Raw genomic sequence first — 62,799 nt, forward strand, 5'->3', positions numbered from 1 at the left:
AGACTTTTACTGGGTGACGAGAGCTCTGAGAAGAGGCAGGACGCAAGACAAACGCTGAATTAGCCTTTCTCAGGGGGAACCAAAATGTGAAAATCTTCCAAAAATCAATAACACAGCTACAAAACCAAATTGTTTTTGGTAATCCAGAAATTATTAAACAAGTTAAGAGCAGGGACCACCAACCCTGTGCCTCTTGGCCCAGTGTCTTGCAGGTTTTTAAAGTGTGTCTGATGGTTCAAATGAAAAGTTCTCCATTTGCATGTTAAGCTCTGCACAAGCTTCTACATGACCCATTAATTTGATTCAGATATGTTGCAGCAGGGAAACATCTAAAACCTGAAAGACAGTAATTTAGCATGTCTTTTCTCTGAGCTCTCATCAGCCAGAAAAAGGTCTGTGTTACTTTCTTTTTCCCCTCCTATGTTCTCTCGGGTTTCTTTGCTGAATCAACCATGACAAGCATCTAAAACAACTAATGTTGATATCCACTTACTGGTGCTTGGCGTGATGCTGTAAAGCAAATCAAAGCTGTTTTATCATGGTTTGTACAGGAGAAAAAAGAAAAATTAAAGTAACTAATGTGTGTCCAGCATGCTTTAAATCCTTTAACAGACTGATATATATCACATAGTAAGTATTACCGCAAATAACCATTTTAATAATCAAGTTTCCACTACTTTAATTAATCCAACATGTTTACCAACCCAAATACTTTCATTAAACAAAAAAAAAACAAAAAACAGGCAAGAACAGTTCAGAGTTGACAAAAATACTGTATTTAGTGTCAAGCACTCTTACAGAAGGTAGCTTTGACATGTCCTTCACAAAAAGTACACTTAGTATTTACCAACAGCTACGACTACATCGTTTCACAGTTCACCGATATTCAGTTCATCCTTTCATTCTCAATCCCTGCAGTAAAAAGGTCCAATTACATATAACTCTACAGCATGTTTTTAAATTAGGCCTTTTTTGGTGAGAATACAGACAACACTTATTGATATGAATGAATAAAGGCAAACCCTTGAATTTATTAGCTCCTTTACCAGATTTTCACCATTTTGGTATATCAAAAAACAATGTTTCATGCCAAATAAACACATTATTTAAATGTAGTTATTTAACATTTAGCCATAATTACAATAAAATAGCAAATCTCAACTATATTTAAGTTAAACTATGATTACTACAGCTGTGACTGTTGTATGTTTAAGATCTACTGAATGACATGGCTGCTTAATACTGCTAATGTCTGTAAACATATTTAAAATAAAGCTCAATCCTAATATATCAGTTTAAAAAAAACTAGCGTGAATGTGATGTAGTGACATCTAGTGGCACAAACTGCAAATTGCAACCAAATTAAATGTTAAACATGGAAACTAAAAAGTGTTCTTCCAGTTTAACAGTAGATAGAAAACCTTTACTGTTCACATGTTAAGGAGAAATTCGTACCAAGTTGAAAAGAAATCATGAGAACATCACTGTTTTTTTTTTCTTATTGTAACTGTCCATGCTCACTATGTGCTGATTTGGGTCTCCTTCCTTAACCTTTTTCAGATTGATTTATCTCAGTCATGCATAAATTAAGCACAATTAAAGGTTACAAAACCCAGTTTACTTGATCCAAAGCAGTTAATAGAAACCCACCTAATGCTAATTTTCTCCTAAAGCAACATTTCCTATAACTTTGCCTGAATATTGCAGAAAGGCATAGCTACCAATAAGCAACTTAGAGTCTATTATTGTCATTATTATCAATATATCATGTAGTTTAGTCTATTAGATGGTTTGACAGACCAAAACAGTAACCTTCCAAACATGATCAAAAAGTTCAATCAATGTCTAAACTTTTCATTTTCTTTGTCTTTTCTTTTACAATTTAAATTCTGTGCAGTGTGATAGTTCATCCTTCAGAAAGATCCAGGTCAGATGTAGATCAATGCTGAATCTATATCACTTCCCCACGTCTTATTTGGGATATCAAATAAAGCTGCAATCATTTTTGTAAAAATAACATCCATGCCGTCATGTTATCACAGCTTCTAAACGTTTCCTTACTTACGTTTCTATCAGAAGCAGATTTTTGGTTTTCTGTTTCCATGTTGGCAAAAAATTTATCATGATTTTCATAAAACTTGCTTACAAATTCCTTCAAGCCTGCTTGTTCAGCACCAAACAGAAAAGTAAGCTAAAAGCAGAGAAATAAGCAGAAAAACAGCCAAACTTAAGTAAAAGCAGGATTTTAAACATTTGCTACAACATAATACGTTCGTGCTGTTAAAACAATGTCTGCTGGTCTCACACACCAAACTAAAATACATGTTTATCTTGTAAGTTTTCATTAGTTTGGTTACTACGAGGGATGTAGGAATCATCATTACTGCTACATTATTTTCTAACGACAGACAACTTCTAATATTCTGCTAGGCGACACACAGGACGTAGGGATGCACAGGTTGCTCAGATGATGAGCAGAACTCACTGAGCTTCAGCTTGAGAAACTACAACCAATAACCTGCAGATCAAGCTCTGAGAAATCTGTTTTCTCTTCATCACGAATCAGAAAACAAGGTTTTGCATCTGTGCGTCTGCATGGGGACAATAAGCCCACCTGAATGTTAAGGCCAATTACGCCCAACACTGGTTAACTAAAGCAAGCTAAAGCAGACAGCTAGATGGAGAGGAAAAACTGCTGTCACAAGGAAAATCTTGGAATTCCAGTTGCTTGGATGACCAGGCATTTCCCCAAGTCAAAGACTGAGGTTGTGAGAAACTGTATGTGCAAGCAAAGCCCATAATAAACAACAAGAGAGAGAAACTTCTGCTAAAGTCAGATTTCATTTAGTCTGAAAGAAACAAAACGGGAGTCGGCCAGGAAAACTGCGATCTGTGCATCTCTAATAGAAGCGAAGAAACTTGAGAAACTACTCCAAGCCTTAATGCAGACCAAACGTACAGGACTCCCTCAGCCGACACAAACATACCTTACAAGCGGCTAAGTGTGATGTGTAAACAGGATCCAGCCGATGCAGAGGGTCTAACATGTGTATATGTCTCTTCACTCCTACTGCAGGGCTGTTGCTTAATTCAGTCCAGTTCAAACATCCTGCATGTCTGCCAAACGAACAAACTGGGACAAAAGTTGCCCGAATATGGACATGGTCAGATAAAAATACGACTTGCTTAAACGTCCCCATCTTGACCCCGAGCAGAGCAGAGCCGACAAAGCTAAATATAAACCCTTGTGGTTTCTTGTGTCTCGCCTCTGCAGCGGCTCACGGGTCTCTTACCATCTCAGTGTAGCGTTGTTGCTCTTCTCTAATCCCTCAAACCTCAGGAGACAGGAAGCAGCACATGGGAGTGAAGCTGAACAAACACAGCAGTGTATCATTACACACAACTTCATTGTGCCAACGGTGTGAAGATGACGTGAGATTTGTGCAACAACAACACTGTCTTCTCCTCCCGAAAGTTGCACCAGAACATTCCTACTTCGACAGAAATGGAGATAAAAGTCACCGCTTTTCACGCTTTTCTAAGTCTGTACCAACATGTGACTGAAATAAGATCGACCACAGTTCCTCACAACACAACGCCTTCCCTTTTTACCCTCGGTGTGGAGTCTCAGGTCTCCTTCCCTCCGTCTGGTACCACGGCAGTATCCTCAGAGGGATTCCTTTAGAGTAGAATAAGGAGGCCACCTCATCAGAGGCCCGATACTCCGCGTCTTTCAGCTGTCCGTGGGAACATAAAGAGGGAGCTGTCCTCTTCCGTCTTGTCAGTATTTATTGATCCCAAAAATCCTCACGCCGTGCAGCTGCGGCAGTTTGGGGATGAGTACAGTGAGCAAGGAAACCGTGTTGACCACAAAATGGACTCTATCGTATTTGGTGTAGAAGCTGGTTAATATATACCTGAATCGGAGACAAATGAGAGGAGAAAGTGAGGATTACAGGTGTGGAGAGGAGGAGAAAAGAGACTGCACAGATAGTAAGACGATGTTTATGTAACTCTGCTGACGGCGGACGGTTTTAACAAGGTTAAAGGAAGCTGTGTGTCATCATCATGCAGGAAGACTTCTCTTAGATAACCAATATTTATGTGTCAATCTAATTAAAAAGAGCTTTTCATAACAAAAATCCTTTTTTAAAAAAAGCATTTAGAAGTGTATTAACCGAGCTCCCAGTCCCTCATATGGTGGTTCTTCAACCAAACTCCAGTAAAGAGGTGTGTGTGTTTCTCCATAAACACCGCGGGATTCTTCTGAGCCGAGAGCCAGCGATGGCACAGCTTCTCAGCTGGACACGTAGCGGCATGTTTTAAACGGGGAAAAAAATAGGAAAGAAACGGAAAAGGTTCCCAGAATACTTCTGCAGCTGCGTCGCTTCTCCATCTGGAGTCTGTAAATCTGCTTCCTGCTACTTCCTGCTTGCAAAAACAAAAAGATGAAGAAAAGGTGAGAACGAAGTGAACACCTGCGAAACTGCTCTCAGCACAGTATCCGTGCTGAGCGCGCAGATGGACCCCAGGGAAGCAGAAAGCTCCTGTACAGGGAACTCTGGTTGATAAGAGCTGAGAGCGGTCAGAGTTGCTCCTGCAAACACTGAAATCCTCAGCGACTTGATGAGGCCGCGATGAGACGCTTTAAACTGGGACAGTTTTTAGCCAGAGCAAACGTCAACTGGAATTCTTATTGTTCTTGTAAATAAATCTCCTTTTGGGGGCTGAACGTACCTGACAACTCAGAGTTTTGCATTTCTGGGTGTTAGGAAGGTGTTAGAGCCAAGTTATGTTTATTTTGTTTGTTTTTGTACATAACATTTTAATGGAACCATTTTTTACTGTTATAAGTAATGTACTATTTATCCTGCTAGGTTTTGTATAGTTTTAATAATATTTTAGTCTTTATATGATGTAGTTAACCTGACTATTTTAAGCTCCTTTTAACTCTTTTTGTATAGTCTGAATATAGTTTTATAGTCGTTTTTTTGTATAGTTTTAATAATATTTTAGTCTTTATATGTTATAATTAAACTGACTATTTTAAGCTCCTTTTAACGTCCTGCGTTTGGACCGTGAAGAGAGAGTGCGCTGCAGTGCGCATGGAGAGCGGGACGAGGAGAGACAGTTTTTCTGACAGAAGAAAATAATTTTGTTGATATTTTGTTTGTTTAAGTCGTCGCTGTAGTTTTGTGGACGCAACACGTAAGGTTTTCTTTTTCTTTTTTAATTGCTTGTTTCATAAACTGAGATAATTTATCCGTTTGCTTCGTTTTTGTCACGAGTCAGAAACCTCACGTCCTGCAAGAGAGGCCGGAACAGGTTCTGTTATGTTTAGGTTATGTTGCAGCTACAGGAGGGTTCGGCCAAAGTTATGGAACAGCGCCACCTTTCGCGGCCTTGGTGCACGTCATCAATCTTTATAAAATTGAGTAAACGTGTCCTACATGCCAGGGCGAAGTCAGACACGCCGCTCTGATCGAACTCCTCCTTGAGATTTCATCCCATTGGCCAGGATGCTCAGTGGGATGTGTGATTAAAGCTGATCTAAAAGGAGTTGGATTGTGGTAGGGGGCGGGGCCTCAAAGTTTGAAACGCCGCCATGAAAAATCTACATCAACAAATATCTGCTCCAAGTTCCACAGGTATGATACCAGCCCCCTCCTGAACACATAAACATGGAAATAATGGGATTAGGATTTAGCCACGCCCCCTGGAACCAGGAAGCAGGAAGTGATTCATTTTAAAGCCTAAATGACCTGATCTAATGCATAGCTGCAGGGAAGGCGCCGTGGCGGGGAGGTCACTACAGGAAGCCGAGGCGAAATGATGATGCAAAGCCTTCATCACACTTGGGGCTTTAGTTTTGTTTTGCGTGGAGGGGGGCGGAAGCCCACATGGACTGTTTATGGTGCAGATTAAAAGGGAATTTCATAAAAACAAAATCATTAATGGCAACTTTGGATCAATTGATAACATTGATTAATCAACCAGCTCTAATTAAAATTCCAAATGATAAAGTTTCTAATAAGTCAAATCTGTTTTTCCACTTTTAGATGCTTAAAAATACTGGAACAAAAACTATTTGCAATCAGCATTAAAAACGTAGATATTTGCTAGATTCTCAACAGTAAAAAGCCGATGAAACATGTAAACTCTGACGAATAATAAGCTGCTGTTTATGTCAACGTGACCCTTTATTTTGCCCATGACTTGGAAACTAGAGCGCCGCTCGCGGTCTAAAGCACTGAGGAAATATTCTGGGTGCGAGTCTGGACTGTCATATTGAACGTGTTGAATTACTCTTCCTGTATATAACTGGAAGCTACTTCCTCCTACTGGACTCACAGGACGATGGGTGTGATGGTCAGGAATTTGCGGGAAGCAGTAAACTGCACACCGTAGTCCATCTGCTCCCAGTGTGTAAGGAGGCGAGCCTTGCCCTGATCCGGGGTCTCAAAGGGCGTCCCTTTGACTGTGTGAAGTAGCAGATACATGCACTGCAAAAGAAAATAAATATAACGCTAAAACTTTGTCTTTTTCACATTACTGTCTTTTTACTTCAGTTTAAAAAAGACAAACAGGATTATCATCTCTTTTCAGCATCCAAAGCATGAAAGTTGGGAACTTAAATTCTTTCATTTCATTCTATGATGCCAGACTGAGAACTAAACATCTCCCTGCTGGTCTGAGTTCATTAACACAGAGCAGCTACTGATCTGACTCACTCTGCCAGCTGTGATGGTACTGGTTCCTCTGGGTTTTCCGCCCCACTTACCAGGTTGTGGATGAGGTTGGTGAGGGTCCAGACTACAGGTACGCTGACAAAAGGGATGCTGAGCAGGATGACATGCAGCAGACCGATGCCCAGGATGTAAGAGAGCCACATCCCTCTGCTGTTCATGACTCGGGTGTTGGGGTTCACCTCGCTGTGCGCTGTGCCCACGTTCATGGCAGAACTTCCTCTGACAGACAAACACGGAGCGAACGTTTGGAAGAACCGTCAGAGAGCTGAAACATAAACAGAAGAAGGGTTTTATTCATAACTGAACCTCCACAAGAGGTCTCTCAAACTGTGATTTAAAGGTGTGTGTTGTTACGCTTTAACTGGCTGTTTCAGTTCAAGTGTCAGGAGTGTAAATCTAACATTTAAGCTTTAATGTCTAACCCGAGAAAAGATTGATCTACTATGCTAACCGTGCAACATTCCTGAGTCATCCATTGTTTATTTATATATTGTCAGGGAAAAAAATCAATTTATGAAACATTTTTCCAAAATAAAACCGTTAAACAGAACCGAAAGGCTTAATAAGGTCCATATTTATGTACATCTTCCATTTCCAACACAGTCTGAACTCTTTCTTCGTCATTTCTTCACTTCAGGAACAGTTCTCCAGACCTCTAGAAGGACTTCTCAAAGCTTCAACATACTTGAGCGGTGTTGAGGTCTGCTGATGGAGGCCCGATCCCTCCATCAGACCTGTTCCTGCTTATTTCCAGTCCTATCCGTCTTCTTCCCCCCGTTTTCTTTAAATTCTTACAGGTTATTACTTGACAACCATCCTTCCATGGAGACCATTTCTGATGTTTCAGTAAAAACTAAACGTATCAGATGCATCTGTCAGAACCTGTCTCAGGTCTTCGCTGGGTTTTTCCGTTTTCTAAAAGGACATTAACTTTCACATCCTGTTTATCAGCGATACATCACTTCCTCCTCTGTCCTCCACTTGTTTTTTTTCTTTCCATCAGATTTCAAACACACTGCTCGCCATGTTGAAAGGTGTCAAGCCAAGTTTTTAGCTAATAGCGCTTTGTGCTATGCTATTTTACGGCTACAAAACTGTTGTCTTCAGTACTTTGTGACACTTAAATAGCATGTTTCATGTTTTAAAACTTTCCAACAAAGCACTTTGTTCTCAGACTGCAGACATACTTGTGGTTCCTCGTGTTTCTAAAAGCAGAATGAGAGGCAGAACTACCAGTTACCGGCTGCCTCTCTTGTGGATCCAGAAGGCAGACGGCGTCTTTACTTAAGATTAGGCTTAAAACCATCTTTCATTAAGCTAAAAGCCAGGACTGGCCTGGGTCATGTCCTTAGTTAATTTGCTGTATGCTTGAGCTGCTGGGAAACATTCCATGATGCAATGATGACCTCTCTGCACTCAGCTCTCTTTAGTCGTGTAAAATATGACATTATGATTTTTATTAACTTGTGTTTCTCTTTTAATTCCTCGGAGACTTATAGTTCTAGCTGACCCCGCTTTCCTGTCCACCCTCAGTAGAAGCAGATGGCTACCCTTTCATGATCCTGGTTCTCCGGCACGTCTCTTCTCATTAAGAGGGAACCTGCTTCTCCACTGCTGCCTGCTGATCCAGACATTCGGATGGAAATAAAATCATTTGACCTGTCAGCCAAAGGCGTCATATGAAGGGGGGGGGATGGGGTTAGGAAGTTTCTAAGGGCCCCACGACTTGATAGGGGGCCAAAAAGATTTACAAACTATAAAAGAAAATCATTAAACCTTGGTTGTAATAAAATATAGCAGTAATATAAACTGATAAACCATTTATATAAAAATAACTTAGTTAGATGTATGCACTGCGATTTAACCCTTCATAGGGCAGGTATAGAAATACCTTCAAATTAGAAATTCTAACTTAAAATTGTCCTTCTGGTATGAACCAAGACCTCCATTTTGTTGTTACATTAACAAAAAAACAAACAAAAATACTTTCATGCTGAATATGAAAGGAAACAAAGCGATTAAAAATAGTCACCTGCCTCATAAAGGGTTAAACACAGCCCTGGGTCTTTATTATTCCCATGAAAAGCTTTTTTTTTTTTTTTTTTTTAAATAATCAGCTTGAAGCAACTGAAGCAAAAACAAAAAATCTAAAATTTGCGATCAAGTGGTGGGGTCTATGCCACAGTCTTTCATAAGGCCCAAAATTCCTGACAGCGCCTTTGCTGTCAGCGTCCTTAACTCTGCAACTTTTTTATTCAATCGCCTTTGTATACACACAGTTAAAGAACTACTGACTTAACAGGTTTATAATTATACTGAATTATGAGGGCTGCATCTACATAGGTGCCTAGAGAAGAACAACATATACCAACTTTAGAAGACAACAATGACCATGGAGTCTAAATAGAAAGAAATCAAGAGGTAGTTCAAGACTCAATGTGACAGAAAGAAGTCATTAGTACTACAAATATTCATCTGATATGTGGATGGAGTCCTACGTGAACTTGATCATAGTTAAAATAGCAAAGTCAGTAGTATTTAATCAGCCAGGATGTTACACAACAGAGATAAGACTTTAACAGACACCTGCCAGCCAATCAGAACACAGCAATTTCTGAGGCGATGACATGAACGGAGCAAATATCCAGCTATGGTTTCATGCAATATGAATAAAATGATGTGGGAAGTGCTCTCAGACGTGATCTCCTGGGCTTCCCAGCCCATCTAGCAGGCGTCTGGTCAGTCCAACGTGTTTCTTTGCAACTAGTGTTCACTGGAGACAAGATTAAACCCCCAAAGACCTTCAAGCTAGCACAGCTGGATGCAAACACAAGCTAAGAAATGCTCATTCAAGCACAATAAGTATATCATTGGACTTTCCACAGAGCAAAACAATGGATTCAACTCCGACCTGTATGGGAACTAGTCCGTTATCACAGTTTTAGTGAAAGCGATGCGCTCAGTTATGTAACTGATAGTATCACCGGGACATTGGCGAGACTCCGGCGCTTCCATCAGTCACCCGGTGCCCCCTTCCAGCGGTTCTGAGTGTTACCCCCCCGGTCCGTCGCCGCACAACACCCCGACACGCAACCACTTTCTCTCCTTCGTCTTCTAACCAACAGCTGGTGTGACAACACAGCACAGTCCACGAACAAACGTCACTGATACTCGGTTTCACAGCTTCATTTTTGGACGAGGTTTTGCTCCTCGAAGTTTTCGGTAATTGGCTGATTTAAGACACGTGACTAAGCCTGACCTATCACCGTTTAGACTGATGAGCCAGCGTAGGCTACGCCCCCTCACGTCACGCAGAGGCGGGATTAACAAGGATGATTGACATTAGGAGTCTACTTAAAATTGTTTTTTAATAAGAAATACAATAAATACACTTAAAACGTTTTCCTGATAACTTTAAAAAAAATACTGCGTATAATCACTTACAAGTGTCTACATGCACATAGATTTATCAGGTTTGAATAGATAATGAAACCTAATTTGTTCCCCCTTTCAAATGTCTTTAAATATTTACTTCTGTTCATGTGTTATGTTTATCATAATGTAAAATGCCAACGTAATAAAAACAAAGAAAATGCCAATAAAAAAAGTAAATAACTGTTGCAATATTGCTTTTTGGTGTGACACAAAAAAAAGTAGTCATGCCCATTACTTATAGATATCTCTTACGTTTAACTGTTACCACTTGAGATGGAGATAACGATAAATATGTTTCATCCAAATGACTGTCATTTAAGTTGAAGCAATTAGAGCATTTTAAACATTGATTTGTGAAGCCAAGGTGAAAACAAAATATTATTAACTGATAAAAATGACAAAAGTAGTTGAAAATAATCTTTTATCAGTGAATCATTTTGAGCTACATTAAAATGAACTCTTGGGCTTTAATTAAAAAAAATGAGAAAACATTTAAATTTGTAATGGTAGCTTAGGCTGTCGGATAGATGACCTTAAGCTATACTGCTTCCTTGTAAAGTACAGTGGAATAAATACATAAACAGCATTAATGGGCAAAACTTGCATAGCGCACCTAAAATTGAACTTTGGAGTACTACTTTAGTAAATGCATTTTAATCACATTCTACTATTTTACTGTGCACCAAGGTTTTGCAGATTCATGTATACAAGCTCCATTATTCACCATTGTATAAATTCTTAAGGCAATGCACACAGGTTGATTTTCCACAAACACAAAGATCGCCAGTTTACAAGTCTGTTAGTGAGCTCACATTAAACAATGTGCAACAATCAGCTGACACAGTTGGGAATGTTATTTCTTATAGGCTTTTTTGATATAATGGACAAATAAGTATTCAACATGCAAATATTTTGATTAAAATCTAAAGTACAAAGTAAAACTTTTTTCTTTTCTTTTTTTTTTTTTTTTTTGTAAATTATTGGTTTTTCCCATCCAGTAACTGCTGAAACACATTGGCCTGGAACAACCAACCCACCAGACAGACTGACAGATGACCAACGAGCCACAAACATAGCTATAAATAAAGAAGTGCAACAAACCGCAAAGCAGGAATGAAAGGCATGTTAGATAGAGTTGTGTGTGAAACACTTATCTCACTATGTATGACGACCTACTCAGTTATCTTTAATGACAACAAATACCTCACCGTCTCACAGCTGTTAGTGATATTGTCCATTACTTCTTTTTATATATTTATATAAGCATCACTGTTTTACACTGGAGTCAATCATAGCTAACACTGGTCCAGAGACAGGATGTATAATAATATATAATATAAAAAATAACATGTCAAAGTAATGCTGTTTCAGTTTCCTGGGCAACTCAGTCCACCGATGGCTGTTAAATGAAATAAAACATGGTACAAGCACAAAAATGTTTCATATTTTCATGTGTTACCAACCACAATGTACAGATTTATCCATCTACATTTAAACACAATCAACTCTGTAACTACTTAATGATTTGTCTTGACATCGAACTGCTGTTTAGCACGTCATACCTGCACACAAAAGGAGGCCCTTTGCTCTTCGTGTAGCGAATGAGACAGAAAGCCTTGCTAGAGGCACTAATAAAGACTAGCAGAGCTGGTCCCAAAGTCAGATATCAACAGTGTCATGTTCAAGATCCAAAGATAAGCCCAAATACTAATTTAGGTCTGTGGAAGCCCAAAGCCTGAAGGGTCAACAGTGGTCTACTTGCATGCAATGTTATGCGACACCTACTGTTTCAAAGGATACTCCTGTGATGAGTGGCATCAAACAGGTTTGGCCGGCTGACAGCAGCCTGTCTCATATGCTCGTGGCCTCAGGTGTAAAAGCTGTGTTAGCTATGTAAACTTAGAGCTTTGGTGAATGCAAACTTTGGATGACAGAGGAGTGAGATCATTTCTGCCGGTGGAATAAGGACCAAATAGATGACACGAGAAAATACACATGAATATGAGGAAAAATAATGACACACACACGTAGCAAAGTAAAGTCGTCGTCTTGCTGCACCCGACATCGAGAGACTTCTGATTTAAACGCTATGTTTTTATTAAAAACAAGTTAAAAGCAGTAAACATGGATAAGAAAGTAATTTGGGCATCCTTACCAGACCACATGACCAGAGAAACTCTACACTGAACCTAGCCAAGCTATCGGCAGCCATGCAGACTGAAAGCATAGATGACACATCATGAATCAATCTCCATCCAGAAGAACACCAAAGCAGACAAAGAGGAACCAAAAGAGCAGAGATGTGTTAACCTTAACATCCCATGCAAGGAAAGCATGAGTGCCCACAAAGTAGCATCATTACTGCCCGCGAGTCTGCAACTGGTTTGTATACATGGACAAGAAAACTATAAATTCAGCTTAAGTGTGCAGTTAAGGTGAAAATGGAGGCCAGATTTAGTCATTATGGTGGTCTAACCCAAGGTTATTGAGTAAATTAGGGTGGGTGCAGGGTGCCAGAATGACTCATGGCCCCTTCTCATTTTAATATACTCAGCTTGCGACTCCCTATGTGAAGAATTACAACCCCAGTTCCTAGAAACGCAACAAAAATATGAAATTCCTAATCGCATTCACCCATACTTTCGACACAATATAAAATAGAAGACATTAAATACTTAATGTGGAATATTTTACTATTTAATGTATAAAAAAATTGAGCTTACGTTAAATTTGATGGCAGCAGCACATCAGGGAAAGTTGTGCCATTTTTCTCAGATAAGACTGAAGTAATTCTCGTTGGATCTGAAAAACTCAGAGCTAAATTTTCCGGTTTTGTAATGAACCTGGATGGCATTACTTTAGCTTCCAGTGCTACAGTGAGAAACCTTGGAGTACTATTTGACCCTGACCTGTCCTTTGGCCCACATATTAAGCAGGTTACTAAAACAGCCTTCTTTCATTTACGTAATATAGCCAAAATTAGGGACATTCTGTCTCAGAGTGATGCAGGCTTACTTGTGGTTCCTAGAGTCTCAAAGAGCCGAGCAGGAGGCAGAGCCTTTGGTTATCAGGCCCCTCTCTTATGGAATAAGCTCCCAGTTAGTGTTAGGGAAGCAGACACCCTCCCCACCTTTAAGACTAGGCTGAAGACTTATCTTTTTGATAAGTCCTATAGCTAGGGATGGTTAGCATCCCTTAGTTATGCTGCTATAGGTTTAGACTGCTGAGGGACATTTCCTGATATACTGAGCTTCTTTCTTTTTCTCTTTATCTCTTTCTTTTACCCCCCCCATAACAGTGTTGCATCATTAACATGTATGTCTCCTGTCTCAGCAGGTCTCCCTGGCCGGGAGTAGCAGTTCCTGTTGTCTGTTGTCTTTCTGTCCTCTTCCCCCCACACAGCAGAGGCAGATGGCTGCCTGTCCTGAGCCGGGTTCTGCCGGAGGTTTCCTTCCTGTTAAAAGGGAGTTTTTTCCTTCCCACTGTCGCCAGTGTGCTTGCTCAGGATGGGAGATTGAGTTGGACTCAACTCAATCTGTTGGTTTCCTTATATAGGCTATTATGAATTGGCCTTCATTATGTTTTCCCCTCTGTCTGTAAAGCGTCTTGAGATGGCATTGCCGTGATTTGACGCTATATAAATAAAGTTGAATTGAACTGAATTCTCTTGGACTCCAGATGCTTCAAAGTCCTGGGTCCTCCTCGATGAAACCATGGCATCCTAAAAGATAGAGGATAAATAGCACCGTCTTTCTGAAATATGCAAGGTCCTCATCTGGATGGGAACAGATATTACAAAATAAACAAAAACCTGTACGTATCTTCAAGCATTAATTTTGGCTTTCCAGATTGTCAAACCTGACAGTTCTGCCTGTACTTAAAGGAACATTAGACATCTGCAGCTCATCCAGATGCTGTTGCTAGAGCTTTGACCAGGACTGAGACATGTGAACACATCACATCTTTTCATTATTTTCCAGTCGGTCACAGGACAGAAAATAAAATCCCAGGAGATAACCATAACGTGGTCCGTGGAGCTGGTGGCGATACCCATAACGTGGTCCGTGGAGCTGGTGGCGATACCCATAACGTGGTCCGTGGAGCTGGTGGCGATACCCATAACGTGGTCCGTGGAGCTGGTGGCGATACCCATAACGTGGTCCGTGGAGCTGGTGGCGATACCCATAACGTGGTCCGTGGAGCTGGTGGCGATACCCCTAACGTGGTCCGTGGAGCTGGTGGCGATACCCCTAACGTGGTCCGTGGAGCTGGTGGCGATACCCCTAACGTGGTCCGTGGAGCTGGTGGCGATACCCATAACGTGGTCCGTGGAGCTGGTGGCGATACCCATAATGTGGTCCGTGGAGCTGGTGGCGATACCCCTAACGTGGTCCGTGGAGCTGGTGGCGATACCCCTAACGTGGTCCGTGGAGCTGGTGGCGATACCCCTAACGTGGTCCGTGGAGCTGGTGGCGATACCCATGACACGGTCGGTGGAGCCGGCGGCTTGATGGCCAGTCTGGTTCCCAAGAATGGTGACTTGACCTTCCTCTCCACTGGCCCTGGTTCTGGATCCAGCCCAAGCGCATTTCCACCTATTCACTGGATGTAATGCTCACTTGGGGTTGTTGCTGACGGCGCACCAGGGGAGACAACTGGAAGGCACTGGGTCATGCTCTTCACAGGTCGGGAAGGTCATGGCCACCTCCCATAGACAGTACAGGCTGATTCATTCTGTCACGGTACATGGAGGTGTGGGAACCCAAATGCAGGAGCAGAATGGCAGGAGGCAGACCAGATGCAAGACCAAGACGTTTTAACTCCAAACTTGACTAATAAGAAGACAGGATGGAGACACAAAGCTAACAGATGAAGCAAACACAACACAAACTCCACATCATGACACTGTGATATGTTCAGAGGATATAAAGCAAGCAGAACTCTTAGACCTAAAGACTCAGGTCAGCTAGTCCAGACCAGAGTCCAGACTAAACATGGAGGAGCACCATTTAGCTGTGATGCTGCAAACAAGTGGACCAAACTGCCAGTGGAGACTAAACTCTCACCACGTGTAGACACTTTTACATGCAGGTTAAAAACATCTTGCCTCATGAGCCTTTATGGTTGAACTACACCAGCTTTATTCAGTCATACAGTCAAAAGAAGTAAAGTAAGTACATTTTTATTCATATTGCACCGTTTAAGACAAAAATCTGCTTTACAATAAAACAAAAAAAAAATTAATCAATTTGCTTTCTTCAGAGAAAATGACATCATTGTGCACAATACTTTAAATTTTTATATTTCAAATGGTTAAACTTAAAATCTTAAAGTCATTAAAACAGATGTAAACATAAAACGAAAGCAAACAAATAAAGAGAACAGTTGTATGTTTCATTCGTAAGTCTTCACAAGGCGAGTTCATTGTGGAGGTAGGGGACCAGCAGATGTCGCCATCAACACTCTGAACTGGTTCCTGCCGTCCTGGCGTTTGTGTTGAGATGCTCCTACATCTATGTCGCTGTAAAGCCCAGACTAACAAGCATCATTTAAATCAAAATAAAGTTCTTCACATTTCTTCCACAAATCCCCCTTTTAGCGTCAGTCGAGCGCAGAAAGTTTCCATCTCATACAGAACTTGTTCAAGCATTTCAAAATGAAGAATATTTAATCAATTCAAGCAGTAATTTTTCATTCTAATAGACAGAAAAACAGCAAAGCAAGAAGACTATAAGCTGTATCACACAACATATAAAGAGACATCTGTGTTTATTAATATTTCCAAATAATTAATTTCAACAGGATGTGAGCTTCTGCTTCACCATGAGGCAACGCGATGAAGACTGAATCTCACTGACTGCGAAACAGCCAGAGAGAGAAAAAGATGAGGAAAAAAATTCAATAAATCTGCAATTCTTGGAAGGAAGGTTTAGCGAATCTGTGTCATGTTTCTAATTAAAGATGCAACTGTGCAAAGTTCAGGAGAAAAACATGGAAATATGTTTCTAAATGCAAACTGGTTCATGAAGCCAGCTGCACTGGGCCTTTTTACAGCCTTGTGGGTGAGCTGGTTGTGACAGGAATGACACTGCTGGGGCATTTTTCTCCTACAAGAGGGGTGGACTTGTGACCCAGGCGGGCTTGGATGATAGCCTCGCTGGAAAAGGCTGACGCAGGGAGTCCATTATTGCTCCTGGAGGAAGCTGAGGATTAGAACACCAAAGAATTTCAATAAAAGAAGTGTCTGTTTGGGGGTCGGGGAGGGGCATGAGGATGGTGAAGGATGGTGAAGGTGGAGGGGTGTGTGTGTGTGTGTGTGATGGGGGGGTCCCCCTTATTGTCCCAACAGTGATTGAGAGCAAGAGGAGGGGAGTGGGACGGCATTGTGTTTGCAGCTTCTCTGAAGAAGCTGGTTATTAGGGGGGATGGATAAGGAGGGGTGAGGGATGGGGAGGCTGTTGACTCTTCATCTTGTGTGAACAAAGTCTCTGGCACATAGCCCTCTTATGTCCCCCTGTCCTGGACTCTCTTGTTTACGAGTGCCATGAATTCTGTCCCTCTCGGCGGGGACCCCCAACAACTCCAACCTGCGCCGCCACACATTGTAGAGCTTAAGTGCCCTTTAATTAGGCGGCCTCAGTGTCCGGCTAAAGACCGCTGTGGGTTCAGGTTTTACGCTGAGCTGCTCACACAGCAATGGAGCGTCCCCTCCACACAACAGCGGGATGAAGTGTTTGCTGCTCTAATGAAAAAAGATTTATTTGGTGGGACTGAGCTCTTGTCATCTTTGTCCCCTGGTCTCAAAAAGTCTGGACAAAGGCGTTGGAATTATCTTTAACACTGTTCCATTTCCAGGATACATTAGCGAGGGCTGTGAAATGAGGCAGCAGTCTCTCAGCCACCAAGTGGCATTTCGCTGCCAGAAGTTTCCAGACGGATCCTGACAGTAAACACAATTTACTTCCTGTACAGACGGAACACATTGCACAACGCATCTTTATTGCCATTATCATCATCAGGCTTTGATTAATCAGCCAATTGCTCCACAGATGGAGGCGAATGATCATCTGTTTCATGCTCATAAAAATGAAAAGGTTTCCATCATGTGGCTGAAGTTAAGGATGGTGAATCCATGCTTAAATATGTACAGGAACGCAGTCACATAAATTCTTTCTTCCACATACACAGCCAAACACATGCACAGCTTTGTCACAGTGATGGAGCGCTTTCGTTTCATTATTACACCAGCTAAAAGCTCAGGATCCAGAGGGCAAGAAAAGAAGGTGGACAAGTGGGATTGGGAATTTGCTGAGCTACTCCAACAAAATGAGTAATTTCTGGACGCAGCATTGTGCGAGGAGCTTACGGGCTGAGAGCTCTGGACGGAAGAGGCGTCGGAAGGATGAAAACATGGGAACAAGTGAAATAAAGTGGAAGATGGAAGGAACGAGACGGAGAAGAATGATGAAAAGAAGTTTGTGAAGGGAGCAGGGCGGGATTGGGCGTGTTCAGAAACTTTCTCGCTACAGCCCAGTGTGTGTAGATACCCTCCTAATCCTGGTTTTATTGGCTGCCTGTGTCCAGCCATGCTGGTCGGATTGAGAAGGAATGGCACAGAGGTGGGGGGGCTTAACACATGTCCTCCTTTGTGGTAATACGCTGATTAGGCCTGAGAAAGAGCCGGACCTGGTTACAGCCTTTCTCAGGTCACCGTAGAAACCGGCCCAGTAGGGGACCTCTGTGTGCACCTCCCCCTCTGGTGCACCTACTGATGCAGAGATCGAAATCTTCCTTTGCAGATATTTCTACAAAACGCCACCACTCAAAGTACTGCCGGGTCATATTTAGCCATCAACACTCTGATTCTTTTGACCTTAAAGCTTCTGCCTTTCTAGACAGCTCGCCCGGCGCTTGTGGCCTCAACCTGGGAAAACGTGGTTTCGATGTTGTTCAGATTCAGACCGCAGACTGATTCCTTTGCCTGAACTCATAAATTAGTTCGCTGTCACATTCCCATAATCTATCCCTGGCCCTGCACACCGTCTATCGCTCCTACAGAGCAGCTGTCATCCAACTCCCAACGCTGAGCTCGGCACATTTCTGACACATGACAATGTTCATAATGGAACACAGGCATGCCTCATTGTCAGCACCGCAGTGACATAACACATCTTGACTTGAGGCGCAGACAAAAAAAAAATGGTGAAGATTCCGCTCCACTCCGACTTGAGCGCAGGCTGAGATATCTGTTGGTTTGTGTCATATTTCCCCTCTTCAGATCCCTACTCCGTCCATCAAACAGGGCGGTAGGTCGAGTGCTGCTCAATCACTTCCCGTTTCCCTAACTTCTTTGTTCCGGAGGAATAAAACACAGGGGAGGCGGGTGACGAGGGGGGAGGCACTCCACTACTGACCTCCAGAGTTTGGTCACTGGGCTTTTTCCCTGCGGTGGGCACTCAACCTCTCCTCTGCAGAGAGCAAGCTCTCAGCCCCTGCTGAGCAACCGGGCGGCCCCTTCCAGCCACTGCGCTCACTCACAGCCCAGAGGTCGTCAGCAGCGAGACAATCACCCCCATGGACCACATCAGAGGGTCGCAGATGCTTCTCTTAGCTATTAATCCAACTGCAATAAGTAAAATTAGCTTTAAAAAATCATTACAGCAGTGATTAAAATGTTAATAGACATGTTCCTGGAATAAAATCCTGATTTTACATTGCAGATAAACAGTTTGAAGATGGAATAAATGAGTTAGCGCTGAGCAAGTTAGCATGTTGTTACCGTAGTTTTGTCTCTGGATGCACAAACAGACGGACCGTGTGTCACAGGAGGGAACGATACTGGTATGGGACGTTCATCATCGCGTTTCGGCCATTTCCAGGTGGGTCCAACATACTTACACTCTCCAGTTCCTCCACATGGGAACAGAAGCTTTGCTAGCTGAAAACTTTTTCTCAACGTACCGCGTTTGTATCATTGAATTAAAGCCTTAAATTCTTTTCTTTTAACAGTGTTTTTCTATGTTTTAAAGACAAACTCCAGAACTTGTGCAGATTTTCTAAGTGTTGCCCCCCGGCAGCTAATTCAGCATCCACCTAGCGTCCTAGCTGTACTGTGACCTGTCTCCCGCCGCTAAACGGAAGTCTAATCCTGATTCTTGTCTTATTTCTTACCCTGTCCCTTTCTTTTCCTCTCTTTCTGCAGGAACATCTTCTGGAGTGTGTTCAAAGCAGTCTGTGTTTTATCTACTTTCTAGCGTGTGCCACTAAAGCGAATCTCAGCTGCAAGTTCACACGGCGTCCTGGGGGGAAAAAAGTCGTACGGTGCCGTTGCTCAGCCTCGGGACGCTGCTGCACAGCAACGAATCCAGGAATACATCAAATAAATGTCGCTGTACCATCAAGCGAATCAGGAACGTTGAGTTTTAAGGTCGGAACGTTAAGAAATGGATCTTTAAGGTTTTAATTTTTCAAAAGTTGTGAAAAAACTGACTTTCCTTCAGACTGTAATCCTGCTTTTAGTTTGTTCCAGGAGGGAAACGCACTCACACCGGGACTTTCACTATCAGATATTATTACTAATAATAATAATAAAGGATTAGACTGATGTAGTCCCTCTCATGGCACCCAGCGAGCCCATTGTTCATTCATCCTCATTCCTCGTGGTGACGTTAAGCTACATGCGTAGCCACCGTGCCCTGACAGAAACACGGCGTCCAATACGCGTTGGCAGCTTCGATATTCATTCTGCTGAACTTTCAGCACAGAAAGCCAGAAATTCTCATCCGTCTTTGTCCAATTTATTTAACTTGAGCGTAGAAGAAATATGTTGCTACAGATGGTATGAGGGGAATACTGTTTTTTTATTCATTCATTTTCCATACCACTCTGTCCAGTTAAGGGCAGCAGGGAAGCAACCAGACCCAGCAACCATATCTTAGCTTGTTCATATAGCAGGATCTTTCATTAGTAAACTTTGTGCTTTACGCTGTGATTAATATTGATTTATTGTAAAAGAAAAAAAATCGTTAGATTAATCCTAACTTAAAATTTTAATAGTTATCCAGAAGTAAAAATAAATAAATAAATAAATGCTTCATTTTAAGCCTTTGGAAAGAAGTAAACATGTTTAGAAATGTATCAGTTAATTCGTCTGGATTAAAGACGGTTGATGTAATCTGATTACATCTGATGATACGGAGATGATCCAACGGCAAACCGAGCTACAAAGCTACAGAATCCATAAATAAGTTGAACTTTCAGAGCCCCGTAATGAGCAACTTCATCATCATCATCTCCTGTGACAGCTGTATCCCTCTTGCCCCCCCCCGATTAATAAACCTTTGAGACGAAACTCGTAACTAGATTACGATCGATACAAACACTTTCCTTTGATCTTCGAGGGGGAATCTTGTTTGTATAGATCCTCATCTGTTTCCTCGTATGTTTATCACACGCATGCTTACTTCAAGCTAAGTCCATCACAAGAGTCCCCCCCCCTCCTTCTCTCCCCCTCCCTCGGCAGCTTGCCCCACAGCCCATCACAATGACAATAGTCTTGATGTAAAATGTGTCGCCTTTGGGCCGCTGAGGCATATAACCCCTGCATGCCTGGCCCAGCCACCGCCGCGGTTTATGGCTTTATTGTGGTCCCTTTTATGTCACCCCCCCCCCCCCCCCCCCCCCTCCTGTTGGGGTGGGCGGACAACAATTTAGAAAATTCACTGTATATGTGCCAACGAGCGGTGCAGAGGTTATGCGTGTGTTGACATGTACTTGTATCCGGATCAATTAGTCAGGGCGCAACCTCTTAAAGACAAAAAAAAAAAAAAAAAATCAATGCGTCGACATGTATGTGCCGCTGTTGCCCCCCCCCCCCTCCAGCACCTGCCTCCAGCCTCTGGGAATTTTTGTTTTCTCCAGTGATCACATATTAAACAAAGTTGAGTAACAACTCCGCTCTACCTTTCTTTTTTTTTTTTTTCTTCTTCTTCATGTGTCCCTGCCTCTCTCGTTTACCTCCCTCCCTCCTCTCTCTTCCCTTTCTATCCCATATTACCAGGGGGTGGCGCGTGATTGACAGATGGGAACGAATAATAATTTTTTTTCGTAACCTAAGGCCATCTCCTGTGATTGGCTTGCCAGCTGACATCTCCAAACCTCATCGCCCCCCTCTCCTCACCTCCCCCCGCTTTAATACTTGGCCTGTGGATGAGGCATCCTGAGGGAGAAAAAAGTCGAGAGAGAGAGAAAAAGATATCTACCTTAGGGAAGAACCTCAAGAGAGAGGGAGGGAAGGAGAGGACGGGTAGGAGCGTGTGCATGTGTGTGAGAGACACTTATTCTCTTAACTACTAGGAGACAGACACACTTTTTCTGGCCTGACTCAAAGAAGGGGGGAAACAGGAGGAAGATCTTTTTTTTTTCCCCTTTAAATATCATTTTAATTCCCCCCCCCCCGCCCCCCCCCCCCCCCACTCATTCAACAGTCAAGCTGCCCCCAAAGCTTCTCTTTCCTGGAAACTCTTGCTTGCTTTACTGACTACTGGAGGTTCTATGTATTGATCCATTCCCCCGCTCACACACTGCAAGGCTTACCTCATGGATTTGTATCTGATTGGATATTTGATGTGTGTGTGGTTGTCCAGCTCACGGGTGCTTGGAGGCTATCCCATCTGGTGGTGAGTACAAATCCTCAGTTTCAGCATCAGAGTAAGAGTAGTTTGTTCTTTTTGTTTTTTTCCTTTGGTCAAATGATCATTTTCTGAGGGCAGAGTGTGCACTTTCAGTTGACTGCGTGGAAAAATGTTCTCCGGCCCAGTCCAAAGAATCTTAACCTCAAACACGAGTGTAACGGAAAAGGCTTGCCGTTCTTTTTCCCTCTTCTCTCAGGTCCATTTATCATTTTGCAGAACGCCGTGATGCAAACAGGGAGAATTTATAGTTTGGGAGCTGAACTAGTTTTGAAGAAGACAAAACAAAAACATTAGCAAAGTGCCAGTGTGCTGCTGTGCATCGTCACCAGATGAAGCCAGGAAGATTCTTCTCTGCGATAAAAAAGCCTTTCTTTTACCCAAATATGTTATTATAGGAAAGTCAGACAGAAAAATGGAAGGATAATCTTTGTTTTTTTTCCTTAAAAAAACAATAATACAATTTTCTATAATCTCATAATGGCATTATTTTGTTTTGTTTTGCTATTGTGTGTCACAGTCCCACATTCAGACGCTCTGTGAAGTCAGCCTGAATTGTTGACCTCTAATTTCTTTTAAGCAATGACATTTTGACAAAATCTTCACACACGTAACAAAATGTTGGGCCGCAGCTAAAGCTAAAACCTTCCATTTTTATCAAACCCCGTCAGCATATTTAGCTCTTCATTTGCTGTACGACTCACCCCCTCCACCACGGTTTGTCAGGAGACAATATGTTTAGGTGCCGCAGGGTCTTTTTTTTTTTTTTTTTTTTTTTTTTTTTTTTTTTTTTTTTTTTTTTTTTTTTTTTTTTAACTCTTTGTTAAATTATCCAAGATCGCTTTTGGCAGCACCAAGTGAAATTTAGAGGTTCATCTCATTACAGATTTGGCTACATGCAGCTGACCTCATGGTTCCTTTTGTAACATAAAGCTTCTATTTTGGACATATTTGCGTCGGCGTATGACAAAGCTCTTTTGGCACACAAGACAATACTTGTCAGAGCTACTGCACTTTAGTAGCCCAACTAGCATGTGGTCCCACCACAGTGCTGTCCAAACCGCCAACATCTTCTGGTTTCATTTACAGAGCAGACAGCTGCCAAGCACACAGGCCACAGGGCTGAAGTGTTAATGGCAAAGAGGACTTAACACCCACTCCTGGCTTCAGCAGCAGCCTTACGACAACAGTGACAAAGAGCTTGGGACTCTCTCCATGTGAATTACCTGCAGCTGTTTGAGGAGCTTACATGACACTGGTATAATGTTCGAACCTTAACAATGCAGACTACCTTTGATTTGGGGAACAAATTTTGAAGTGTAGGGGCTACCGGTGTTGGGGGGGGGGGGGGGGGGTGAAGATGAAACGTGGGGCTTCAGGTGACTGGGCAGCGGAGCTGTCAGTGGCATCCCCCCCCCGCGGTGTCGAGGACTAGTAAAAGGAGACAAAATGAGGTGGTGTGTCAAACCAGAGGGTGCCGAGTTTCAGCGAGGGCCTCGGAAAAGGTTCGACTCAGCTTCTGTCTCAGGGGCGACAACTTGGCCATAAATTCTTCGAGCCGAGGCGGGACGGGGCTGGAGGGGAAGAGGAGTTCTGACTGCTCCGTGCCTGGCAGCCTCGCTTTTACAAGACAGGGTGTTGAAAACAAAAACCGAGCATAAATAACTCCGCTGATATGCTGGGAGGGAGACGAGGTGTGAGAGAAATAACAAAAAAAAAAAAAAAAAAAAAAAAAAAAAAAGACGGCAGCAAGACAATCAGGTGGCTTTGGAGAGGAAAAGCAGGAACTACTTTCTGAACATGGAAGCTTGTTGGGAAAAAGGTTTTTATACATTACTGGTTAAAACTGTAGACAGAGAACTAAACCTATGAAGTTAAGATATTCCACAGCCACCGCCATCCTCTGAGGTCTGAAACAAAGAAAACATCTGCTTTAAGGTCTGAACTTGAGGACTACGACACAACGCACTGCTTCTCTCTTCCAAATGGCTCCTGATACTGCATTCAGTATGTGTGGTTCACCGTTTCGTCATCTATTTTCAGAGCAGCTTAAGCCTCTCTGTCAGCAGGTTTGCGCTTCTTGCACAAACACTGATGGTTAGATGTGAATGATGAAAGTTACTTTCAGCGAAGAATTAGCTGCCGAAATTTCCTCCAATATCATCCATCACGCATCGGCAACAATTACCGGTTTAACCGTGTCACATCACAGCATGTTTAATCCAATAAATCTTATTTTCTTAATCCTCTTTTTTTTGTTTTTGCGGCTGCTAAGTAGTCACAAGACAGCAGAGAGAGAGTATGTAGATTTTAAGATGAGTTGGGGCTGATTTAGTTAGAAAATGGCCTTTAATTCAGACTGTTTAATGTCGTAAAAACAAATAAAAAGAGTCAGCAGGTGGGATATAGAAGGAAGATGTAGAAAAGACGTGCAGATGGAGATGATTTATTTATTAAGATTCGAATAATAATTAAAATTTGGACCTTGTTTAAGCTCCGAAACAGTTTCAGCATCATCACAGCCTCACACGGAGCCACCCACCAAACGGCCCAGAGCTTTCCAGTTCAACCTGAGTGGCTTAAACTGGGGCTCCAGAGTCCATCTCCGGGTCTCAGGAATGTCATTATCTGACTATGACACCCCCCCAATCCGAAACCCCAAACACTGGCAAAGGGATCACTTACTTATGGAGAGAAAACCCTGCGTCTGCTAGCTCACATGAAAAAATGAAGGATGCTCAGGTATTAGTCTCAACAGCGTTGGGGAAAAAGAGAAGAATGTACTGGAGGAAAAACTGTGCTTCTGTAACGAATGGCTGAGTGCGGCCGTAGATTTGGGTTTAGGCTGATAAGAAATGTTTCCACAGAGATGCTGAGAACACACAGGGGAGAAAGGTACCACACTGCGTCACATTAAAGCAGTGTTTTTCAACCTTTTTTGAGCTAAGGCACACTTTTTTCACTGAAAAATCTCAAGGCACACCACAAAGCAAAATGTTTCATTTATTTTATTTTTTTTTTATTATTAAAAAAAGTCCATATAATTAAGATAAAGTCCATCACGTCAAAGCCTCTTGAATAGCAAGCAGATAAACACAATAGGGAATTTTATTATCTTTCACTGGGACCTGTTTGGATGAACACAGAGCTGCTTTTTAGACCAATCAGGTGAAATTGGTTAATTTCTCACGGCACACTGGTGTGCCACGGCACAGTGGTTGAAAAACACCACTGCTGGGTTTTTAGCTCCCAATTTACTCTCAACTTTTCCTAAATTAAGCTGAAAGAAAAACCTTAATCAGGGTAAAAATTGACTTCATGTGCAGATCCGACGCGATCCTCCCCTCTTGCGGGTTCTCCAGTCAAACCCAAGCTAGGTGAGAGGTTCAAAGGAGAGTGGCTTTTCAAAGCAGCGAAGGCGAGTCCTAATCTTCCTCCTCCATCAAAGCACATGCAACATGCTCTTGTAGGAAATGACAAAGTCTCCCAGTTCACAGCTATTAGCCGCACTAAACACAGGCCGAGACAGTTCCTCAAAGGGAAAACGGCAACGGCCAGGGGCGAAAGACATAATCAGAGGACACGTGTGGCGGCGCACACACACACACGCATTATTTAAAGTCTTTATTACCTGGCTGATCTCACCTGTACGGGTTAATTATTAGCAGAAAGCCATTTCTCTGACACGCAGGGTCAGTGAGAAGATGTGCTGGTTGAGAAACGAACACCTTGCTTTCAGGTGAAGCCCTCAGGTCACTGACCAGGTCAAACAACCTCACAGATGCACTGAAGAAAGAGGAGAAACCGCGAAACAATATCCCTTTACGTGGGTTTACGTGGAGGCAAAACAGGGTCATGCAAGAGGTGTGCAGGGGGCAACGTTTCTGCATTCATTCTAATTCCTGTCATATTTCTGACAGGTTGAACAAGATTCTTTATTATTAAACTGCCTCGTTTTTTAATCTAACCAAAATAAAATTAATCTAATAAAACTGAAAATTACTTGAATTTCAAATTCAGGTTATTTAACACTTTTATACGTCTATTGTTTTATATGTAGGTGTATTTGTGGACATTTTGCTCTGTGAAAGGAGACTCCGTGTCTCAGTGAGTTACATCTGGATGAAGAAAAGTTCAATAGGCGATAGAAAAAAACAGAAATTCCCAAAGAGAAATTCTATTGTGCTGCATAAATAAACAAACTGAGACAAAGCGCTCATTTAAATAAATGAAATAACATTCCTGACAACGGTGACTGTATGAGAGTACTGTTGTGGAAAGGAATCCTGCAGTAGCCTCTGACTGAACCTGAAGTTTAACCCGTTTTTATGAGTTGTTTGGGGTTTTTCATCTCATTTAGCAACTTGTGCAACATTTCCCTTCACAGCACCGAGCTACACACATTAGCTTGATCCCAAGTTACCTCGTACCTTCAAAACGTTTAATATGACTAGACGCACTGAGAGATACAAAAGCAATCCAGGATCGCATGTTTCCACTGTCACTGATGAAAGAAATCGTGATTCCAGATTCAGATCAACATGCAAACTTTAATCACTTCCAACACAGGATACACATCATTTTCTGCATTTATTTATGCAAATAAACCTGAACAATACTGCTGATAAACATATATGTGATAGAGCTAGAAGCAAATAGTTACAAAATGTGTGATAAATGTCGATAAAGCTGATTTTTAGGATGAAGGTTACGTCTCTAAACCAGGGGGTTCACATGCAGTCACAATCAGCAAAATAACACCTCGTTATTACTAAACTCCACAGATCTTTCCTCTTATTTTCATGTACAGAAGTAAAGGATCATTCTTTATTTACTAAACGTTAGGAACAACCTGAAACTTATTGGGAAATATGATCACGTTTTCAACAAAACGTTGCCTCAGTTTATCATTTACGGGCACATTACAACTCATAAGGACATGAAAAACATCGATCCAAGCAGGAAATTGTAATATATCATCAATGGATGTACAAAAAGGCCCCAAAAAGTTGTTCACAGGCATCTGAAACGTAAACATTATTTTGTCACATTATGATCTGAATGACTTTCCACAGCAGGAAGTTGTTTTAAATGGACATAAATGCATTTACCTCCGTAGTATCCGGCCCAGCTGAAACCTACGCTGCTAAGTCAGATTTATAAATGGGGGGGGGCGCATGGGGGTGTACCGGTTGGCACTAGGGCTGTGACGATATGCTTTTGTCCCAATTCGATTTGATTCAGATTTTTTTGGGTGCCGATTTGATTTAAATTGCGATTCTCAAAATTCTTCAATATGGATGATTTTTGTAATTAAAAACAAAAGTTTTCTATAAAACTTCTTTTTGCTAGTAATTTTTCTTGATTTCAGTTAGGAAAAAACAACACAGCAGCCAGATCATCATTCTGCTGCTATAATGCCCAAGAAGACAAGTAAAAAGATCAATAAAACCAATGAAAATGACAAAAATTTTATAGTGGATTAATTTTATTTATTTGAAAAACAAATCGATTTTTTTAACAAAAAAATATATTTTAAAATTGTGAAGAAAAAAAATCCTGATTTCTGATTTTTCGATTCGATTTTCCCCACCCCTAGTTGGCACGGCAGCCTTACAGCATGAAGGTTGCTGGTTCAAGCCTCAGCTGGGAGAGGTTTGAACAGTGGACTCTGGAGCCTATCCCAGCAAGAAGAAGCAGGGACACCCTGGACAGGCCGCCAGTCCATCACAGTGCAGACATGCATGGTGGGTTAACTGATCACTGCTTTGGATAAAAGTGCCAAATAACTGGAGAATAGACTATAACAAGGTATCCACCTGCCTTGAAAATGTGCTCAATGTCAGACTGAACCCTCTAGTGGGACGATTTTGGCCCCCGGACCATATGTTTGCCACTCCTGTGCAAACTGTTCCAACCAAATCTATTGCCTATAACAAACTCTTCTCATTCGTTCCCCAAGTCAACCACATTAAAGTCAACATAAAGTTGCTTTTGAATTTCTTTTCCAGACCTGGTTTCCACCAAAGAAATTCCAAACAATCCATTATGAGTTATGATTTGCATGGGATGCGCTGATGAGACGCGCAGCAGCACCAACAAGCCGCTTCTTAGGAACAGAGGCGGAGAACAATGCATCGTTTGAGCTGTGGTTCGCTCAGTCCCTGAAGTGTCTCACTCAGAGACGCTCCGTCCTTTCAAGACAGCAGCTCAGACTCTGCCGTGTCCACCTGCAGACACAAACTTTTCCCTCTGATGTGCATTTGTCAGCCCCTTGTAATCTCCAGCACACCTCTGCTCAAAGCTGCTGCTCTCGTTCTCCTGACAGGCAGGTTCACAAGTTTACACCCAGCTCAGTCTCCCCGCTCACGTCTGCAAACTTGTGACTGTAGGGGCTTCTTGTCCCAACTCTTTGCAGAAGTCTTCAGAGAGTGTGGAGGGAAGGGGAGGGGAAGGAGGCAGAGAGACAGAACAGGTTGGAACATTTTTCTGGGGTCCTGTCATTTTTTATCTGATCAGCCAGGAGCTGTTGGACTACAAATCAAAAGTGTGCCAAAGAGAAAGGAGACAACAAAACAGAGACGCATTCCATCTTCCACCAGGAAAAGTCCCATCCTCGGGCAAAGCCGCAACTTAACGTGTCCCACTTACTCTCTTCTGAGTCTTTATCTCTATACGGATTCCGCTTTGGGATTTCTATACGAGACTCTGACGGAAGCTGTCTCAACGCACGGCGCTGCTCCGCAACACGACGTCCTCTGGGCAAACCTGACAAGTTGAGCTGCGCCGTCAACATATAGGGGTAAACTGGAGGTGGATTAGAGTTCAACGCAAACATCGCTCTGCAGTCTGTTTTCTGCAGAAGCCTTTCGGGATCCCAGCAAAGAGCTCACTTGGAATTCAGAGCTTCAGGCACAAACAGCATAAGCCAACATTATTAATATCTCTTTAAAGAACCGAGTTAACTTATTCAGAAATGGCTCGTAGCAACTGGCACCGATCATCAATAATTGCTGTGGGCAAATACATCGAAATACCAGGGCTTTTTATCCAATCTGACGCCAGTGTCAAATCTGTTTGTACAGGCTGAGTCCTTTCAAAGCACATTTAGCTGTAGCTTTAAATGCCCGCTAAGCAGAAAACACACATCTCATACAAAAGTAATCCCTTGCAGCCATGTCTTAAGACTGAGCGTGGAGTTCCATTTATCTGCAGGGACTTTGTCCTTTGTTGGTGCTTAACTAGTTTCTTCTCATTTTTCAGAGTTTGCCATGTTTTTGGGTGAGAAACCTTTGTGTTGAAAGTGTGTGCACATCAGCTGGAAGCACGGTGGTGTGAAGCATTAAATATACTCCAGTTTATCAGCTCCAACAGAGCTGTGCAGAGCTGTTTATGTGTCCGGTTGTGCTTCCGACTGAGAAATGGCTTCAGTCGTGACGTCACACCCTTAAACAGTTCTGTTTTTGCTCCTGAATGTTACTGCAGGGAGTAAATTCATACTCTGTGATGATGTAGCACCGTATCATCACCTGCCTTCATCACATCTTTCTTGGGTGTTAGCTTCCTTACAGGGCTGATGAATTCAGCTATTAGAAAGTGTGTGTGTGTGTTCATTTAGAGGAATAAGGCTAAGATGTGGCACAGCAGAAGTCAGAGGGGCTGCACATTCAGCTCAGAGTCAGATTCACGCAGGGGGTAGCATTCCTGTACTTGTTACAGACCGTATATCAGACCTACCAGTAGTTAATGTTGCAAGTATTAATGCAATTCCTCGTATATTCTGCACATCTTCTAACAATGCCCCCCCCTCCAAGTCACCCGGCATACATACATCATCAGCTTAATATGATTGAACATGAAGATATGTCCAAGATAAATGTGACCTGGATCATAGTAAACAGCATCAACGTGCCACAGATTATTCTATCATGCTGATAATAAAGAAAAAGATTAAATGTGAAGCATCTGCCTTCTAAAAATCACAACCAAGATCCATGCAGGACATTTCTCCAGTTCTGCATGAAAGCTGGGGGTTTTTTTCTTGTTCAGCAAAACACCAACAGAGAGCATCTGCAATGCACAAAAACACCTCACAAGTCACCATGATGGAGTTTCTAACATCCAGATCTGATGTAAATGCTTTATTTTGCTTCAGTCGTGTGTTTCCTGCTTGGTGTTTGAACAGTTATTTGCAGCTTTGCTGAGCTGAACGGTGAAAACTCACCCAGTGGTATTATTTTTAGACAGAATTCAAGATTTAAAGTACATTCAGGGTTATTCATACAAAAGAAAAAAGTATGAAAGATTAAGACAATGAATTATTGTGTTGAAGGATACAAGTATAGAAGCTGAACAGCTGCTATAAAGACAGAATAAATACATATTTAATCGTAAATATGGACTGACATAAGAGAGAAGTCGCTGCACTACAGCACCTTTTTCTTCATAAGTTTACATCTATGAGTTTACATTGTTGTAATATCAATTTGTTTTGTTGAAATAAATCAATATTATTATAATAAATTATATTTTAGGTCCTTTTGGAAGCAAAATGTTTGGGACAAAAAAAAGTCAAATACCAGCACAGCCTTTGTAAATGTTGGAGTTGTTGGTTTCTCACAGCGAGTTATCACTGTGAGGAGTCGTCACTGCATGAGAAGTGTGTAAGTGTTCCGTTTTTACTGACAGAACTGTAATTAGAAGAGTAACTATTCAGCGGATGTTTGGTTTATTGATAGAAGGCTTTTGTGCAGAGCTGCAGCTGAGGAGAACTGGGAACCAGCAGGATTTATGAATGAGAAAGTTTGGCATAGCTGGACTGACTCTCCACCCCCCCATTGATCTGCTCACATCTCCACTGCATGACGGCACAAGCACAGCGCTTAAATTTAACTTCGTCCAGAGCTGGAAAGGGACTGAAATATTTGTCAGAAATGTGCTTTTATGATTTCCCATGAAGCAGTTTGTATTCATTAAAACTTAAGTTCTGTTTGCTCTGTTTCTGCCGTTCACTTAAAGTAAGTTCTTCCTGCAGGTCAGATCAATAAACTCTGATTCTGAAACATCATTCCAAATATTTGATGCCTATTTTAAACATTCATGTTCAGCTGGATGGTATCTACACATTTTACAGAGTATTTATCTGCTCCACTTGGACCTGAAATGCAGAAAACGACTCAAGATTCAAGAGCTTTCTGTATTTAGTACTTTGCTGATAACAGATGCAGTCGTCCAGAGGTTTATTCATCTCCTTTCATTAAAGGTGGAGTATGTAAGATTTTCAATATTTTCAAAATAAATTAACTAATAAAATAACTACAATCATAATTAGATTTTTTTTTTAAACATGTAGGTTCCAGTCTGTCCATATTTGATGCGTTATTAAATTACAAGTTTAATTAATGACAAAGACCCTTCTTAAATGTTTGCCTACCAGTAAAAAAAGGGCTTTTTGTCATTTGTCATTAATTAAACTTGTAATTTAATAACGCATCAAATATGGACAGACTGGAACCTACATGTTTAAAAAAAAAACTAATTAAGATTGTAGTTATTTTATTAGTTAATCATTTTGAAAAAATTGAAAATCTCACATACCCCACCTTTAAAGAAAAGGCTGAATTTACAACAACTCGAATATCTGGAGACTGAAAGAAGGAACAATAAATAAAAATTTGCTAAATTATAATTTAGTCATAAAAGACACTGTTGTTGTTTTTTTTTCATTTAACTGAGTTGAAGAAAACAAAACAAAAACAAACAAATTGGTCCTGGAGCAATTAGAGCACTTGAAAAAAATCTTTCTTTTGAACCAAAACTAGAAAATAATGTCATGTTTGTCATTAAATTTTTATTTAATATTACTTATGTTGATTTCAGCTTATTTCCCAGGCAGCTGTTTTTTTCCTTCTTTCAAGGGAGGATATGAATACATGAGGACCACTGTACATGGAACAAGGAGTTGATGAGACCCGAAATCCTTCTTAATATTTTGTGTTTCCCTGCTTCAACACACCTGATTCACTGATCAGAGCGTGATAAGCTGTTGGATCTATTCAGTTGGAATCAGGTGTGTTAGAGCAGGGAAACATCTAAAACCAGCAGGATTCCAGCTCTCTAGGACTAAACCTGGTTTAGATGTTACACATCAAGCTGCACAGCGTGTTTACTGCCTCCTGGATATTTAACTCATTAACTCAGCTGCCCGCCTGTTAACGGGGAAAAGACGGTGTGAGCACATTACCCCCGTGCTGCAATCTCTTCACTGGCTGCCTGTCTCATTTAGAATAGTTTTTAAAGTTTTACTTTTGGCTTTTAAATGTTTAAATGGTCTGGCACCTCTGCAGTTTTCTGAGCTACTGCAGCATCATTGTCCCGTTCGAGCTCTTAGATCAGAAGACCAGATGCTTCTAGTAGTCCCGAGGACTTGACTCGTGACTCATGGAGACAGAGCCCCCAAACTCTGGAGCAGTCTCCCTCTTTTGGTGAGGTCTGCTGGGACTTAAAGTTGTTTTAAATTTCTTTTGAAAACTCATCTTCTTATGTTGGTTTTTAACTTAAGAGCAGGACCACTATAGGTCTTTTCTGTCTTATTTTGTCTTTTTAAATATAATGTTGTCTTTATTTTAGTGCTTTTAATGTTGATTTTATTCTACCTGTACAGCACTTTGGTTACTTTGAGGTATGTGAAAGTGCTCTACAAATAAAGTTTGATTGATTGATTGGATATATCGCAACAAGAATTTCCCACCTGACCAGTGGTCTGCTGTTCTCGTGATGCAGGATCCTGTCGTATGGATCTCCACAGCCAACTGGATCTCTCTTTATTCCCCCCATCCGCCACCGCCTGCAACAGGGTGGAATGTGACTGTTATAATAATTATTATAAGACATCATTCCTGTAGTTTAAGCAGACTTCTAGGTGACAATTTGCACCCCTGGTAGCTATCTGAGGACTTTATGTTGAGGTGAACATGGAGGCTCTGAGTTCGCCCTCATCACATTGTTTGCTACAAATACACTAAGAAAACCTAAAACTTTTTAAACAGGAGCAGATTTAAGGCTCCATTATACGGAGTAGGAGCAAAGTGGTTGCAATGATTGGCTTGAGTCATTGTTCAGCTCTTCCTCTCATGAAACATGCTGCCTTCTGCTTTCTGGGAAATTTAGCAACAGGTCAAATGCAAGGAAGCACAATCATTATTAAAATATATCTGCTCACATTTTCCCCGTTGAACAGAAATTAGCAGTCCAGAGTGTGATCCAATCTGTGTCAGCAGTTCTCAGGATCCTACAACAGGGACCCAAGAACAGTTTCTAACAAACCAATGTAAACAACAGCAGCAGCTGCCATTACTTTTATTTCATTCAATTCAATTTAATTCAGCTTTATTTGTACAGAGCCACTTCACAACGAAGTAATCCAAGGGCACTTTACAGACTCATCTCATACATCTACATAAAAAAAACATATACATTATAGAGAATTGATGGAAATTGTAACATAAATAAAAACCCTAATAGTTTAGGCTTCAGGTTATTTTTTGCCTGAGCTTCAAGTCCGTCGTGGTAATTAGGAGGCAATAAAACACTTCAAGAAATTGCACCTGACCTGCTTAAGCAATAAAGTTACGTGACTTTCCATCAGTTCCAAGTCTAAAACTTTAAACAATAAACTTGTGACTTTCCTGCTTCTCTACAGGTATTATGTAAATCTCAAATATTCCCACGGATCAGTTTCTAAAAAAAAAAAAGCTCTTTCAATTTTCCTCCTTTCAATGTCCACTACAGAACATAGCCTATAGGTGTGTATTTCCTTTCTGTCTATTAGGAATTTAACCCTGGCACTCAGGCACAAAACACAAAAACAAGACATATTCAATTAAAAAAATTAATTAAATTCTAATGAACTGATTATAATATTAATGTCAACATTTTTACTGAGGTGTTATAAGGTTAAACTTTAACCAAACACAATGTTAAAACACAAATTAAAATGCCACTCACACAGTCATAATTATCAGATATTTATCAATTTCAAACAAAAGTCAAGAAATATCAACAAGTATAAAAAGTCAAAGTTCTGATATTTAAAAAACAAACAAACATGGCTACATCTACATAAACTTTATAATTACCTTGAGCGAAATATCTTTATTCAACTACCGTGCCATTGTTTTGCTCGTGCACAAACAAGACGGTTGCTGGCATCTGCTGCGTCTTCGTGCCTGCGCGCCAAACACAACGTAACGTAATGACGTCTGACGTTTGAGCTCGTTATGTTGCTAAATGGCGACGCTACAAACATAAAATTGGGGTAGCTCATTTGAAAACACTTACCTCGGCATTAAATGCTTTCTATATCCCGAAAGGCATTACTTTACGTATACAAAATAAAATAAAAATGATCAACATTCGCGCATTAGATGACGTCAATAAAGTTCGCTTAAAAAGAAAAAAAAAAAATGCGTATCACGTACAGAAGCAAAAATGGCTACCGGAAGTGACATTTAGTTGTTTTGCTTTAATGTGGAAATCAATAAATACTTGTTTGTGCTGTTTTATACAAAAATTTCAAACAATTTCCACTAATCTTCTTCTTATTTTATATAAAAATGGTCATATTTTACACAAACAAAAAAAAAAGTTAAAATACTGGTGATAGATATTCCTTTATTTCAGACAAATTATAGCAATATGAGCAAGTATGAGATGATCGGCATTAGCTTATTTTTTTCAACATAAAACCTTTTTTTTGGGAAGATTTTAGCAATTTATTTTTCTTTTGTTATTCAATTTATTGTATTATTATAATGTGCTGGATCAGACTATGTATACATGGTACGCAATGCTGTGATTAATTGGTCTAAATCAGTTCTAAAACTAATGTTATGCTATTTTAATGCCCCACTTAAGAGCAAAAATGGTTTCTGGGGGTCTTTATATCTTACTATAGGGGTTTTGGGCAGCAAAAATCCATATAACAGTCTAAATCCTCAAACCAACATGATCATAAATTTATTAATAGTTCAGAGGAAAGGCATCAAATTCATACATACATACAGAAAGTTTTGAATATTATATTTTATTATATTTTCTTGTTATTCAGTTCTACTTCCATTCTGTTTGATTGCTTTTCATAAATTATACATTTGAAAAACTTAATTTACAATAAAATATTTAAAAGTTACATGAAAACACAGGCTTGAACAAGCTGCATTAGTATCTAATTTAATAACACACCTAGGAGGTACTTGTTCACTTTAAGTATATGCCATTAATGAAACAAACAGGTTGGAGACCGCTTGTCTTTAGGTACTAATGGGCTCTGATCATGAACTTCTGCAAGCTATTTGTCCAAAGGCAGTGGGGTCAAATGTCATCCTTAGCTCAAGAGGTTCATTGTGTCACTTGGTACTTTCATGCCCCTGGATATACAAGAGGCTGTCACAAAAAGAAAGCTTATCAGCACACAGATGGGATAAATACTAACCTGTCTGATACAGACCTCACAACAACAGAAGGCAACATGTTCTTGACAAAACATGGGTTCTTGTGTTGTCCTTTGACTGGATTTTTGCTCACTCAAACACAAACCAGCAAGATGCAGAACGTCTGACGTTTGAGCAGAAAATTAACCCCTGAAACTTCATTTTTCAAACTAAACAGAAGATGGTTGCAGTATTTTTACTGCATGGGAGTGTCCCGATTCAAGTGTTGTGTTGACAGCGGCTTGATTGCGTGATATTCCACTCTTCAGCAAGGTGTGGGGTGGAATCCCTTTGTTTCCTATGCTTCATTTCTGTGGTTTCCAGTGGCCCATCATACTTTCACATCAACCTAGTTTAGATACAGAGAAAACCCCCAACTAAGCTGTAAACCCCCAAGGCCAGTAGAGGCCCCATACAAACATGTCTGGGCATGCACCTGCCAAGCCTTGCCATTCGCTTGTTCTGAAGCTTGTCTCGTCCCCTGCAGCATATTCCCCCGGCATTCTGCCTCTCTGGAGGTCTCTGCGCCTGTTACTCAGTTGAGACACGTTGCTCGTGATCAGTGTGGCACACATGTGGTCTACATGCATGAGTCTGAGTGTCTGTTTGCACAATGCATCTCATAACCCTCAGGGTTGAGACTCTCATTAGCATCAAGCCAAAAAAGATATCCCTTTTATCTGATCTTTTCAGATAGATCAAGCGAAGCACATCCTTTGCAAAGACAAATAGGCTGGCAGATCTTCAGCCTGTAGTTTAAACTATCTACCGTTATGTTCCATGCAGATAACAGTGATTTCATCAAAAATCTTAACTACATTGCCGTTGTAAGCGAGTAGATCAAAGAAAGTTGCCCAAAATGTGGGAACAGCGGTTGAATTTACTGACATATCAATATATCAACTGATATCATGCGAAGGAAAGATTGTTTGATGTTGTTGGCACTCGTGTGACACCTTGTTGGAACCGTGCAAAGTATCAACCACTCTGCTCCATCTCATGACTGAGAAATTAATGGGCAGTAACCAAGCTAGCAGACAGTGTAATTAAGGTCCTTAGTCACTCAACCACCAGACATAGTGAAGTCAGCAATACTTGAACTCAGTGATGTTGTGGGATCGAGACTGGCAAATGAGCTAATGTGGCTGCCTTCAGTTGGGTAAACTCAAACAAGAACTTGAATAAAGATTAATGAGCACATTGAAATAAAAAAAAAAACTGGGAACACAAAAGAAAAAAAACAGCATTTTAACTTCCTATTTTTCAGTTTGACAAGACTTGTTTAAACTTACGCATCGCTGCATTATGACATTTACTGCATTTGAGGAACCGTTTGACATCCCATCCTGAAACAGAAGAATTGTTTGTTGTGCATCGGTGTCAGTCAGAAACTTAATGCCAGCAACACAAGTGGCTAATAGCTAATAATGAGATCATCGTAGTCCATTAAACCACTGTAAAAGCAAAACAACTCAGCCTCATGTTTCACTGTGTGAGCTCCACTGGCAAACCTCGGAGCCTGCTGTAACAATGCTCTCCTTAAATCAAACACAGTGAAGGTAGGGAGATTGCTTTTGCAAGGTGGGGGCAGGGTTTTGATGTTTGATATGTGTAGAAAGCAAAAGTACAGATATGCTGTGAACATATCTAAGGGTTTTTTTTTTCACTGGGACTTCAGTGGCTTGACTTTTGTATTGGGATGGGGCAATATGTCGTACTCATCTGTCAGCGTCAGCGCCTGCTATGATTGGGTTGCACCCTGCGGTGGTCCTGAGGTCACCCGGAGTGGTGCTCTGATCTGATCAGCGTCTGTAGCTCCACAGTAATCCTCTCATGGCCTCCAGCACCATGTAGTCCACCAAGACACCCAGCGCTGAGGCATCTGCTCAGCGTCGCCCAGACGTCTTTGCATTTCATACCCGGTGAACATTCATAACATATACATGTGTTAAGCCTGCAGAAACAAGCTAATTTCGACAGGTGATATAAGTTATAAACTCTGAAATGAATAAACAAGAAATTTGAGTCTGACATTGTACATGAAAAGTGAGAGCTTCTGGAAGAAGCTGCATGGTTCTGTTTGAGCTTGTCACCACAGAAAGCATGTTAAAACAAGAGCATGGCAAACACGTTTTCTGTCTCTTTATTTCAGAATAAATACAAAGCAATTAAAATTAATTACCTGAATGAAACTATAATGGTTTTTGGCACCACAAGCCAATCTTGGCTGCTTTGTGTTGTGATTAATCCCTGCTTGGGCAACATCTGAACGAGCCTTTTGGAGAGGCACATAGCTTCAAACACCACATTTTTGTGCATCACCAGCAAAATAAGCCGCCGACATGTATATTGTTAAAACATTATCTCCAGAGGAAAACCACAAATTAATAATGGAACTACAGAATGTGTTGTCATAGCATTGAATTTGCATGTGGTTCTTGAATGTTATCTGTAAGATCAGCAGATCTGTGCATACTAAGTCAGGAAAATTTTGACATATGAGTGCAATAGCTTGTATCCCTGCCCTGAAGTGGGATCATTACCATCCCTGCTGAGAAAAGTGGAAAAAAAAAACATAAGCAGTTGGTATAAACTTCATGAAGCACATAAGTTTATAAAAGTCAAAGGTGAATTACTGTTCTTGCACTGGGGCCATGTTTACAGGCACTTTGCATTTTACAGCCTGTTGGAAGTCAACATTACCACAACCATGAACTTCACCAGGGACACAGAGCTGAACGCTGTTTTGAACTTTCATTTCCAGCATCCAGTAAATTGGTCAAAGTAGAAGAGCTAGCAACCAACTGACATTATTTTGATTAATTTACCAGTGAATTACACTCCATCATGTTCAGGAGGCCTGTAGCCAGATCCAGCTGGTTTAGGGTAGGGGGTGAGATGCACCAATGGACAAATGCACAGTTCAGAGACACAGATAGCCATTCACACACACACACTCAAAGATACTTGAATATTTAAAAATGATACTCTACTAGGCCATTTTTAGGAAAACCCTTAGTCAATTCTAAATGACCGATTAAAGCAAGAGGACAATAAATTAGATCATTATTATAAAGTCCAGACATTTCACTGCACTATTTAAGGAATTTACTATTTTTCTGGTCTACATATACTTCAGCCAATCCCCGAAGTGATAAGGAGAATAAATATAAACCTTTAAAAAGCAAAGTTGTGGGACTATAAAGGTTGTAAAGGAAGGTAGATTGTATGGTCCAAATAGACTGGTTGCATTTCATGATATAAGTAAGCCCCTGAATATACAACATGGGCATAAATGACAGGCAAAACTTGAGGGTTTTTGCTTACTTAAACCAAGAAAATAATAGCAGGCAACAATATTGGTAGTAAAATGTAAAGAAATTCCCAAATCAATCAGTTGGATTTGCCATGTTTTGTTGTTTTATTTCCTTTCAGAGGAATAAGGTACCCTATTGGGTAGCATAGAATGGTGCTCATTCATGGTGCAGCTGGTGGCATTTGGATAAAGAGACATTCACTTCTTCATCTATCCCTATAAAGTCACGTGTGTCATATTTGATACACATAAAGTTACTGAGATGTTATGCATTACTTTATGGTAAAAACTTTACTCAAAATCCTGTTAAACATAAACATACTTGATTTCTGCCCCTTAATAGATACCAGGAACACCATACACCACAATAATATTACACCATAATAATTTTGACATATCACATGGTAGTAAATGGTAAATATCCCCCTCCCCCCCAAAATTGGTTACATTTTATGTTACATTTTGAGAAAGGGCCAAGTAAAGACCTCATATTAAAAAAAAATTAGATTTATTTTTCAACCATTTTTTCATGGGTTGGGCTAAAAAGGGGCTAAAAATTAAAAAGGGTTACCTTTCCCTTCCAGCTTAAAGGAATAAATAGGTATGGACTGAAGACAATGCATGATTGTGTACTCTCTCTCTCACTCCCTCTTTGTTTTTATACATATCTTAACAGGTTTCTGTATATGGTGACCGTTAGAATGAGGATTGTTGGATATAATGATGCTACCTGATTTGATTTTTTTTTTTTTTTTAACTAAACACAAGATGTAGTGAAATAAACAGTTTGAACATAAATCATGAACAGTTAAGTTTCTTTATTCTGATTAATTCTATTTTGTCTATCTTTTAGATTGGAAATTTGGAATTTAATATTTGTATTAACTCTACTTTTACCAGTTTTATCAAATGTTAAGAACATGCAAACTTCAGTCTGTTATTAGCGCAACGTTGCTGAACAGCTGTCTGAAACCTCCTGTCATTAATGACTCATTAGAGATGGAAATTAATTGAATTACTGATATATTGTATGTTTATTGATGGCTAAATCCTCTTGCTTCTGTTTTCTTCTGTGTGTTATATGGATTTTTCTTTTTTAAATATACTTATAGCTACTCATTAAATCAAAAGGCAGAACATCGCTGGAGAGGGGGAAAAAAAGCTGAGTTAAGACTTAAAATCATTCAAACATTTCTGCTACCGGCTTGGCATGTTTTCCACGACTTCTTGATCATTACACCACCACCTGTAGGTGCAGGTTTTCAGGTTTTTGCGGTCTGTGCTTGAAGCCATTGTTCAGACTTGCTATTTTTATTCTTTATGTCCTGGTTGTTCCGACCACAAGTGGACGCAGCTACATACAGGTCTAAACGCATTTATGAGGCCTTCAGCTCCTGACAACAAGATCGTTTAGGACACTTGCAGCAACAATTCTATGATGATATATGTAAAAATATGTCCTGGACTACAATGAAGGACCACCAGTAAACATCTTGAATTGGTTTTCCAATTAATTTGTCTGAACCATTTGAAGAGACCAGTTGGAAGATTTTGTTTGATCAAGACCAACTTCATCTGGCTTGACTTTCTCTTTTTCTCCTGCTTTTAAATACGAGACACACAAAGTTTTTTGTTCGTCTTTCTTCTAGCACAGGGACTAAATCTACAGACTTATACTCAAACATAGAGGAAGAAAGTGAAATCTACTTAGAAGTGATCACGTTTAAAGTGGAACTATTATGCGCATTTCAGGCTAATTTATTTTTATTTCTGAGCCCAGAAGGGCTGGGATTGATCAAGTTATTGTCACAAATTGCTTTATTTACTTCAGACCGACCCTCTCCGTAGGCTGTCAGATCAGCCTGTGGGCAAAACGAATGGATTGAGACTCTTCCGCATTAAGCCCCGCCTCCCGCCACTGCACTACATCGGGAGCGCGCACCGCAACTGCTTTCACCGTCATTGTAACATCTCATAAACAGAAGGATTAGGCTAATATGAACTCAATAAAAAAAACATACAAACTACAATGTCAACACATAGCATACAGCCCTACATGTTGGAACCTGAATCAGACCCTGAAAACAAGTGGAAAACAGCAACCCACAGCAACGAATGCAGCAGGATGTCTCTCTTTGGTAAACTCACCAGCCATCGTTGGAAATAACTTTATCCCACGTTTTCCACCCGCCTGATGTATTTGTACATGCCCTTGTTAACCAGTAGAAGGTAACCAATCACCGAACCTTATCCCCCGGGACATCACAAGGATTTCCAAGTAGAAAAAACTCTATAAAACAATGCGTTTTTCGTCGCCATGGAAACCGAACGGAGAGAGTGCTGGAACTCAAACTCAAACATGCAGCAAAACTGCAGCAACTTTTATGCTTAAATCCCAAAAAAACTAAGCTTTAGGTTCAGAACAACGCAATAAGCAGATAACTTTTTTCCCCATAATTCCAGGAATGATTTAGGCAGCAGATCTCACCTAATGATCCTTCGTTTGTCTCTGCGAAACAGGTCCCTGGCCCTGGGGCAGCAGTACTCATCGCTGGGCTCCCAACCCATCCTGTGCGGCTCCATTCCCGGTCTGGTGCCCAAGCAGCTGCGCTTCTGTCGCAACTACATTGAGATTATGCCCAGTGTCGCCGAAGGTGTCAAACTGGGAATCCAGGAATGCCAGCATCAGTTCAGGGGCCGCCGATGGAACTGCACCACCATCAAGGACAACTTGGCCATCTTTGGCCCTGTGCTAGATAAAGGTAGATGTTTTATTATTGTTAACTCTGGAATAAATCCAACTTTCTGTGTTTTTAGCATGAACTTCATGACTGACACCTGTACAAAAGAAGACTGTAACTGACCAGCAGCACACATCTGTAAAGAGCCCATTGTACAGCTGAGCATATTATAAGCTGCTACAAAACAGCATTTGATGGTTTTCTTCCCTGAGGCCTCAAACTGCCTGCTCTCTGAGCTTTTTTGCTGGCAAATGACTAACTAGGCTAATTACAATAATAGACACCTTCCTTGGCAATAGTGAGAACGGAGTGCAGGTACAAGCACTGACACATTATCCAACTTCCACCCATCTTAACCTTCAATATTCCATTCATCTTCAGAGTCAACGCGTTTATCCCAGTTTTCCTGACCCTGTTTACACTCTGGGACATGATAGCAGCTCATGGCTGTAAATCTATCAACAAAACCTGACAGGCACAGTTGATGTACTGGAAACATCCATCAGGCGCTGCAGCATCAGGACATGTGAGGTATCCCCATGCTAAGCCATGTCAAAACGTGACGGTGGGAAATAACAGACACAGGTGTCCCGCTTAAAGCCTCGCAGCCTCTAATTACAAAGGTAGAAGCTTCTGTGTTGTGACTGAAGCTGCTGATTGGAAATGAATTAGCCTGTGTGTCAGAGGGGAAGGAATCTGGGCAGAAATGGGCAGTGTGAGCAGTCCAAGCTCCTCAGTCAAATAAAAGGGAGAGGGGAGGCCAAATGAGATTACAGGCAATAGAAAAGGGCCGGGGGGCTCCGCTCAACCCCTACTGTGCATGAAGACCAGTCTGCGCCTCACACAGTCCAGCTCCCACGGACACCCCATTCACACGCCCTTTTGACTCTGTCATGAAAACAGGCTGAAAGGGGATCTATCCCAACATAGGCTGGGTCTGCTCTTTGGGATGAGGAAGCAAAGGAAGGAGGGAAGGAAGAAGGAAGAGTGTGTCACTTTAGGAGTGATGAATGGGGAAAAAAAAAAAAACAGAGCTACCAACCACCAGCCCGAGCCACCTTAAGCTGCATGTTGGCTGCGGTGGTGCCGTTGGTGGATGCCTGGAGGAAATTGAGGGGTGGTGGTGTATGGGATTTCAAACTCAGGGTGTTGGCGGAGAGGGGTGGCTGGAGGGAGGGGGGGGTTCGGGAATGCCAGCTCTGGGCAGAGCGGGACTGTGGGGGCGTGAGTCGCTGGGCCCTTTGTGTGGATAACACAGTGTGACACAAGGGAAACAAAGGCGGATTGATGGGCCCAGCAGGTAGCAGGAGCAGCGCTAGCCTTGGCTAACAACCAGACTTCCAGGGGCCCTGGGCTTACTGGGGCCTGCTTTGGAGGGCCCGACTGGTCTTGCCAGGGCAAGAAGGGGTTGCCCAACCAGAGGACTCTGTCACATCCAGTCATGTAATGGTTCATCTGGGATTTGAAAGGGCTTCCTTTTACACAAGATAAAAAGTGCTAATTCATTTTTAAGCAAAATTATACACCTAATAATTTCAAATCACAATTCTATATATTTCTTTGAGATGAGTGTGTGATCCAAAATGTCATCTTCGTTTGTATTGTACTTTAGTTTTCTTCTCTAACAGACTCTTTTCTTTAGGAGTTGTAGACTGTTTTATACTTCAGGGCCACCGTCCTCATTAGATAAACCGTTTGATCTTTTATGACAAAACATATTGACATTAGTTCGCTCTTTTCAAAATGTGCTTGTTTGTTTTGTAACCCTGCTTGCAGACACGTTGAGGGTGGGAAAACATGGCAAACTTCCAGCTGAACATTAGCAAACACTGTTTGTGGTTTGTAAAGTGGTCTGATTGGGTCTTGAAAGCTTCTCTGGCAGCAGAATCATCCAGGAATTTCTGGCTTTTGGCCGTTATGGTCGACAAAATTCTAGTTTAATTATCTGGTCGCGTTCATACAAATTTTTAAAGTCCAGCGTTGCAGCTGTGTGTATCAGAAATCAAGGCCACTCAAAGCTCTTGAGACGTTTGCTTTAGGACACATCCCCATACCTGCGAGATTGTGTTTTCATTTGTCGGCACAAGAACTAGTGGAGTGTAATGGGTGAGCCACAGTAAGTGTGCTGTGATTGTGAAACAATGGTGTCTGGTTACATAATAAGCTGTTGCCTTCAAAGAAGGCGTAACTCCATCCCTCATTGTAAGAAAGGACGGGGCCGACACACTGCTAGGTTTCACCAGAAGGCCTTGGGCTCTGAACAAGAATGGGGGAGGAGGAAGAGGGGGTGACAACATTCCTGAAACACTATCCAGATGCAAAGCAGCACACCTCAGGGATGACAGGAGGTCACTGAGATCCCACTGAGTGTTAGGCCCACCTGACACCGCCACAAAAGGCTGATGTCACTGCAGGGTTTCTTCCTCGTAGCTGGTGATGATCATGTGGCAAATATTGGAAATCACATATCGCTAAATTAATACGAAAGCAGAGGTATGCTTGTGTTTAATGGGCTTCTTGTCTTTTTTTTTCCCATTTGCAAATTCCTGAGCACAAATAAGCCTCCTCAAAGATGAAATGTGTTAAAAGGTTACTGCCCGGAGGTATCCCTTTCACTGCATCCGTCTGGATGCTGGCAGCAGTAAAGATCCGCTTTGTCCACATTTCACATAAGGCTGACACACTCCTCTCCCTGTCTGTCTTCATCTGTGTCTTTCAGCAACCAGAGAGTCAGCGTTCGTCCACGCCATCGCTTCTGCAGGCGTTGCATTCGCAGTGACACGTTCCTGTGCTGAGGGCACATCCACCATGTGCGGCTGTGACTCCCATCACAAGGGCCCCCCCGGGGAGGGCTGGAAGTGGGGTGGCTGTAGCGAGGATGCAGAGTTTGGGGTGCTGGTGTCCCGGGACTTTGCAGATGCTAGAGAAAACCGTCCGGATGCTCGCTCAGCAATGAATCGGCACAACAACGAGGCAGGACGAATGGTAAAATGATTTATCATGACTTGCAGAAATGTACTCGTTTCGCTGCATTTCAAACCACAAACTTTCTCTCTTCGTGTGTGTACTTTTGGTCTGGTTGCACATGGGTTACATATTACATACATATCCACACGTTGCAGGTTTTCTATGTTTTATTGTGTCTATGAAAAGCGCTATATAAATAAAGTTTATCTTATCTTATCTATATGGTGGACAAGAAATGGTAAGATGCACTGAAAATGTTTCACTGGTCTTGATAGAAAGACTTTGACTAATTGCTTGATGCAGAATTTCTCTTTCGGATTAGACACTTGTTATCAGTTGATTTCAGGCCTGGACAACAGGCAGGTCAGTTTAGTATCAAGACTAATTTACTCTTTTTCTTGCATGCGGAGTCCTGCTGTTATACAATGCGTAAAATGTGGTTTGGCATTGCCTTGCTAAAAAATGCAAATTACTCCTTTAAAAAGGCTTCATATGAATGGCAGCATATATTGCTCCAAAATGTTTTTGTCATTTTGCAACTATATATTTTGTTATCCGCAACCATGATAGGGACCAAGTGGTTTCGAGAATGGATGAATGAGTATTCTAATACATGCCATTTTCTACCTGTATAACATGGTTTGGCATTGCCTTAATGAAATAGGCAAAGCATTCCGTGAAAAAGACATCATATGGAAGGCAGCATTAATTTTTTTCTAAATATTTTTATATTTTTTCTAGGGCTGTGCCAATATGCTTTTGTCCCAATTTGATTTGATTCCAATTTTTTGGGTGCCGATTCAATTTAAATTGCTATTCTCACAATTCTTCGATATTGCTAATTTTTGTAGATTATAAACAAATAAAAATGTAAAAACTTTGCTTCTTTTTTTTTTGCTCATCATTTGCCTTGATTTCAATTGGGACAAACAACACAGTGGCCAGATCATCATTCTGCTGCTATAATGTCCAAGAAGACAAGTTAAAAGATCAATAAAAACAGTAAAAATTACAAAAAATTTGTATTTGATTATTTTTATTCTTTTTTTTTTTTTTAAATCGATTTTTTTAACAAAAAAAATCTATTTTAAAATTGTGAAGCAAAAAAAAAAAAAAAATCAAGATTTTCGATTTTTTGCTACATTATATTTTGTTATGTGTTGTTGCACTGCATGTAAAACATGGTTTGGTATTGCCTTGTTGAAATATGCAAAGCAATTCCCTTAAAAAGACTAAATCTGGTTTGTAGCATACTTTGTTCCAAATTATTTCTGTATTACCCACCATTAACTTTGCAAAAGGTGGAAATTATGTGTTATGTGCGCTGATCCACCTCCAGATGGTTTAACATCCACAGGACCACTTCCACTTGTTACTACTGAACACATCCAACAACACCCCATTCTCCTCCATGAAACCATGGAATCACATGGAGTTCTCCCCTACAACCATCACCAATCAGGCTCGGTCACAGATTCTCTAATGGATTTTCAACATAAAACTGAGTAGTGAATATAACTGTAGAACTTGTTTTTAGAAAAAAAAAAATCAAGTTTTAAAGTCTTGTAATATCCTCCAATATCACAGTAGCACTTATACATTTCCAAGTATTTCACTGAGTGCCTGGTGATGAGTTAAGTTCAGGAATAAAGACACCATGATTTCCAAAACTAAAAACATATCAAACAGGACACTTTATCTCAGCCCATCTTAAGACTTCAGACACAAATGTGATTTTTACTGTCGAGTCGAGTCTGTTTTTTAACCCTTCAGGTTTTCCTTTTGATACTAGCTACTGTCCAAGATGAGATTCTCACATTTTTTATGAGTGTTATTAAAAGAATAGTATGTATAACTCCTGAACAAAGCAACATATTGAAAGTAATCCGTATGTTTAGTCTCAAAGCTTATAGACGAGAGTAATAGTTTAATTCCCTTCAGAGACACATCCATCTGCTAGTAATTCTCTCATTTCTTCTAATTTCACTGTGCGTGGGGCATTTTTTGGCTGTAATTCCTAGTCTGAGGGTGACTTTAGATGAGACCAAGATGCAGCTGGAAGGACCTAAAGAAAAAAAAAAAAACAGCTCACAATAATTAGCTGAAATCACCTTCACAAACACAAACCCCTCAAAAGAAATTTGATTTTCAGGTGAGAGCTGCAGATGAAGAAGCTTTCAGATTTGGGATATGACTAATTACAGTCTGTCTTCCACTTTCTGAAATATTAGTAAACATGTTGCATTTAATAGCAATTTGAAACTAGATCACCTCAAAGTTTCATATTAAGATACAATTTACAACTGAGAAATGTTTCAGCATGGTGACATTTTAGGAAAGCTTTCCTGAGTGTGGCAGCCTTCTGAGCAAACACAATCAGCTGGTTTACAGGCCCTTAAAACCTCATTTTTAGTAATCGGATCATTGTAATGATTGCAACTGACATGCACTGCAGTGATGCTGTCATAAAAAAAAAGAAAAACATGGTTTGCATTTTTCAGTCCATCAATTGCATTTACATACATCATATTGAAATAAGCCCCAAACTTACTGGCATTTTCAAAGCATTTAGCCTTGTTTTATCTAACACAGTGATGTCTACAGTCTTAGCATTAGCTGGCTTAGCATGGAGGCTAATAGTGGGCAAAATGGGCGACAGTTGATGTGTTAACGAGCCTGTTTTGGTTCATTTGGTTAGAAGTCTAAAAGATGGCATTGTTTTGAGATTTGTCATCCAATTTCCAAGATGTTTTTCAGTATTTCCTTATTGGTTGCACTAGCAAACAACGACTAACATAAATCTGTTAAAGAAACGGTTTTCCTGAATTGTTCGTCCTTTTACTGACGAAACCTGTCAACATGTTGAACTCCTTCCAATATTCTGCTTCTCACAGACTCCTTTGTGTAGTTTTGGCTTGATGCTGATTAACTCAGTCAAAAAGTTCTGAGAGATATTCTGTTTCCAACCTTTGTACAACTTTCCAGCCTCATTAGTTTCAGTTTTATAATGAATTCTTGGCATCAATTCTAAGTCATTGTCTTGTCTTAACATTTGAAAATCTCATTTTCACAAATTAATGACTTGCAAATCTTTGAATTAGTTACGTTTTACACATTGCTTTAAGTGGAACAAAATAAGCGGTGGTACTCCCTTAATGACTTGCTGTCAGTTTGTCATGCAAATATGGGACAAAAACTTGGGTGATACTTACATGTAGATCTATAAATTGATCTATAGATTAATAGTTTTGTTGCACAAAAATGACAAAAACAAACACAGCAAGTTCTGAATCAAATCCACATTTGCCAAATTCAAAGCACCATGGAGACACTTTTATGAACTTCAAGCCTCATTGCTGGACATTAAACATAACACTGAAAAGTAAATATATAAACTTAAAGTTCATTAAGTCTTTCATGCATGAATTAAAACAATGCAACATTTTTTTAAATACAGTATTTTACCTGCACAAATAAGCAGTGGCACTTTTTTTTGTTAATTAGTGATATTTAGAATTTTTTATTATTCATCTTAATGTACTCTACAAAATAGTTACAAAATAACATATAATCATAATTATATTATGTAAGTCTTCTATAAAATACAGCTTTATCATTTTCTTTTCCTATTTATCGCAAAGGCAAAGTTGCGTAATGACATCACGTTCAGTTGTATCCTATATTTATTTTTTCTCCAGTGAATGGAAACGTATTGGATGACTCACTAACATCCACTGAAGTGGTTTATTTACAAAAATACAATCTTCATTCATAAATATGCAAGAAGAAAGCTTGTAAATAGGTGTCCACTATGTGTCCACTATGCATAAAAGGGTTTAAAAACAAAAAAAAGTTCTACATTTATACTTATTCAGCTTATTACCAGGCTAATTTAACAGTGTATTACTATCACACTTTTCCTCTGTGAAATATGTTTTTCCCAGCATCGACCTGGTCCATAACACTTAGTAATATTATCTTTAATCTAGAAATAATCTTGAAAAATTCAAAATACTGACCAGTTGTACACTTAGTCTGCAGCGTCTGACCTTCATGTCTACTGTAGTAAATAACTGTTAGTAGTACTACTGTAGTAAATGACTGGTAAGTAGTACTACTGTAGTAAATGACTGTTAGTAGTACTACTGTAGTAAATGACTGTTAGTAGTACTACTGTAGTAAATAACTGTTAGTAGTACTACTGTAGTAAATGACTGTTAGTAGTACTACTGTAGTAAATGACTGGTAAGTAGTACTACTGTAGTAAATGACTGGTAAGTAGTACTACTGTAGTAAATGACTGTTAGTAGTACTACTGTAGTAAATGACTGTTAGTAGTACTACTGTAGTAAATGACTGTTAAGTAGTACTACTGTAGTAAATGACTGGTAAGTAGTACTACTGTAGTAAATGACTGTTAGTAGTACTACTGTAGTAAATGACTGTTAGTAGTACTACTGTAGTAAATGACTGTTAGTAGTACTACTGTAGTAAATGACTGGTAAGTAGTACTACTGTAGTAAATGACTGTTAGTAGTACTACTGTAGTAAATGACTGTTAGTAGTACTACTGTAGTAAATAACTGTTAGTAGTACTACTGTAGTAAATGACTGTTAGCAGTACTACTGTAGTAAATGACTGTTAGTAGTACTACTGTAGTAAATAACTGTTAGTAGTACTACTGTAGTAAATGACTGTTAGTAGTACTACTGTAGTAAATGACTGTTAGTAGTACTACTGTAGTAAATGACTGTTAGTAGTACTACTGTAGTAAATAACTGTTAGTAGTACTACTGTAGTAAATGACTGTTAGCAGTACTACTGTAGTAAATGACTGTTAGTAGTACTACTGTAGTAAATGACTGTTAGTAGTACTACTGTAGTAAATGACTGTTAGTAGTACTACTGTAGTAAATGACTGTTTAGTAGTACTACTGTAGTAAATGACTGTTAGTAGTACAACTGTAGTAAATGACTGTTAGTAGTACTACTGTAGTAAATGACTGTTAGTAGTACTACTGTAGTAAATAACTGTTAGTAGTACTACTGTAGTAAATGACTGTTAGCAGTACTACTGTAGTAAATGACTGTTAGTAGTACTACTGTAGTAAATGACTGTTAGTAGTACTACTGTAGTAAATAACTGTTAGTAGTACTACTGTAGTAAATGACTGGTAAGTAGTACTACTGTAGTAAATGACTGTTAGCAGTACTACTGTAGTAAGTGACTGTTAAGTAGTACTACTGTAGTAAATGACTGTTTAGTAGTACTACTGTAGTAAATGACTGTTAGTAGTACTACTGTAGTAAATGACTGTTAGCAGTACTACTGTAGTAAGTGACTGTTAAGTAGTACTACTGTAGTAAATGACTGTTAGTAGTACGACTGTAGTAAATGACTGTTAGTAGTACTACTGTAGTAAATGACTGTTAGTAGTACTACTGTAGTAAATAACTGTTAGTAGTACTACTGTAGTAAATGACTGTTAAGTAGTACTACTGTAGTAAGTGACTGTTTAGTAGTACTACTGTAGTAAATGACTGTTAGTAGTACGACTGCAGTAAATGACTGTTAGCAGTACTACTGTAGTAAGTGACTGTTAAGTAGTACTACTGTAGTAAATGACTGTTTAGTAGTACTACTGTAGTAAATGACTGGTGAGTAGTACTACTGTAGTAAATGACTGTTAGTAGTACTACTGTAGTAAATGACTGTTAGTAGTACTACTGTAGTAAATGACTGTTAGTAGTACTACTGTAGTAAATGACTGTTTAGTAGTACTACTGTAGTAAGTGACTGTTTAGTAGTACTACTGTAGTAAATGACTGTTAGTAGTACTACTGTAGTAAATGACTGTTAGTAGTACTACTGTAGTAAATGACTGTTTAGTAGTACTACTGTAGTAAATGACTGTTAGTAGTACTACTGTAGTAAATGACTGTTAGTAGTACTACTGTAGTAAATGACTGTTAGTAGTACTACTGTAGTAAATAACTGTTAGTAGTACTACTGTAGTAAATGACTGTTAGTAGTACAACTGTAGTAAATGACTGTTAGCAGTACTACTGTAGTAAGTGACTGTTAAGTAGTACTACTGTAGTAAATGACTGTTTAGTAGTACGACTGTAGTAAATGACTGTTAGTAGTACTACTGTAGTAAATGACTGTTAGTAGTACTACTGTAGTAAATAACTGTTAGTAGTACTACTGTAGTAAATGACTGTTAAGTAGTACTACTGTAGTAAATGACTGTTAGCAGTACTACTGTAGTAAATGACTGTTAGCAGTACTACTGTAGTAAGTGACTGTTAAGTAGTACTACTGTAGTAAATGACTGTTAGTAGTACTACTGTAGTAAATGACTGTTAGTAGTACTACTGTAGTGAATGACTGTTAGTAGTACTACTGTAGTAAATGACTGGTAAGTAGTACTACTGTAGTAAATGACTGTTAGTAGTACTACTGTAGTAAATGACTGTTAGTAGTACTACTGTAGTAAATGACTGTTAGTAGTACTACTGTAGTAAATGACTGTTAAGTAGTACTACTGTAGTAAATGACTGTTTAGTAGTACTACTGTAGTAAATGACTGTTAGCAGTACTACTGTAGTAAATGACTGTTAGCAGTACTACTGTAGTAAGTGACTGTTAAGTAGTACTACTGTAGTAAATGACTGTTAGTAGTACTACTGTAGTAAATGACTGTTAGTAGTACTACTGTAGTGAATGACTGTTAGTAGTACTACTGTAGTAAATGACTGGTAAGTAGTACTACTGTAGTAAATGACTGTTAGTAGTACTACTGTAGTAAATGACTGTTAGTAGTACTACTGTAGTAAATGACTGTTAGTAGTACTACTGTAGTAAATGACTGTTAAGTAGTACTACTGTAGTAAATGACTGTTAGTAGTACTACTGTAGTAAATGACTGTTAGTAGTACTACTGTAGTAAATGACTGTTAAGTAGTACTACTGTAGTAAATGACTGTTTAGTAGTACTACTGTAGTAAATGACTGTTAGCAGTACTACTGTAGTAAATGACTGTTAGCAGTACTACTGTAGTAAGTGACTGTTAAGTAGTACTACTGTAGTAAATGACTGTTAGTAGTACTACTGTAGTAAATGACTGTTAGTAGTACTACTGTAGTGAATGACTGTTAGTAGTACTACTGTAGTAAATGACTGGTAAGTAGTACTACTGTAGTAAATGACTGTTAGTAGTACTACTGTAGTAAATGACTGTTAGTAGTACTACTGTAGTAAATGACTGTTAGTAGTACTACTGTAGTAAATGACTGTTAAGTAGTACTACTGTAGTAAGTGACTGTTTAGTAGTACTACTGTAGTAAATGACTGTTAGTAGTACTACTGTAGTAAATGACTGTTAGCAGTACTACTGTAGTAAGTGACTGTTAAGTAGTACTACTGTAGTAAATGACTGTTTAGTAGTACTACTGTAGTAAATGACTGTTAGTAGTACTACTGTAGTAAATGACTGTTAGTAGTACTACTGTAGTAAATGACTGGTAAGTAGTACTACTGTAGTAAGTGACTGTTTAGTAGTACTACTGTAGTAAATGACTGTTAGTAGTACTACTGTAGTAAGTGACTGTTTAGTAGTACTACTGTAGTAAATGACTGTTAGCAGTACTACTGTAGTAAGTGACTGTTAAGTAGTACTACTGTAGTAAATGACTGTTAAGTAGTACTACTGTAGTAAATGACTGTTTAGTAGTACTACTGTAGTAAATGACTGTTAGTAGTACTACTGTAGTAAATGACTGTTAGTAGTACTACTGTAGTAAATGACTGTTAGTAGTACTACTGTAGTAAATGACTGTTAAGTAGTACTACTGTAGTAAGTGACTGTTTAGTAGTACTACTGTAGTAAATCACTGTTAGTAGTACGACTGTAGTAAGTGACTGTTTAGTAGTACTACTGTAGTAAATGACTGTTTAGTAGTACTACTGTAGTAAATGACTGTTAGTAGTACTACTGTAGTAAATGACTGTTAGTAGTACTACTGTAGTCAATGACTGGTAAGTAGTACTACTGTAGTAAATGACTGTTTAGTAGTACTACTGTAGTAAATAACTGTTAGTAGTACTACTGTAGTAAATGACTGGTAAGTAGTACTACTGTAGTAAATAACTGTTTGTAGTACTACTGTAGTAAATGACTGGTAAGTAGTACTACTGTAGTAAATGACTGTTAAGTAGTACTACTGTAGTAAATGACTGTTAGTAGTACTACTGTAGTCAATGACTGGTAAGTAGTACTACTGTAGTAAATGACTGTTTAGTAGTACTACTGTAGTAAATAACTGTTAGTAGTACTACTGTAGTAAATGACTGGTAAGTAGTACTACTGTAGTAAATAACTGTTTGTAGTACTACTGTAGTAAATGACTGTTAAGTAGTACTACTGTAGTAAATGACTGTTTAGTAGTACTACTGTAGTAAATGACTGTTTAGTAGTACTACTGTAGTAAATGACTGGTAAGTAGTACTACTGTAGTAAATGACTGTTAGTAGTACTACTGTAGTAAATGACTGTTTAGTAGTACTACTGTAGTAAATAACTGTTAGTAGTACTACTGTAGTAAATGACTGTTTAGTAGTACTACTGTAGTAAATGACTGTTTAGTAGTACTACTGTCATCACTCAACTCTGCTCCAGTTCGTGTCCTCAAGCCACTTCTGGAGCCAGGCTAACGTTACAGTTTTTTTTACTCTCTTTCACTTCACACTTCACATGGAAACACAGAAGCAAAGAAAGTGCGGGGTGACATTGTGAAATAAACCGGTCTTAACAATACTTTTCTTTTGAGGAGATTTTGACTTTATGAAAATCAACAAATATAAGTTGTAATATGTGGTGAAGTCATAGGAGGGTATACTGATTGCTGAGGAAAGCTGGTAAAAGTCCCAGTATGCACTATACGCTGTAAAAAAATAGTCCCGATATGCAAAGGGATAGAATTTAAAAGTGCCGGTACTGTTTACCGGTGCATGCCGGCCCACTTAAACCACTGGTTTTACACAGATTTCTATAATTCCAGACATCCTTAGGACACTGCAAAAGGCGTAGACACTAAACAATGAGCTGGTTGTTGCTAAATTAAACAGATTTCTATGGGAAAAATGATGGTTTGGAGTGACTAAATGTTCGTGTGATGGGCTGGCATTTGGTTTTTGACTTGTCCGTACATTTCTGAGCTTCCACCTGAAAATGAGCTCTTGACTTTGAATGACTAGTTAATTACTCATCCAAACAACACCCCACCCCACACCGCACCTCGTCTTTCATGCTCTGCATCCCAATGAAAAATTCCCCGACAGTCAAATAACCCAAGTGAGCTGAAGGGGAAAAGTGGGAAATCAGCTTAGACTTAAGACATCACCGGCTGCCGTCACCAAGCAAGCTGCTGAGGGCCAAATAGAGAGACCACACGGCAACAAGACGACCCTTTGATCTGAGACACTGGAGCAGTCAGAGGGACCACAGGAGCTAAGTGAACAGCGGTTCTGTCAGGAGACTCCTGTCCTCTCCACCTGGCCCTCTCACGCTCCATTATTGAGCCCCGAGGCCCTTTTACTTTATGTTGGCATGACAAGCTCACATTGTGATGTCATTAGTCCACCCTTTTTCGCCCCCTCATCACGCTAAAAGTGCGTTGCCACCTGACTTCCGGACCAGCTGGGGGAATTCAGCGGCTATATTTAGCCGCTGAATTAAAGCACAACAAAATCAAAACACAAAAGGTAGAACAGAGCCTGAGGCAGCTCGCTCAAGTTGTGAACTTCAGAGAGACTCAGCAGCAGCACATCTGTGCTTCACAGCTGCATGACGCTTCAATGACTTGCAGCTAGTGGGAATTCTTTTATTCCTGGCCTATTTTGGAAGTCTTTAGTGGAAGTCTTTAGTGGTTAAATTAGTCTGTCTTACAGAGTGCCCTGCAAATTTCTGACCGTAAAACTGCACCAGATCTTGCTTAGCAAGATTAGCTTTGAAGGTTGCATAAAACTGGTAAAATTACAGAATCATTTACAGAAAGTTGAGAGATTTTTTGCATTTTCGACCATCAACTTTTCTAATAAAAGATTTGATATCAGCAAAACACTCAAAGAAAGAATGAGAAGTTTACACGACACACAAGCAGCACTTTAAAGTGGAACTATTATGTGCATTTCAGGCTAATTTATTTTTATGTCTGAGACCAGAAGGGCTGGGATTGATGGAGTTATTGTCACAAATGGCTTTATTTACTTCAGACCGACCCTCTCCGTAGGCTGTCAGATCAGCCTGTGGGCAAAACGAGTGGATTGAGACTCTTCCGCATTAAGCCCCGCCTCCCGCCACTGCACTACATTGGGAGCGCGCACCGCACCTGCTTTCACCGCCATTGTAACATCTCATAAACAGAAGGATTAGGCTAATATGAACTCAATAAAATAACAAAATACAATGTCAACACATAGCATACAGCCCTACATGTTGGAACCTGAATCAGACCCTGAAAACGAAGTGGAAAACAGCAACCCACAGCAACGAATGCAGCAGGATGTCTCTCTTTGGTAAACTCACCAGCCATCGTTGGAAATAACTTTATCCCACGTTTTCCACCCGCCTGATGTATTTGTACATGTCCTTGTTAACCAGTAGAAGGTAACCAATCACCGAACCTTATCCCCCGGTACGTCACAAGGATTTCCAAGTAGAAAAAAACTCTATAAAACAATGCGTTTTTTGTCACCATGGAAACCGAACGGAGAGAGTGCTGGAACTCAAACTCAAACATGCGTTTAGGTGATAAAAAAAAAAACAGTGTCGTTCACATGTCTGATGAGGATTCAACACTGTAAAACTGTAGAAAGCTCAGAAAACTCCAAATACCAGATTAGGATCCCTTTAATGGAAAAACCCACAATCAGAGGATTAATTGGCAACATGTGAGGGTGTCAGGACTAGGTATAAAAGTAACAGTCACTAAAGGCTTCATGTTTAATGAACTGTAAGTCACCGCTTTGAGTCAAATTATGTTCAACAATCATCAGTAATTTGAAAAATAAATGTTTATTACATAATTGCAAAGCTCTTTGGTATTTAGTAGGGGTGGGAAAATCTAATCGAAAAATCAAAAATCGGGATTTTTTTTTTTTTGCTTTACAATTTTAAAAATCGATTTTTTTGTTAAAAAATCTATTTTTCTTTTTCCAAATAAAAAAAAATTAATGTACTATAAAATTTATGTCATTTTTTATTGTTTTTATTGATCTTTTTACTTGTCTTCTTGGGCATTAAAGCAGCAGAATGATGGTCTGGCTACTGTGTTGTTTTTTCCTAATAGAACTCAAGAAAAATAACGAGCAAAAATAAGTTTTTTACTTTTTTTTTTTTTTGTTTTTAACCTTCAAAAATCATCAAAATCAAAGAATTGTGAGAATCGCAATTTAATTCAAATCAGCACCCAAAAAATCGGAATCGAATCGGGACAAAAGCATATCGTCACAGCCCTAGTATTTAGGTATGAATAGAGTCAAATCCTGCAAAAAGTTACAGGGTGACCAAGAAATCTCAGTGCAAAAGATCAAGGACAGAAACCACTGTTTGATGTGGACGATCTTTACCCCTTCAAAGCGCATGAGAAAACATTGCGCAACCATGATCCGTTCAGTCACATTGGATCAGGTGTACCTTAAGCTCCATTACCTCCAACGGGCCAGGGTCAGCCAACCGTACCATTACCTGTTCGGTGGCATATCAGCTGAGTAGCAATAGATGCGTCAGCTACATAACAATGTGACCTCATAGCAGTGAGGAAGAACGCAACGCAGAAGCAGAGGAGAATGGCTGCCATCTAACAGTTTGGGTTCCTTCTTCTTGGCATTTGGCCTTAAATAACAAAAAATCCCCAGTATTTTGAGACCGCTGTGGGCGCTTTGTTAGCCAAGGAAGTGATGATTCTGTTGGCCCGTGAACAGGCTGCAATGTATCAAGCTCCACTCTTTCGAGTAGGATTGGTAAGAGTGGGACTCCAAAAGTAGTTTTAAAAAAGTAGAATGAGTCACATCAAGTAGTCTGGTACCCGGCCTGTCTTTTGACTGTAGAACTGTAAAAAAACATGCATGCTGACTAGTTCCACGGACTTCACTCTGCACGACTTTCATCATTATCGTCGTACATTTGCGCAAACAGGAGTGAACATGGGAATATATTTTGTGTTCACAGATAATTTTTTATACATATATATATTTTTCTGTTCGAAATGTAAAAAAAATCATCAGAATGTCCCTCTGCTCCCTCAGGAATGAGGCACAATAATAACAGCATATGGAAGCGCCACACTTCAGGTGCTGAAAGCTGTGCAGATGGATAAGTAGCTAAAATCCGCTTATAAATCAGTGAACTCACTGACAATCATCTCTTTGGACGTCTGCAAATATTTCACAGCTCTTCTGGAAATAAGGTTTTCATACTGAAGACACTCTAAAGGAATATTCTATCCTAAATCTAGCTTTCGCGTATCACATTTATCTGCCTTGAGAGGTGATTTTGATTTCTCCCAGAGGGCCGCAATCAAATTCTCATCACCTCAAAACTTCTACCAAAAGCAGCATATTAAAGGTGGAGTATGTAAGATTTTCAATATTTTCAAAATAAATTAACTAAAAAAATAACTACAATCATAATTACATAATTTTTTTTTTAAACGTGTAGGTTCCAGTCTGTCCATATTTGATGAGTTATTAAATTATAAGAGTAATTAATGACAAAGACCCTTCTTAAATGTTTGCCTACCAGTAAAAAAAAAAAAAGTGTTTTTTTGTCATTTGTCATTAATTAAACTTATAATTTAATAACTCATCAAATATGGACAGACTGGAACCTACATGGTTTTTTTTTTTTAAAAAACTAATTATGATTGTAGTTAGTTTATTAGTTATTTTGAAAATCTTACATACTCCACCTTGAAAGGATTTATTGCCAAGATGTTTGCAAACTTAAGTTTCAGGGGTTTTTTTTTTCACCATAAAGCTGGATTTTTTTTTTTTAAATCTATGAAAATGACCAAAATTTGTGTTAATTTCATCAGTGATGCAACCATTTGCTTTAAGGAGATCATACTGGGTTTTTTAGGATTTGCCTTTTCCTTCCAGAGACCGGAAATGTCTGAGATGAATCAACTGTAGTTCTTCCTTCTTCATAGTTCTCCCTCGTTAGTCAGGGGACGAACAACTAGGTCACAACCTGCAAATTTTGCCCAATGAGCTCCTCATAACAGCCGACTTAAGGCCTCACATGAATGAGACGGGAGTAAAAACCGAGGATTTCTACACCTAAGCGTGTGTATTCTCACTCCCACCACGTGGTTTTAAAACCAAATCCAAACTATTCATATGTGAGAGTGTGTAAGGGAACAAAAAAAAAAGCACAACTGCTTAAAAAAAAAAGTGGGCAGGATAAGAAGTACCAAATACCAGTATCACGTATCTGGTCGATTCTATGTGCATGTACTTGTACACAGTATTCACTGTCCGATACTACAGAACTCAATGCCAATGTGTATCTGGATGAGAGAAGCTCATTCTGGGCATATAGATAACTTGTCATGGCTTTAAGAAAAAACATCTTTATTCTCCTTATTTCTAAAGATTCTGGAAGTTTTCCAGCTTTACAGTTACAGGACGATCCCAGTCATCACATCTGGTCCCTTCCAGTAAACTGTAATGGGATTTATTGTTGCTCATATCCTTCATCCCTATCTAAATTCTTTTGCACTAAGACCCACGGATCCCCCCCCCCGACGAGTATTTACACACCCAACAATGAGATGCAAACTATCACTAACGTAGGTTTGTTTTTTTAGGCTGAAAACTTCCTCTATGTGTTACGAACACTTCAGCTGTTTCATCATTTACTATCTATCTATTTTCTGTTAGTAGTAGTTCGATACATGCTTGAATACATTTTGGGTACCTTTTGGTGTACATAACATGCAAAAAGCAAAGTATAAATCTCAAGCCTAAAAGCAAAGCTACTAAGACGTCGTTTCAAGGCAACCAATCAGCTAACAGGAGTCACGGATTGGCTGATATGACTTATGCAGTCATGCTTTGACGTTAACTGTGTACATATTTAGTTTCCTGGCTGAATGCAGAGTTCAACTTATTTTTATTACATGTAATGTTTTATGAGTTTGGTAGCACACAATTTATTCAAACCACAATGTTGCGGTTTTTGTAGCAGATATTATCTCTGTCAAACCATTTAAAGAGGGAAACCGATGGAAGAGTAAAAGAAGTAAGAAACCTGCTGGTGCAACGGCCCATGTTAAAGGGAAATAAGACAGTTACACCATTTATTATCAAAAAAATAAATAAATAAACACCTTTTTTTTCCCCATATTGAGCCAATTCATCATTTCACTGTGATCCAACTAATAAAATAATATATTAGCAAAGTAAAGGAGGCCATCCCTTAGCCAACCACTTTTTATGATTTTAAATCTACACAACTTTGCTTAAAAAATATATAAAGAAATTATTTTTACAAGGCTTATAAATGAAGAGCGTGTTTGATTATTACAGGGTGTTATTATTTAGTTTTGTTAAGAGACTTCTGTGTTAGCTTCAGTTATCTATGTTAGTTATAATGTTAAAATATTGTTATTACTAAATATTATGACATATCGTTAGAAATATCATTCTATTGAAAGGAGGATAAGAAATTGATTATTAATGACTCATGGTGGGATAATATAAGTTTTTACTTGTCAGTTACGTTTGCTGTTTATGACTGTTGGACTGTTATTTGCCTTTTACATTTTCAAAATAAGTTCAATCCATAAAAAAAAAATTCTAGTTAGTGTTTTAATACATTTCTAATCAACATCTTGTGTGTTTCTCAGACCATTCTGGATCACATGCACCTGCGCTGCAAATGTCACGGCCTCTCTGGCAGCTGTGAGGTGAAGACGTGTTGGTGGGCGCAGCCGGATTTCCGCATGCTGGGCGACTACCTGAAGGACAAGTACGACAGCGCCTCAGAGATGGTGGTGGAGAAGCACCGCGAGTCCCGAGGCTGGGTGGAGACCCTGCGGGTCAAGTACGCCTTCTTCAAGCACCCCACCGAGCGTGACCTGGTGTACTACGAGGGTTCGCCCAACTTCTGCGAGCCCAACCCGGAGACCGGCTCGTTTGGGACCCGCGACCGCGTCTGCAACGTGTCGTCGCACGGCATCGAGGGCTGCGACCTCCTGTGCTGTGGTCGCGGCCACAACACCCGGACTGAGAAACGCAAAGAGAAGTGCCACTGCATCTTCCACTGGTGCTGCTACGTCAGCTGTCAGGAGTGCACGCGCGTCTACGATGTGCACACGTGCAAATAAGCGGCCTGTGCTTTTAGACAAAACTGACTGCTGGACCTTCAGATCCTAACTTCCTGCACGACTTCCTTATTCCTTAGACTTGCACACCTGCTGCATCCCACTCAATAACCCACTCGTGAGCACAGGCCCTGGAGGGCAACGGCACATCACCACTGGATTCTTCTCCCTCTTCATTTGTACAAACCCTGCACTAAAACCCGTCTTCCAGACCACTACGCCCACATGCGACCAGACTGTCATCCCTCCTGGGAAGAAGCTAAAGTTGTGCCACTTTCCCTCAGCTCCCCTCCTCTCCCCTCCCTCGTGTCTTTATTTATTTGCCCCCTCCATGCCAACACGTTTGTGGCATGTATAGTAACACTTTTTACCTGTGAGATTAATGCAGTAAAACAGACTTTCTCTTGCTTTTAACTAACACCTCATTCCTCCAGCCAGTCAGGCTGGGTTTACTTTATTTTACAACTAAACCAACCTCTACTTCATCACTTAGTCTGAAATGATACTGAACACATCACCACCACCCCCCCACCCCCCCAGGAAACCATCACTTTGTAACTACTGAACTGAACTGAAAACAGCAGGCAGGCGTTGGAAGAGCCGGAGACCTGCTTTTTGTAAACTACTGAGCTAATCGAATCCTCCCCGTTGCTCCCGACTCTGCCGCACCAGTCAACTGGGAAGCCTGGAAGATATATGCTACAGTGTGATTTTTATAGCTCTGCATTTCTGAATTATTACCATTGGGCTGGGACTGGAGGTATGCAGGAGGGGGCATGCTCATTCCACTAGCTAACAACCCTACACATGTATATGTATGCACTATTCAGCTAATTCCAGGTGGTGAAAAAAATTTCTTCGCTGCAAACTATGAATGACAGCTTTGTTACCCCTTTTATCCGAGCATGATCAACCTATAAATTTAAGTGTGATGAAACAGACAGTTGCAGCGAGTTCAGGTCGTATTCGGCTGTTTCATTAATGAATCATACTTGAGCCAAGCTTTAGCATGTTTAATCTTCTGGGCAACGTGATCCATGTGTTCATCAGGTTCACCTTTAAGTCTTGAGTCTAAAAATAAATCTTTTAATTCTGTTTGGGAAAAAAAAAAAAAAAAAAAAAGAGGGACATGTGACGACATGTGGAGACCACAGGGTTGAGGAGGTTCTGACTGCCTGTCACATCCCTCCTTCATTCCTTCATGTTTTCCCTCAGCTGAAGTATTTAAGAATCCTGATTTATGAACTGGTATTCTTGTTGGTACACTCCAAAACATGCCTGACTTCCAGTGTTGGAAACACTGGAAGAACATGCAGGTATTTTTGCAGATGCATGAACGCCTGCTTGGTGGTTTCATAGCTGTAAATTTGTGGTTGGAAAATGTTCAAGTAGTTTTCTTACACTGATAAGCTGAGGAAGCTTTTAGGTCCAAGAAGTGGATGAACGTGCAGGATGGCTGGCCATGACGAGCAGAAGAGGATGGCGGGGGGGAAGCTGGCTCCTCCTAATCTTGGGAGAAACTGGGAGGTTTCCACACGGCATGTTCTGACAGTCCCACCTGAGTCGTATAAATGATACTGAATGACAACAACAGCACGAGTAACCCGGTGGAGCAACACAGCGTAGCATTTTGTCATCTTCCACTCAGCCCTCCCTGCCTGGGACCACCGCCCCAACTCCCACCCACCACTTTCCGCTATATCCAAAGTTTTGTACAAATGTGTTAAAGTGAATAATTCCCTTTTTATTTTATAATCGTAAATGTTATGTTTTTATAAATATTATTTATTATACAATGTATATATCTGTATGACTGAACTAAGATTATATATTTGAAGAACAAAACTTTGTCTTGTGTTTCGTACTACTTCGCTTGAAGTAAACACACGTCTAGGTGAGGGTGGGGGGGGGGAAAAAACAACAATATTATGTTAAAATAAAATGTAGAAAACATAAAATGCTAAACGGAAACGTTTTGAAATTAAAAATGATTTATCCCTTTATATTCTTTCATTACACTACATTTAATTATGATGAAATTTTATGAATGAAAGTTTAGCTAATCTGAAATATAATATTAGCAATGCATCATGTGCAGCGTCGCCTCTTTTTTTTTTTTTAAAAGCTAAGAAAGGGGGTGTCCAAAGTCGGTCTTTGAGGGCCGATGTCCTGCAGGTTTTCCATGTATCCCTTTCCCCACACACCTGGCTTCCATTAAATGGATCCAACAGCCAATCAAGTTCGGAAGAGGGGCCGATTCATTTGAGTCAGGTGTGTTGGAGCAGGGATACATGGCAAACCTGCAGGACCTCGGCCCTCAAGGACACCCCTGAACTGAGGATAAGCTGGAGCGCTGCAAGAGAAACTTTGTCCCGTTACCATGGGAACTGCTCTACAATCCTGCGTTTTCTTTACAAACTTCTGTGTTTTATGTTGCACCAAAAGTTCATTTCGATTAAATGTCTGAACTGGAGACAGATCAGGAAATATTCTGAAATAAATCCACTCCTTTCAGGCAGTTTTCTGCACATTATTGAAACTTGCTTGTAAGAGACTGCTCGTCCCTTCATATACCCCAAAAGTAATACTGACCTGCTGCAGAATAACCCAACAAGATGCAACAGCTTCTTCTAAATCCTTCTTTGTAGAATCACATTGAGACTTTTTGTTTTGTTGTAGAAATGTGTTCAAATTCAAGATAAACCTTTTTTCTATAAACATTGACGTTGCACTAAGAGAATTTTATGCTTTCTGCCTTCAACTATGAATAAAACTTTGGTTGGTGAGTAGGTATGTTCTATCTTAGCGATATTCACAATACTGAGTTTGTCCAACTCTTATTTTCAGAAACAGAAATCAACCAATACTTATACTTTTGAAGCAGCTTGTGCCAAACAACTTGATTTATAATAACTGCATGTTGCATAAAGGTTATCATTAAAAAAGTAAAAACCGATACAGATAATTCCTGATATCACATGTTAATGTTGATATCGGTCCATATCGTTCAGCAGATAAT

At 40.1% G+C, this 62,799-nt stretch overlaps 2 protein-coding genes across 3 annotated transcripts; one reads left to right on the forward strand and one right to left on the reverse strand.

Moving 5' to 3' along the window:
* Positions 1 to 852: 852 nt before the first annotated feature.
* Positions 853 to 9,872, reverse strand: ormdl3 (ORMDL sphingolipid biosynthesis regulator 3). Of its 2 annotated transcripts, none has more exons than XM_079260964.1 (4): positions 9,734 to 9,872; positions 6,782 to 7,014; positions 6,352 to 6,503; positions 853 to 3,917 (listed from the first exon to the last, which is right to left on the reverse strand). In XM_079260964.1, exons 2-4 carry the CDS (start codon positions 6,953 to 6,955, stop codon positions 3,782 to 3,784), a joined length of 462 nt encoding a protein of 153 aa, XP_079117090.1. In that variant the 5' UTR covers positions 6,956 to 7,014; positions 9,734 to 9,872; the 3' UTR covers positions 853 to 3,781. The 2 variants fall into 2 exon arrangements, with proteins under 2 accessions (XP_079117090.1, XP_079117091.1); XM_079260965.1 differs by having other exon boundaries at positions 9,661 to 9,852.
* Positions 9,873 to 21,782: 11,910 nt separating this feature from the next.
* Positions 21,783 to 59,783, forward strand: wnt3 (wingless-type MMTV integration site family, member 3; the record flags this gene model as incomplete). The annotated part of the gene is made up of 4 exons (XM_079260288.1): positions 21,783 to 21,862; positions 41,201 to 41,442; positions 44,141 to 44,406; positions 59,304 to 59,783. The coding sequence occupies 4 exons, from the start codon at positions 21,783 to 21,785 to the stop codon at positions 59,781 to 59,783; spliced, it is 1,068 nt and encodes a 355-aa protein (XP_079116414.1).
* Between the last annotated feature and the right edge of the window lie 3,016 nt (positions 59,784 to 62,799).

This window comes from Telmatherina bonti (genome assembly GCF_933228915.1).
Source record: "Telmatherina bonti genome assembly, chromosome: 21".
In the NCBI taxonomy this organism is placed as follows: domain Eukaryota; kingdom Metazoa; phylum Chordata; class Actinopteri; order Atheriniformes; family Telmatherinidae; genus Telmatherina; species Telmatherina bonti.

What these genes read in the sequence shown, in the direction of transcription:
- ormdl3 (XM_079260964.1), bottom strand. Translation starts at nt 6,955, where the DNA reads ATGAACGTGGGCACAGCGCACAGCGAGGTGAACCCCAACACCCGAGTC. An exon ending in CCAACCTCATCCACAACCTG is followed by an intron (nt 6,504 to 6,781) that starts GTAAGTGGGGCG and finishes TTTCTTTTGCAG; the next exon opens with TGCATGTATCTGCTACTTCA. An exon ending in ACCATCACACCCATCGTCCT is followed by an intron (nt 3,918 to 6,351) that starts GTGAGTCCAGTA and finishes TCTCCGATTCAG; the next exon opens with GTATATATTAACCAGCTTCT.